Here is a 71,624-nt window from a genome sequence, read left to right on the forward strand (position 1 = left end):
CTCTTTTTCGTGTGTTTTTTCAGTTCCTGGGGGTCGATTTACTCCGGAAAGGGTCATACAAATCGATTCCAAGACAAAAGATTTTTCGGCCAAAAAAAATCCAAGGCTAACCCCTTTGCATTTTTGGTAAAAATTTCGACGACTTTGAAAAGTGCTGCAATTAATTCTTTCAGGCACTATTCCGACGTAATTTTGCGAGAGGAATCGATTAAGCGCAGTCCCAATACGCTGCGAGCAACGGATCAAAAGTTACAGGCGAAAAACTGCTCATTTTCGTCCTCATTTCTCTGCTGTTGGTCCTACGCTCTTTTTCGTGTGTTTTTTGAGTTCCTGGGGGTCGATTTACTCCGGAAAGGGTCATACAAATCGATTCCAAGACAAAAGATTCTTCGGCCAAAAAAAATCCAAGGCTAACCCCTTTGCATTTTTGGTGAAAATTTCGACGACTTTGAAAAGTGCTGCAAATAATTCTTTCAGGCACTATTCCGACGTAATTTTACGAGAGGAATCGATTAAGCGCAGTCCCAATACGCTGCGAGCAACGGATCAAAAGTTACAGGCGAAAAACTGCTTATTTTCGTCCTCATTTCTCTGCTGTTGGTCCTACGCTCTTTTTCGTGTGTTTTTTGAGTTCCTGGGGGTCGATTTACTCCGGAAAGGGTAATACAAATCGATTCCAAGACAAAAGATTTTTCGGCCAAAAAAAATCCAAGGCTATCCCCTTTGCATTTTTGGTAAAAATTTCGACGACTTTGAAATGTGCTGCAATTAATTCTTTCAGGCACTATTTCGACGTAATTTTGACAGAGGAATCGATTAAGCGCAGTCCCAATACGCTGCGAGCAACGGATCAAAAGTTACAGGCGAAAAACTGCTTATTTTCGTCCTCATTTCTCTGCTGTTGGTCCTACGCTCTTTTTCGTGTGTTTTTTGAGTTCCTGGGGGTCGATTTACTCCGGAAAGGGTCATACGAATCGATTCCAAGACAAAAGATTTTTCGGACAAAAAAAATCCAAGGCTAACCCCTTTGCATTTTTGGTAAAAATTTCGACGACTTTGAAAAGTGCTGCAATTAATTCTTTCAGGCGCTATTCCGACGTAATTTTGCGAGAGGAATCGATTAAGCGCAGTCCCAATACGCTGCGAGCAACGGATCAAAAGTTACAGGCGAAAAACTGCTTATTTTGGTCCTCATTTCTCTGCTGTTGGTCCTACGCTCTTTTTCGTGTGTTTTTGAGTTCCTGGGGGTCGATTTACTCCGGAAAGGGTCATACAAATCGATTCCAAGACAAAAGATTTTTCGGCCAAAAAAAATCCAAGGCTAACCCCTTTGCATTTTTGGTAAAAATTTCGACGACTTTGAAAAGTGCTGCAATTAATTCTTTCAGGCGCTATTCCGACGTAATTTTGCGAGAGGAATCGATTAAGCGCAGTCCCAATACGCTGCGAGCAACGGATCAAAAGTTACAGGCGAAAAACTGCTTATTTTCGTCCTCATTTCTCTGCTGTTGGTCCTACGCTCTTTTTCGTGTGTTTTTTGAGTTCCTGGGGGTCGATTTACTCCGGAAAGGGTCATACAAATCGATTCCAAGACAAAAGATTTTTCGGCCAAAAAAAATCCAAGGCTAACCCCTTTGCATTTTTGGTAAAAATTTCGACGACTTTGAAATGTGCTGCAATTAATTCTTTCAGGCACTATTTCGACGTAATTTTGACAGAGGAATCGATTAAGCGCAGTCCCAATACGCTGCGAGCAACGGATCAAAAGTTACAGGCGAAAAACTGCTTATTTTCGTCCTTTTTTCTCTGCTGTTGGTCCTACGCTCTTTTTCGTGTGTTTTTTGAATTCCTGGGGGTCGATTTACTCCGGAAAGGGTCATACAAATCGATTCCAAGACAAAAGATTTTTCCGCCAAAAAAAATCCAAGGCTAACCCCTTTGCATTTTTGGTAAAAATTTCGACGACTTTGAAAAGTGCTGCAATTAATTCTTTCAGGCACTATTCCGACGTAATTTTGCGAGAGGAATCGATTAAGCGCAGTCCAAATACGCTGCGAGCAACGGATCAAAAGTTACAGGCGAAAAACTGCTTATTTTCGTCCTCATTTCTCTGCTGTTGGTCCTACGCTCTTTTTCGTGTGTTTTTTGAGTTCCTGGGGGTCGATTTACTCCGGAAAGGGTCATACAAATCGATTCCAAGACAAAAGATTTTTCGGCCAAAAAAAATCCAAGGCTAACCCCTTTGCATTTTTGGTAAAAATTTCGACGACTTTGAAAAGTGCTGCAATTAATTCTTTCAGGCACTATTTCGACGTAATTTTGACAGAGGAATCCATCGAGCGCAGTCCCAATACGCTGCGAGCAACGGATCAAAAGTTACAGGCGAAAAACTGCTTATTTTCGTCCTCATTTCTCTGCTGTTGGTCCTACGCTCTTTTTCGTGTGTTTTTTGAGTTCCTGGGGGTCGATTTACTCCGGAAAGGGTCATACAAATCGATTCCAAGACAAAAGATTTTTCGGCCAAAAAAAATCCAAGGCTAACCCCTTTGCATTTTTGGTAAAAATTTCGACGACTTTGAAAAGTGCTGCAATTAATTCTTTCAGGCACTATTCCGACGTAATTTTGCGAGAGGAATCGATTAAGCGCAGTCCCAATACGCTGCGAGCAACGGATCAAAAGTTACAGGCGAAAAACTGCTTATTTTCGTCCTCATTTCTCTGCTGTTGGTCCTACGCTCTTTGACGTGTGTTTTTTGAGTTCCTGGGGGTCGATTCACTCCGGAAAGGGTCATACAAATCGATTCCAAGACAAAAGATTTTTCGGCCAAAAAAAATCCAAGGCTAACCCCTTTGCATTTTTGGTAAAAATTTCGACGACTCTGAAAAGTGCTGCAATTAATTCTTTCAGGTACTATTCCGACGTAATTTTGCGAGAGGAATCGATTAAGCGCAGTCCCAATACGCTGCGAGCAACGGATCAAAAGTTACAGGCGAAAAACTGCCTATTTTCGTCCTCATTTCTCTGCTGTTGGTCCTACGCTCTTTTTCGTGTGTTTTTTGAGTTCCTGGGGGTCGATTTACTCCGGAAAGGGTCATACAAATCGACTCCGAAACAAAAGATTTTTCGGCCAAAAAAAATCCAAGGCTAACCCCTTTGCATTTTTGGTGAAAATTTCGACGACTTTGAAAAGTGCTGCAATTAATTTTTTCAGGTACTATTCCGACGTAATTTTGCGAGAGTAATCGATTAAGCGCAGTCCCAATACGCTGCGAGCAACGGATCAAAAGTTACAGGCGAAAAACTGCTTATTTTCGTCCTCATTTCTCTGCTGTTGGTCCTACGCTCTTTTTCGTGGGTTTTTTGAGTTCCTGGGGGTCGATTAACTCCGGAAAGGGTCATACAAATCGATTCCAAGACAAAAGATTTTTCGGCCAAAAAAAATCCAAGGCTAACCCCTTTGCATTTTTAGTGAAAATTTCGACGACTTTGAAAAGTGCTGCAATTAATTCTTTCAGGCACTATTCCGACGTAATTTTGCGAGAGGAATCGATTAAGCGCAGTCCCAATACGCTGCGAGCAACGGATCAAAAGTTACAGGCGAAAAACTGCTTATTTTCGTCCTCATTTCTTTGCTGTTGGTCCTACGCTCTTTTTCGTGTGTTTTTTGAGTTCCTGGGGGTCGATTTACTCCGGAAAGGGTCATACAAATCGATTCCAAGACAAAAGATTTTTCGGCCAAAAAAAATCCAAGGCTAACCCCTTTGCATTTTTGGTAAAAATTTCGACGACTTTGAAAAGTGCTGCAATTAATTCTTTCAGGCACTATTCCGACGTAATTTTGCGAGAGGAATCGATTAAGCGCAGTCCCAATACGCTGCGAGCAACGGATCAAAAGTTACAGGCGAAAAACTGCTTATTTTCGTCCTCATTTCTCTGCTGTTGGTCCTACGCTCTTTGACGTGTGTTTTTTGAGTTCCTGGGGGTCGATTTACTCCGGAAAGGGTCATACAAATCGATTCCAAGACAAAAGATTTTTCGGCCAAAAAAAATCCAAGGCTAACCCCTTTGCATTTTTGGTAAAAATTTCGACGACTTTGAAAAGTGCTGCAATGAATTCTTTCAGGTACTATTCCGACGTAATTTTGCGAGAGGAATCGATTAAGCGCAGTCCCAATACGCTGCGAGCAACGGATCAAAAGTTACAGGCGAAAAACTGCTTATTTTCGTCCTCATTTCTCTGCTGTTGGTCCTACGCTCTTTTTCGTGTGTTTTTTGAGTTCCTGGGGGTCGATTTACTCCGGAAAGGGTCATACAAATCGATTCCAAGACAAAAGATTTTTCGGCCAAAAAAAATCCAAGGCTAACCCCTTTGCATTTTTGGTAAAAATTTCGACGACTTTGAAAAGTGCTGCAATTAATTCTTTCAGGTGCTATTCCGACGTAATTTTGCGAGAGGAATCGATTAAGCGCAGTCCCAATACGCTGCGAGCAACGGATCAAAAGTTACAGGCGAAAAACTGCTTATTTTCGTCCTCATTCCTCTGCTGTTGGTCCTACGCTCTTTTTCGTGTGTTTTTTCAGTTCCTGGGGGTCGATTCACTCCGGAAAGGGTCATACAAATCGATTCCAAGACAAAAGATTTTTCGGCCAAAAAAAATCCAAGGCTAACCCCTTTGCATTTTTGGTAAAAATTTCGATGACTTTGAAAAGTGCTGCAATTAATTCTTTCAGGTACTATTCCGACGTAATTTTGCGAGAGGAATTGATTAAGCGCAGTCCCAATACGTTGCGAGCAACGGATCAAAAGTTACGGGCGAAAAACTGCTTATTTTCGTCCTCATTTCTCTGCTGTTGGTCCTACGCTCTTTTTCGTGTGTTTTTTGAGTTCCCGGGGGTCGATTTACTCCGGAAAGGGTCATACAAATCGATTCCAAGACAAAAGATTTTTCGGCCAAAAAAAATCCAAGGCTAACCCCTTTGCATTTTTGGTAAAAATTTCGACGACTTTGAAAAGTGCTGCAATTAATTCTTTCAGGCGCTATTCCGACGTAATTTTGCGAGAGGAATCGATTAAGCGCAGTCCCAATACGCTGCGAGCAACGGATCAAAAGTTACAGGCGAAAAACTGCTTATTTTCGTCCTCATTTCTCTGCTGTTGGTCCTACGCTCTTTTTCGTGTGTTTTTTGAGTTCCTGGGGGTCGATTTACTCCGGAAAGGGTCATACAAATCGATTCCAAGACAAAAGATTTTTCGGCCAAAAAAAATCCAAGGCTAACCCCTTTGCATTTTTGGTAAAAATTTCGACGACTTTGAAAAGTGCTGCAATTAATTCTTTCAGGCACTATTCCGACGTAATTTTGCGAGAGGAATCGATCAAGCGCAGTCCCAATACGCTGCGAGCAACGGATCAAAAGTTACAGGCGAAAAACTGCTTATTTTCGTCCTCATTTCTCTGCTGTTGGTCCTACGCTCTTTTTCGTGGGTTTTTTGAGTTCCTGGGGGTCGATTTACTCCGGAAAGGGTCATACAAATCGATTCCAAGACAAAAGATTTTTCGGCCAAAAAAAATCCAAGGCTAACCCCTTTGCATTTTTGGTAAAAATTTCGACGACTTTGAAAAGTGCTGCAATTGATTCTTTCAGGCACTATTCCGACGTAATTTTGCGAGAGGAATCGATTAAGCGCAGTCCCAATACGCTGCGAGCAACGGATCAAAAGTTACAGGCGAAAAACTGCTTATTTTCGTCCTCATTTCTCTGCTGTTGGTCCTACGCTCTTTTTCGTGTGTTTTTTGAGTTCCTGGGGGTCGATTTACTCCGGAAAGGGTCATACAAATCGATTCCAAGACAAAAGATTTTTCGGCCAAAAAAAATCCAAGGCTAACCCCTTTGCATTTTTGGTAAAAATTTCGACGACTTTGAAAAGTGCTGCAATTAATTCTTTCAGGTGCTATTCCGACGTAATTTTGCGAGAGGAATCGATTAAGCGCAGTCCCAATACGCTGCGAGCAACGGATCAAAAGTTACAGGCGAAAAACTGCTTATTTTCGTCCTCATTCCTCTGCTGTTGGTCCTACGCTCTTTTTCGTGTGTTTTTTCAGTTCCTGGGGGTCGATTTACTCCGGAAAGGGTCATACAAATCGATTCCAAGACAAAAGATTTTTCGGCCAAAAAAAATCCAAGGCTAACCCCTTTGCATTTTTGGTAAAAATTTCGATGACTTTGAAAAGTGCTGCAATTAATTCTTTCAGGTACTATTCCGACGTAATTTTGCGAGAGGAATCGATTAAGCGCAGTCCCAATACGCTGCGAGCAACGGATCAAAAGTTACAGGCGAAAAACTGCTTATTTTCGTCCTCATTTCTCTGCTGTTGGTCCTACGCTCTTTTTCGTGTGTTTTTTGAGTTCCTGGGGGTCGATTTACTCCGGAAAGGGTCATACAAATCGATTCCAAGACAAAAGATTTTTCGGCCAAAAAAAATCCAAGGCTAACCCCTTTGCATTTTTGGTAAAAATTTCGACGACTTTGAAAAGTGCTGCAATTAATTCTTTCAGGCACTATTCCGACGTAATTTTGCGAGAGGAATCGATTAAGCGCAGTCCCAATACGCTGCGAGCAACGGATCAAAAGTTACAGGCGAAAAACTGCTTATTTTCGTCCTCATTTCTCTGCTGTTGGTCCTACGCTCTTTTTCGTGTGTTTTTTGAGTTCCTGGGGGTCGATTTACTCCGGAAAGGGTCATACAAATCGATTCCAAGACAAAAGATTTTTCGGCCAAAAAAAATCCAAGGCTAACCCCTTTGCATTTTTGGTAAAAATTTCGACGACTTTGAAAAGTGCTGCAATTGATTCTTTCAGGCACTATTCCGACGTAATTTTGCGAGAGGAATCGATTAAGCGCAGTCCCAATACGCTGCGAGCAACGGATCAAAAGTTAAAGGCGGAAAACTGCTTATTTTCGTCCTCATTTCTCTGCTGTTGGTCCTACGCTCTTTTTCGTGTGGTTTTTGAGTTCCTGGGGGTCGATTTACTCCGGAAAGGGTCATACAAATCGATTCCAAGACAAAAGATTTTTCGGCCAAAAAAAATCCAAGGCTAACCCCTTTGCATTTTTGGTGAAAATTTCGACGACTTTGAAAAGTGCTGCAATTAATTTTTTCAGGTACTATTCCGACGTAATTTTGCGAGAGTAATCGATTAAGCGCAGTCCCAATACGCTGCGAGCAACGGATCAAAAGTTACAGGCGAAAAACTGCTTATTTTCGTCCTCATTTCTCTGCTGTTGGTCCTACGCTCTTTTCCGTGTGTTTTTTGAGTTCCTGGGGGTCGATTTACTCCGGAAAGGGTCATACAAATCGATTCCAAGACAAAAGATTTTTCGCCCATAAAAAAAATCCAAGGCTAACCCCTTTGCATTTTTGGTAAAAATTTCGACGACTTTGAAAAGTGCTGCAATTAATTCTTTCAGGCACTATTCCGACGTAATTTTGCGAGAGGAATCGATCAAGCGCAGTCCCAATACGCTGCGAGCAACGGATCAAAAGTTACAGGCGAAAAACTGCTTATTTTCGTCCTCATTTCTTTGCTGTTGGTCCTACGCTCTTTTTCGTGTGTTTTCTGAGTTCCTGGGGGTCGATTTACTCCGGAAAGGGTCATACAAATCGATTCCAAGACAAAAGATTTTCCGGCCAAAAAAAATCCAAGGCTAACCCCTTTGCATTTTTGGTAAAAATTTCGACGACTTTGAAAAGTGCTGCAATTAATTCTTTCAGGCACTATTCCGACGTAATTTTGCGAGAGGAATCGATTAAGCGCAGTCCCAATACGCTGCGAGCAACGGATCAAAAGTTACAGGCGAAAAACTGCTTATTTTCGTCCTCATTTCTCTGCTGTTGGTCCTACGCTCTTTGACGTGTGTTTTTTGAGTTCCTGGGGGTCGATTCACTCCGGAAAGGGTCATACAAATCGATTCCAAGACAAAAGATTTTTCGGCCAAAAAAAATCCAAGGCTAACCCCTTTGCATTTTTGGTAAAAATTTCGACGACTCTGAAAAGTGCTGCAATTAATTCTTTCAGGTACTATTCCGACGTAATTTTGCGAGAGGAATCGATTAAGCGCAGTCCCAATACGCTGCGAGCAACGGATCAAAAGTTACAGGCGAAAAACTGCTTATTTTCGTCCTCATTTCTCTGCTGTTGGTCCTACGCTCTTTTTCGTGTGTTTTTTGAGTTCCTGGGGGTCGATTTACTCCGGAAAGGGTCATACAAATCGATTCCAAGACAAAAGAACTGTCGGCCAGAAAAAAATCCAAGGCTAACCCCTTTGCATTTTTGGTAAAAATTTCGACGACTTTGAAAAGTGCTGCGATTAATTCTTTCAGGCACTATTCCGACGTAATTTTGCGAGAGGAATCGATTAAGCGCAGTCCCAATACGCTGCGAGCAACGGATCAAGAGTTACAGGCGAAAAACTGCTTATTTTCGTCCTCATTTCTCTGCTGTTGGTCCTACGCTCTTTTTCGTGTGTTTTTTGAGTTCCTGGGGGTCGATTTACTCCGGAAAGGGTCATACAAATCGATTCCAAGACAAAAGAACTGTCGGCCAGAAAAAAATCCAAGGCTAACCCCTTTGCATTTTTGGTAAAAATTTCGACGACTTTGAAAAGTGCTGCGATTAATTCTTTCAGGCACTATTCCGACGTAATTTTGCGAGAGGAATCGATTAAGCGCAGTCCCAATACGCTGCGAGCAACGGATCAAGAGTTACAGGCGAAAAACTGCTTATTTTCGTCCTCATTTCTCTGCTGTTGGTCCTACGCTCTTTTTCGTGTGTTTTTTGAGTTCCTGGGGGTCGATTTACTCCGGAAAGGGTCATACAAATCGACTCCGAAACAAAAGATTTTTCGGCCAAAAAAAATCCAAGGCTAACCCCTTTGCATTGTTGGTGAAAATTTCGACGACTTTGAAAAGTGCTGCAATTAATTTTTTCAGGTACTATTCCGACGTAATTTTGCGAGAGTAATCGATTAAGCGCAGTCCCAATACGCTGCGAGCAACGGATCAAAAGTTACAGGCGAAAAACTGCTTATTTTCGTCCTCATTTCTCTGCTGTTGGTCCTACGCTCTTTTTCGTGGGTTTTTTGAGTTCCTGGGGGTCGATTAACTCCGGAAAGGGTCATACAAATCGATTCCAAGACAAAAGATTTTTCGGCCAAAAAAAATCCAAGGCTAACCCCTTTGCATTTTTAGTGAAAATTTCGACGACTTTGAAAAGTGCTGCAATTAATTCTTTCAGGCACTATTCCGACGTAATTTTGCGAGAGGAATCGATTAAGCGCAGTCCCAATACGCTGCGAGCAACGGATCAAAAGTTACAGGCGAAAAACTGCTTATTTTCGTCCTCATTTCTTTGCTGTTGGTCCTACGCTCTTTTTCGTGTGTTTTTTGAGTTCCTGGGGGTCGATTTACTCCGGAAAGGGTCATACAAATCGATTCCAAGACAAAAGATTTTTCGGCCAAAAAAAATCCAAGGCTAACCCCTTTGCATTTTTGGTAAAAATTTCGACGACTTTGAAAAGTGCTGCAATTAATTCTTTCAGGCACTATTCCGACGTAATTTTGCGAGAGGAATCGATTAAGCGCAGTCCCAATACGCTGCGAGCAACGGATCAAAAGTTACAGGCGAAAAACTGCTCATTTTCGTCCTCATTTCTCTGCTGTTGGTCCTACGCTCTTTGACGTGTGTTTTTTGAGTTCCTGGGGGTCGATTTACTCCGGAAAGGGTCATACAAATCGATTCCAAGACAAAAGATTTTTCGGCCAAAAAAAATCCAAGGCTAACCCCTTTGCATTTTTGGTAAAAATTTCGACGACTTTGAAAAGTGCTGCAATGAATTCTTTCAGGTACCATTCCGACGTAATTTTGCGAGAGGAATCGATTAAGCGCAGTCCCAATACGCTGCGAGCAACGGATCAAAAGTTACAGGCGAAAAACTGCTTATTTTCGTCCTCATTTCTCTGCTGTTGGTCCTACGCTCTTTTTCGTGTGTTTTTTGAGTTCCTGGGGGTCGATTTACTCCGGAAAGGGTCATACAAATCGATTCCAAGACAAAAGATTTTTCGGCCAAAAAAAATCCAAGGCTAACCCCTTTGCATTTTTGGTAAAAATTTCGACGACTTTGAAAAGTGCTGCAATTAATTCTTTCAGGTGCTATTCCGACGTAATTTTGCGAGAGGAATCGATTAAGCGCAGTCCCAATACGCTGCGAGCAACGGATCAAAAGTTACAGGCAAAAAACTGCTTATTTTCGTCCTCATTTCTCTGCTGTTGGTCCTACGCTCTTTTTCGTGTGTTTTTTGAGTTCCTGGGGGTCGATTTACTCCGGAAAGGGTCATACAAATCGATTCCAAGACAAAAGATTTTTCGGCCAAAAAAAATCCAAGGCTAACCCCTTTGCATTTTTGGTAAAAATTTCGACGACTTTGAAAAGTGCTGCAATTAATTCTTTCAGGCACTATTTCGACGTAATTTTGCGAGAGGAATCGATTAAGCGCAGTCCCAATACGCTGCGAGCAACGGATCAAAAGTTACAGGCGGAAAACTGCTTATTTTCGTCCTCATTTCTCTGCTGTTGGTCCTACGCTCTTTTTCGTGTGTTTTTTGAGTTCCTGGGGGTCGATTTACTCCGGAAAGGGTCATACAAATCGATTCCAAGACAAAAGATTTTTCGGCCAAAAAAAATCCAAGGCTAACCCCTTTGCATTTTTGGTGAAAATTTTGACGACTTTGAAAAGTGCTGCAATTGATTCTTTCAGGCACTATTCCGACGTAATTTTGCGAGAGGAATCGATTAAGCGCAGTCCCAATACGCTGCGAGCAACGGATCAAAAGTTACAGGCGAAAAACTGCTTATTTTCGTCCTCATTCCTCTGCTGTTGGTCCTACGCTCTTTTTCGTGTGTTTTTTAAGTTCCTGGGGGTCGATTTACTCCGGAAAGGGTCATACAAATCGATTCCAAGACAAAAGATTTTTCGGCCAAAAAAAATCCAAGGCTAACCCCTTTGCATTTTTGGTGAAAATTTCGACGACTTTGGAAAGTGCTGCAATTAATTCTTTAGAACACTATTCCGACGTAATTTTGCGAGAGAAATCGATTGATCGCAGTCCCAATGCGCTGCGAGCAACACCTGTAAAGTTACAGCCGAAAAACTGCAGATTTTCATCGCCATTTCTCTGCTGCTGGTCCTACGCTGTTTTTCATGTGTTTTCTGAGTTCCTGGGCGTCGAATTAGTCTAAAAAGCGTCATAATAATCGATTCCCAGACAAAAGATTTTTCGGCCAAAAAAAATCCAAGGCTAACCCCTTTGCATTTTTGGTGAAAATTTCGACGACTTTGGAAAGTGCTGCAATTAATTCTTTAGAACACTATTCCGACGTAATTTTGCGAGAGAAATCGATTGATCGCAGTCCCAATGCGCTGCGAGCAACACCTGTAAAGTTACAGCCGAAAAACTGCAGATTTTCATCGCCATTTCTCTGCTGCTGGTCCTACGCTGTTTTTCATGTGTTTTCTGAGTTCCTGGGCGTCGAATTAGTCTAAAAAGCGTCATAATAATCGATTCCCAGACAAAAGATTTTTCGGCCAAAAAAAATCCAAGGCTAACCCCTTTGCATTTTTGGTGAAAATTTCGACGACTTTGGAAAGTGCTGCAATTAATTCTTTAGAACACTATTCCGACGTAATTTTGCGAGAGAAATCGATTAAGCGCAGTCCCAATACGCTGCGAGCAACGGATCAAAAGTTACAGGCGAAAAACTGCTTATTTTCGTCCTCATTTCTCTGCTGTTGGTCCTACGCTCTTTTTCGTGTGTTTTTTGAGTTCCTGGGGGTCGATTTACTCCGAAAAGGGTCATACAAATCGATTCCAAGACAAAAGATTTTTCGGCCAAAAAAAATCCAAGGCTAACCCCTTTGCATTTTTGGTAAAAATTTCGACGACTTTGAAAAGTGCTGCAATTAATTCTTTCAGGTACTATTCCGACGTAATTTTGCGAGAGGAATCGATTAAGCGCAGTCCCAATACGCTGCGAGCAACGGATCAAAAGTTACAGGCGAAAAACTGCTTATTTTCGTCCTCATTTCTCTGCTGTTTGTCCTACGCTCTTTTTCGTGTGTTTTTTGAGTTCCTGGGGGTCGATTTACTCCGGGAAGGGTCATACAAATCGATTCCAAGACGAAAGATTTTGCGACCAAAAAAAATCCAAGGCTAACCCCTTTGCATTTTTGGTAAAAATTTCGACGACTTTGAAAAGTGCTGCAATTAATTCTTTCAGGCACTATTCCGACGTAATTTTGCGAGAGGAATCGATTAAGCGCAGTCCCAATAAGCTGCGAGCAACGGATCAAAAGTTACAGGCGAAAAACTGCTTATTTTCGTCCTCATTTCTCTGCTGTTGGTCCTACGCTTTTTTTCGTGTGTTTTTTGAGTTCCTGGGGGTCGATTTACTCCGGAAAGGGTCATACAAATCGATTCCAAGACAAAAGAACTGTCGGCCAGAAAAAAATCCAAGGCTAACCCCTTTGCATTTTTGGTAAAAATTTCGACGACTTTGAAAAGTGCTGCGATTAATTCTTTCAGGCACTATTCCGACGTAATTTTGCGAGAGAAATCGATTGATCGCAGTCCCAATGCGCTGCGAGCAACACCTGTAAAGTTACAGCCGAAAAACTGCAGATTTTCATCGCCATTTCTCTGCTGCTGGTCCTACACTGTTTTTCATGTGTTTTCTGAGTTCCTGGGCGTCGAATTAGTCTAAAAAGCGTCATAATAATCGATTCCCAGACAAAAGATTTTTCGGCCAAAAAAAATCCAAGGCTAACCCCTTTGCATTTTTGGTGAAAATTTCGACGACTTTGGAAAGTGCTGCAATTAATTCTTTAGAACACTATTCCGACGTAATTTTGCGAGAGAAATCGATTGATCGCAGTCCCAATGCGCTGCGAGCAACACCTGTAAAGTTACAGCCGAAAAACTGCAGATTTTTATCGCCATTTCTCTGCTGCTGGTCCTACGCTGTTTTTCATGTGTTTTCTGAGTTCCTGGGCGTCGAATTAGTCTAAAAAGCGTCATAATAATCGATTCCCAGACAAAAGATTTTTCGGCCAAAAAAAATCCAAGGCTAACCCCTTTGCATTTTTGGTGAAAATTTCGACGACTTTGGAAAGTGCTGCAATTAATTCTTTAGAACACTATTCCGACGTAATTTTGCGAGAGAAATCGATTAAGCGCAGTCCCAATACGCTGCGAGCAACGGATCAAAAGTTACAGGCGAAAAACTGCTTATTTTCGTCCTCATTTCTCTGCTGTTGGTCCTACGCTCTTTTTCGTGTGTTTTTTGAGTTCCTGGGGGTCGATTTACTCCGAAAAGGGTCATACAAATCGATTCCAAGACAAAAGATTTTTCGGCCAAAAAAAATCCAAGGCTAACCCCTTTGCATTTTTGGTAAAAATTTCGACGACTTTGAAAAGTGCTGCAATTAATTCTTTCAGGTACTATTCCGACGTAATTTTGCGAGAGGAATCGATTAAGCGCAGTCCCAATACGCTGCGAGCAACGGATCAAAAGTTACAGGCGAAAAACTGCTTATTTTCGTCCTCATTTCTCTGCTGTTTGTCCTACGCTCTTTTTCGTGTGTTTTTTGAGTTCCTGGGGGTCGATTTACTCCGGGAAGGGTCATACAAATCGATTCCAAGACGAAAGATTTTGCGACCAAAAAAAATCCAAGGCTAACCCCTTTGCATTTTTGGTAAAAATTTCGACGACTTTGAAAAGTGCTGCAATTAATTCTTTCAGGCACTATTCCGACGTAATTTTGCGAGAGGAATCGATTAAGCGCAGTCCCAATACGCTGCGAGCAACGGATCAAAAGTTACAGGCGAAAAACTGCTTATTTTCGTCCTCATTTCTCTGCTGTTGGTCCTACGCTCTTTTTCGTGTGTTTTTTGAGTTCCTGGGGGTCGATTTACTCCGGAAAGGGTCATACAAATCGATTCCAAGACAAAAGATTTTTCGGCCAAAAAAAATCCAAGGCTAACCCCTTTGCATTTTTGGTAAAAATTTCGACGACTTTGAAAAGTGCTGCAATTGATTCTTTCAGGCACTATTCCGACGTAATTTTGCGAGAGGAATCGATTAAGCGCAGTCCCAATACGCTGCGAGCAACGGATCAAAAGTTAAAGGCGGAAAACTGCTTATTTTCGTCCTCATTTCTCTGCTGTTGGTCCTACGCTCTTTTTCGTGTGGTTTTTGAGTTCCTGGGGGTCGATTTACTCCGGAAAGGGTCATACAAATCGATTCCAAGACAAAAGATTTTTCGGCCAAAAAAAATCCAAGGCTAACCCCTTTGCATTTTTGGTGAAAATTTCGACGACTTTGAAAAGTGCTGCAATTAATTTTTTCAGGTACTATTCCGACGTAATTTTGCGAGAGTAATCGATTAAGCGCAGTCCCAATACGCTGCGAGCAACGGATCAAAAGTTACAGGCGAAAAACTGCTTATTTTCGTCCTCATTTCTCTGCTGTTGGTCCTACGCTCTTTTCCGTGTGTTTTTTGAGTTCCTGGGGGTCGATTTACTCCGGAAAGGGTCATACAAATCGATTCCAAGACAAAAGATTTTTCGCCCATAAAAAAAATCCAAGGCTAACCCCTTTGCATTTTTGGTAAAAATTTCGACGACTTTGAAAAGTGCTGCAATTAATTCTTTCAGGCACTATTCCGACGTAATTTTGCGAGAGGAATCGATCAAGCGCAGTCCCAATACGCTGCGAGCAACGGATCAAAAGTTACAGGCGAAAAACTGCTTATTTTCGTCCTCATTTCTTTGCTGTTGGTCCTACGCTCTTTTTCGTGTGTTTTCTGAGTTCCTGGGGGTCGATTTACTCCGGAAAGGGTCATACAAATCGATTCCAAGACAAAAGATTTTCCGGCCAAAAAAAATCCAAGGCTAACCCCTTTGCATTTTTGGTAAAAATTTCGACGACTTTGAAAAGTGCTGCAATTAATTCTTTCAGGCACTATTCCGACGTAATTTTGCGAGAGGAATCGATTAAGCGCAGTCCCAATACGCTGCGAGCAACGGATCAAAAGTTACAGGCGAAAAACTGCTTATTTTCGTCCTCATTTCTCTGCTGTTGGTCCTACGCTCTTTGACGTGTGTTTTTTGAGTTCCTGGGGGTCGATTCACTCCGGAAAGGGTCATACAAATCGATTCCAAGACAAAAGATTTTTCGGCCAAAAAAAATCCAAGGCTAACCCCTTTGCATTTTTGGTAAAAATTTCGACGACTCTGAAAAGTGCTGCAATTAATTCTTTCAGGTACTATTCCGACGTAATTTTGCGAGAGGAATCGATTAAGCGCAGTCCCAATACGCTGCGAGCAACGGATCAAAAGTTACAGGCGAAAAACTGCTTATTTTCGTCCTCATTTCTCTGCTGTTGGTCCTACGCTCTTTTTCGTGTGTTTTTTGAGTTCCTGGGGGTCGATTTACTCCGGAAAGGGTCATACAAATCGATTCCAAGACAAAAGAACTGTCGGCCAGAAAAAAATCCAAGGCTAACCCCTTTGCATTTTTGGTAAAAATTTCGACGACTTTGAAAAGTGCTGCGATTAATTCTTTCAGGCACTATTCCGACGTAATTTTGCGAGAGGAATCGATTAAGCGCAGTCCCAATACGCTGCGAGCAACGGATCAAGAGTTACAGGCGAAAAACTGCTTATTTTCGTCCTCATTTCTCTGCTGTTGGTCCTACGCTCTTTTTCGTGTGTTTTTTGAGTTCCTGGGGGTCGATTTACTCCGGAAAGGGTCATACAAATCGACTCCGAAACAAAAGATTTTTCGGCCAAAAAAAATCCAAGGCTAACCCCTTTGCATTGTTGGTGAAAATTTCGACGACTTTGAAAAGTGCTGCAATTAATTTTTTCAGGTACTATTCCGACGTAATTTTGCGAGAGTAATCGATTAAGCGCAGTCCCAATACGCTGCGAGCAACGGATCAAAAGTTACAGGCGAAAAACTGCTTATTTTCGTCCTCATTTCTCTGCTGTTGGTCCTACGCTCTTTTTCGTGGGTTTTTTGAGTTCCTGGGGGTCGATTAACTCCGGAAAGGGTCATACAAATCGATTCCAAGACAAAAGATTTTTCGGCCAAAAAAAATCCAAGGCTAACCCCTTTGCATTTTTAGTGAAAATTTCGACGACTTTGAAAAGTGCTGCAATTAATTCTTTCAGGCACTATTCCGACGTAATTTTGCGAGAGGAATCGATTAAGCGCAGTCCCAATACGCTGCGAGCAACGGATCAAAAGTTACAGGCGAAAAACTGCTTATTTTCGTCCTCATTTCTTTGCTGTTGGTCCTACGCTCTTTTTCGTGTGTTTTTTGAGTTCCTGGGGGTCGATTTACTCCGGAAAGGGTCATACAAATCGATTCCAAGACAAAAGATTTTTCGGCCAAAAAAAATCCAAGGCTAACCCCTTTGCATTTTTGGTAAAAATTTCGACGACTTTGAAAAGTGCTGCAATTAATTCTTTCAGGCACTATTCCGACGTAATTTTGCGAGAGGAATCGATTAAGCGCAGTCCCAATACGCTGCGAGCAACGGATCAAAAGTTACAGGCGAAAAACTGCTCATTTTCGTCCTCATTTCTCTGCTGTTGGTCCTACGCTCTTTGACGTGTGTTTTTTGAGTTCCTGGGGGTCGATTTACTCCGGAAAGGGTCATACAAATCGATTCCAAGACAAAAGATTTTTCGGCCAAAAAAAATCCAAGGCTAACCCCTTTGCATTTTTGGTAAAAATTTCGACGACTTTGAAAAGTGCTGCAATGAATTCTTTCAGGTACCATTCCGACGTAATTTTGCGAGAGGAATCGATTAAGCGCAGTCCCAATACGCTGCGAGCAACGGATCAAAAGTTACAGGCGAAAAACTGCTTATTTTCGTCCTCATTTCTCTGCTGTTGGTCCTACGCTCTTTTTCGTGTGTTTTTTGAGTTCCTGGGGGTCGATTTACTCCGGAAAGGGTCATACAAATCGATTCCAAGACAAAAGATTTTTCGGCCAAAAAAAATCCAAGGCTAACCCCTTTGCATTTTTGGTAAAAATTTCGACGACTTTGAAAAGTGCTGCAATTAATTCTTTCAGGTGCTATTCCGACGTAATTTTGCGAGAGGAATCGATTAAGCGCAGTCCCAATACGCTGCGAGCAACGGATCAAAAGTTACAGGCAAAAAACTGCTTATTTTCGTCCTCATTTCTCTGCTGTTGGTCCTACGCTCTTTTTCGTGTGTTTTTTGAGTTCCTGGGGGTCGATTTACTCCGGAAAGGGTCATACAAATCGATTCCAAGACAAAAGATTTTTCGGCCAAAAAAAATCCAAGGCTAACCCCTTTGCATTTTTGGTAAAAATTTCGACGACTTTGAAAAGTGCTGCAATTAATTCTTTCAGGCACTATTTCGACGTAATTTTGCGAGAGGAATCGATTAAGCGCAGTCCCAATACGCTGCGAGCAACGGATCAAAAGTTACAGGCGGAAAACTGCTTATTTTCGTCCTCATTTCTCTGCTGTTGGTCCTACGCTCTTTTTCGTGTGTTTTTTGAGTTCCTGGGGGTCGATTTACTCCGGAAAGGGTCATACAAATCGATTCCAAGACAAAAGATTTTTCGGCCAAAAAAAATCCAAGGCTAACCCCTTTGCATTTTTGGTGAAAATTTTGACGACTTTGAAAAGTGCTGCAATTGATTCTTTCAGGCACTATTCCGACGTAATTTTGCGAGAGGAATCGATTAAGCGCAGTCCCAATACGCTGCGAGCAACGGATCAAAAGTTACAGGCGAAAAACTGCTTATTTTCGTCCTCATTCCTCTGCTGTTGGTCCTACGCTCTTTTTCGTGTGTTTTTTAAGTTCCTGGGGGTCGATTTACTCCGGAAAGGGTCATACAAATCGATTCCAAGACAAAAGATTTTTCGGCCAAAAAAAATCCAAGGCTAACCCCTTTGCATTTTTGGTGAAAATTTCGACGACTTTGGAAAGTGCTGCAATTAATTCTTTAGAACACTATTCCGACGTAATTTTGCGAGAGAAATCGATTGATCGCAGTCCCAATGCGCTGCGAGCAACACCTGTAAAGTTACAGCCGAAAAACTGCAGATTTTCATCGCCATTTCTCTGCTGCTGGTCCTACGCTGTTTTTCATGTGTTTTCTGAGTTCCTGGGCGTCGAATTAGTCTAAAAAGCGTCATAATAATCGATTCCCAGACAAAAGATTTTTCGGCCAAAAAAAATCCAAGGCTAACCCCTTTGCATTTTTGGTGAAAATTTCGACGACTTTGGAAAGTGCTGCAATTAATTCTTTAGAACACTATTCCGACGTAATTTTGCGAGAGAAATCGATTGATCGCAGTCCCAATGCGCTGCGAGCAACACCTGTAAAGTTACAGCCGAAAAACTGCAGATTTTCATCGCCATTTCTCTGCTGCTGGTCCTACGCTGTTTTTCATGTGTTTTCTGAGTTCCTGGGCGTCGAATTAGTCTAAAAAGCGTCATAATAATCGATTCCCAGACAAAAGATTTTTCGGCCAAAAAAAATCCAAGGCTAACCCCTTTGCATTTTTGGTGAAAATTTCGACGACTTTGGAAAGTGCTGCAATTAATTCTTTAGAACACTATTCCGACGTAATTTTGCGAGAGAAATCGATTAAGCGCAGTCCCAATACGCTGCGAGCAACGGATCAAAAGTTACAGGCGAAAAACTGCTTATTTTCGTCCTCATTTCTCTGCTGTTGGTCCTACGCTCTTTTTCGTGTGTTTTTTGAGTTCCTGGGGGTCGATTTACTCCGAAAAGGGTCATACAAATCGATTCCAAGACAAAAGATTTTTCGGCCAAAAAAAATCCAAGGCTAACCCCTTTGCATTTTTGGTAAAAATTTCGACGACTTTGAAAAGTGCTGCAATTAATTCTTTCAGGTACTATTCCGACGTAATTTTGCGAGAGGAATCGATTAAGCGCAGTCCCAATACGCTGCGAGCAACGGATCAAAAGTTACAGGCGAAAAACTGCTTATTTTCGTCCTCATTTCTCTGCTGTTTGTCCTACGCTCTTTTTCGTGTGTTTTTTGAGTTCCTGGGGGTCGATTTACTCCGGGAAGGGTCATACAAATCGATTCCAAGACGAAAGATTTTGCGACCAAAAAAAATCCAAGGCTAACCCCTTTGCATTTTTGGTAAAAATTTCGACGACTTTGAAAAGTGCTGCAATTAATTCTTTCAGGCACTATTCCGACGTAATTTTGCGAGAGGAATCGATTAAGCGCAGTCCCAATAAGCTGCGAGCAACGGATCAAAAGTTACAGGCGAAAAACTGCTTATTTTCGTCCTCATTTCTCTGCTGTTGGTCCTACGCTTTTTTTCGTGTGTTTTTTGAGTTCCTGGGGGTCGATTTACTCCGGAAAGGGTCATACAAATCGATTCCAAGACAAAAGAACTGTCGGCCAGAAAAAAATCCAAGGCTAACCCCTTTGCATTTTTGGTAAAAATTTCGACGACTTTGAAAAGTGCTGCGATTAATTCTTTCAGGCACTATTCCGACGTAATTTTGCGAGAGAAATCGATTGATCGCAGTCCCAATGCGCTGCGAGCAACACCTGTAAAGTTACAGCCGAAAAACTGCAGATTTTCATCGCCATTTCTCTGCTGCTGGTCCTACACTGTTTTTCATGTGTTTTCTGAGTTCCTGGGCGTCGAATTAGTCTAAAAAGCGTCATAATAATCGATTCCCAGACAAAAGATTTTTCGGCCAAAAAAAATCCAAGGCTAACCCCTTTGCATTTTTGGTGAAAATTTCGACGACTTTGGAAAGTGCTGCAATTAATTCTTTAGAACACTATTCCGACGTAATTTTGCGAGAGAAATCGATTGATCGCAGTCCCAATGCGCTGCGAGCAACACCTGTAAAGTTACAGCCGAAAAACTGCAGATTTTTATCGCCATTTCTCTGCTGCTGGTCCTACGCTGTTTTTCATGTGTTTTCTGAGTTCCTGGGCGTCGAATTAGTCTAAAAAGCGTCATAATAATCGATTCCCAGACAAAAGATTTTTCGGCCAAAAAAAATCCAAGGCTAACCCCTTTGCATTTTTGGTGAAAATTTCGACGACTTTGGAAAGTGCTGCAATTAATTCTTTAGAACACTATTCCGACGTAATTTTGCGAGAGAAATCGATTAAGCGCAGTCCCAATACGCTGCGAGCAACGGATCAAAAGTTACAGGCGAAAAACTGCTTATTTTCGTCCTCATTTCTCTGCTGTTGGTCCTACGCTCTTTTTCGTGTGTTTTTTGAGTTCCTGGGGGTCGATTTACTCCGAAAAGGGTCATACAAATCGATTCCAAGACAAAAGATTTTTCGGCCAAAAAAAATCCAAGGCTAACCCCTTTGCATTTTTGGTAAAAATTTCGACGACTTTGAAAAGTGCTGCAATTAATTCTTTCAGGTACTATTCCGACGTAATTTTGCGAGAGGAATCGATTAAGCGCAGTCCCAATACGCTGCGAGCAACGGATCAAAAGTTACAGGCGAAAAACTGCTTATTTTCGTCCTCATTTCTCTGCTGTTTGTCCTACGCTCTTTTTCGTGTGTTTTTTGAGTTCCTGGGGGTCGATTTACTCCGGGAAGGGTCATACAAATCGATTCCAAGACGAAAGATTTTGCGACCAAAAAAAATCCAAGGCTAACCCCTTTGCATTTTTGGTAAAAATTTCGACGACTTTGAAAAGTGCTGCAATTAATTCTTTCAGGCACTATTCCGACGTAATTTTGCGAGAGGAATCGATTAAGCGCAGTCCCAATAAGCTGCGAGCAACGGATCAAAAGTTACAGGCGAAAAACTGCTTATTTTCGTCCTCATTTCTCTGCTGTTGGTCCTACGCTTTTTTTCGTGTGTTTTTTGAGTTCCTGGGGGTCGATTTACTCCGGAAAGGGTCATACAAATCGATTCCAAGACAAAAGAACTGTCGGCCAGAAAAAAATCCAAGGCTAACCCCTTTGCATTTTTGGTAAAAATTTCGACGACTTTGAAAAGTGCTGCGATTAATTCTTTCAGGCACTATTCCGACGTAATTTTGCGAGAGAAATCGATTGATCGCAGTCCCAATGCGCTGCGAGCAACACCTGTAAAGTTACAGCCGAAAAACTGCAGATTTTCATCGCCATTTCTCTGCTGCTGGTCCTACACTGTTTTTCATGTGTTTTCTGAGTTCCTGGGCGTCGAATTAGTCTAAAAAGCGTCATAATAATCGTGTCCCAGACAAAAGATTTTTCGGCCAAAAAAAATCCAAGGCTAACCCCTTTGCATTTTTGGTGAAAATTTCGACGACTTTGGAAAGTGCTGCAATTAATTCTTTAGAACACTATTCCGACGTAATTTTGCGAGAGAAATCGATTGATCGCAGTCCCAATGCGCTGCGAGCAACACCTGTAAAGTTACAGCCGAAAAACTGCAGATTTTCATCGCCATTTCTCTGCTGCTGGTCCTACGCTGTTTTTCATGTGTTTTCTGAGTTCCTGGGCGTCGAATTAGTCTAAAAAGCGTCATAATAATCGATTCCCAGACAAAAGATTTTTCGGCCAAAAAAAATCCAAGGCTAACCCCTTTGCATTTTTGGTGAAAATTTCGACGACTTTGGAAAGTGCTGCAATTAATTCTTTAGAACACTATTCCGACGTAATTTTGCGAGAGAAATCGATTGATCGCAGTCCCAATGCGCTGCGAGCAACACCTGTAAAGTTACAGCCGAAAAACTGCAGATTTTCATCGCCATTTCTCTGCTGCTGGTCCTACGCTGTTTTTCATGTGTTTTCTGAGTTCCTGGGCGTCGAATTAGTCTAAAAAGCGTCATAATAATCGATTCCCAGACAAAAGATTTTTCGGCCAAAAAAAATCCAAGGCTAACCCCTTTGCATTTTTGGTGAAAATTTCGACGACTTTGAAAAGTGCTGCAATTAATTCTTTAGAACACTATTCCGACGTAATTTTGCGAGAGAAATCGATTGATCGCAGTCCCAATGCGCTGCGAGCAACACCTGTAAAGTTACAGCCGAAAAACTGCAGATTCTCATCGCCATTTCTCTGCTGCTGGTCCTACGCTGTTTCCCATGTGTTTGACGACTTTGAAAAGTGCCGCAAATAATTTTTAGAGGCACTATTCTGACGTAATTTCGCGAGAGGAATCGATCAGGCGCAGTCCCAATACGCTGCAAGCAACGCATCAAAAGTTACTGCCAAAAAACTGTAGATCTTTATCCTTATTACTCTGCTGTACGTGTCGATTCCGAAAAACACAGAAACAAATTCGTGGGAACTCTATATCGACGTCATTGTTCGAGAAGAATTGACTGCGCACCGTCCCCAAGTATTGCCAACAACGGATAAATACTAAGCAGAAAAACGTAGCTTTATCAGATTCTTTCGTCACTGAGAAACGATAAAAAATCAATTTTTGGGAGTATGCGCTGCAATTGGCTCTTCGAATCAGTTTCCACAAGAACTTGTCGTTTAGTGCTTTTCGGTACACTATAACAAATCACAAAATACAAAGAAAAACCGGTTTTGTACGCATTGTGTACGTGATTTCGCAGTAGTATCACTTGGGATTCGAACTTACTCATAAAGCTGCTAGTTTGACGATATTCCAGTGGTCTTTTTCAAGTTCTTTTTTTGACAAGTTGTTTGGATTATTTATCCACCGACAAATCAAAACCAAAGTTTAATCGGCTCAAGGAAACAATTATAAATGCCTGTACCATCGATGTCAAAGCAGTGAATTTTGCTCCCACAAAAATAGCACATTTGCGGACTCACATTCGCAGGTGTTAAAACCTATGAGACAAACGCTCATGGGATATCTGTAATGCAAGTGTGAGGTGAAGTATGCAGTAGTAAGACAAAGGTTCTACGTTTTATTCGGTTTCAAAATCACACGTTCATTTGTCTGACAAATATGCGCACACATATACAAATTATTGAATAGAGTACATGATATCTACGACTTATTCCAACCACCGTTTTCGAGTGAGTGGAATAATGAATAGAAGTTTAAGGAATCTTTGGATTCAGTACGGAGAAATACTGCGTCGAAACACTTCACACCAATTGAAAATCTTCGTAACAAGTTCAACACACGCAATGTGTTACGACACCTAGCTTATACGCTTGATGTATTGGGGAAAAGATCAATAAGGATACCAAGAATCATTGGTACAACGAATTAATTGAACCCTTTCCAGCCGATTATCATTAGTACATCTTTGCAAAGTACATGTATGTACCATTGTAGCCCAAATCATCTCCAATTCGGTACATGTGTCAAATATTTCTATGTGCATAAAGCAGAGAAATCTATTGTAATGAGATCATATTTTTTTCCTCAATTCAATTGAACAAAAATTGAGATAAATAGACCTATCGGAAAGAAATAAAGTCTAATTATTCAAGATTTTTTCCATGTGTGCAAATATAAAATTCATAATTTCTTTTCGTACAGAAACTTCAATTCATGATTACATTACAATAAATCTCCCTGTAGTCATGTATTTAAGATTCATGTCACACTTTATTTCTTGCGTGATAAACAATCACGCATCTTTATTTACAGCAATTATACATATGTAAAATTTACCATTTTAGAAATAAATCCCTGGCAAATTATTGTGGTAAATAATATTTTTCTACCCTGATAATATTCCGCAATCACTGAAATAGTGATTTTCACTCCGAAAAGACCAATTTTGTAAAGGAACAACAATATTCAAGAACCAACTGTGTGGAGAAGACGGTGATTCAAATTGTGTTGTGTAAGTTGAACGGGTTGAAATACAAGCTGCGTCTTGTACACAAGATAAGTGACATCAATTGGATGAAATCAACATTGCAGGGGCAGCCAGAAAACCTCAACATTTAACGCACAGTGTATCTGGTTTTCAAACATGATAGTGATCTGGTTAAGAGGCACAGTTGCTGTGACCTTCATTTCCCAGTAATAGTTTGATTATTTGATACTGTCTTGGAACGTAAAAAGTACAAAGATTGTTTATTTTCTAACTAAAAATTGTTAGTCTACTAATTAAGACCTGCATAAGAATAAAAATAACCGGTCAACTTGGCCCTATATGTATAAACATAGGTTTATGCCCAAAAGGAATGTCTCAAAAGCAATTTCATAACATTAGAGAAATAAAAATATAGGTATATAACACATGGATGGAAATTCTTCAATTATATTAACAAGAAACATGATTTTAGTTCAAATGCTCCGAATTAGGAATGGCAAGCCAAGGGAATGCATAACAATAGATCACTAAAATTAAGCAAAACGTGTTCTGAAGACAAAACAACGTCATTCATGTAGTTAACGGCATTTTCAATGCTTTGAAAAGCAGAGAAAATATATCATTAATCAAAACAACTACTTCTTTTTGGTATCAATGAGAAAATTACTCATGCTAATTTTATAGACTTAATTGTACTACATATGTATTTACATATTGTCGGCTTTCGGACAAATGTTTGACGAAATTATATTTTATTAACAGCATTTGTTCTATGCTCTGTCTTAGTTAATAAAATCAATCTCCAATTCAACTTAAAGCCTCGATGCCTCGTCAGAGTTCTACATATCTTAGTATAATTTGAGTATAGGAATACCAATTGTAATACAGATATTACCTACAGCTGTATATATTGATTAAAGAGAAACTCTAATAAAGGTAAGCCAGTATTTAGATTATTTTAGTTCCGGCATTCATATATAGCTACAATGGTGGTTACTATTATACATATTTCTAAAAGATCTTAAATGCGCTGCACGTTAATCAATACGAAATAGAATAACAACATATTATAAATAGCGAGAATTGCTGCCTAATTGAAAAAATTACTAAAAGATAAATATGTACGTTTCAAAATGTAATAATACGTTTTTCGAACTAGAGAATCTTTGTGTTATGAATCGTTATTCATAAATTCAAACATTCCTCGATGTTGTGCCGGTTGCTTTTAAGAAGGCAAATCGTGAAAGTCGACTTAGATTATAATCTGACAAACATTTTTCTGTCCAGCATTAAATTATGTAAGCTGCAAGACTAAGTGTTTATAGTATACATACAGTATGCATGTATTTTACAGTTTAAAATTTAGGTACTTAATAGCTGCATGTGGCTTGCAGAATATTCATTATATTCAATTACTCATTCAATGTTGTTCAAATAAAATCACACACGTTGCACACAGTTCCCTACTATTGAGAGTGCAATTAACGCAGGCTTTCAATTTGACGTACTGTATCGTGAAAATTTGAGCTGCATCTTTTCATTTAAAAATATTGCTAACCAATCACATTACGGAGAATCATGGTCTTGCGAACTTTCCTCGTCTCCTGTACCACTTCCGCCAGCCGCAACATCCAAGGATTCTGGATCTGATAGGGGCAAAAGACCATATGATTCATTCGATCAAGTTTTTTGATTTGATGGTGTGTATGCAATATTTACCAGGACACGGAGACCCTTTGATCCTGCATGTGTTGTAACTTCCGCAGTTTAAACACTTCAAGCCAACCACGTGAAACTTGACAGTGGACTCCTGGAGCGATAAATCAAAACAATTGATGAGATGGGAGAAATTGATTGTCGGAAGATTTGTCGCAATCAAAAAAATCATACATCGTCAATCGGCAATAGGTAATCAATAACATCTAACCTCGTGACAATCCTTGCACAATATATCGGCCTTATAATCTCTGTACTCAGGAGGCATCGGTGTTTGAGATACTTCGTTGTCTAAGAATCTCCAAAGTTCTGACATGTCCAGCAGAGATACCTGGCAGGTTGGACAGGCATAGTGACCAGACTGTAAAAGCTCTTCGAAGCAGGTACGATGTAACAGATGTCCGCAATCGGGAATGTGGCATGGAATTCTACTTGTGTGAATGTCTTCCAAGCAAACCGGACAATTCGCATGTGAAACATTTTCAACACACTGAAACAAAATGAAATTTTACAATACTTATTTACTTTTAAGTATTTTGCCTCAATACAGATTCGAGTTAAGCGTTGCGAATAAGAAATGACTGCAAGATCCTTTGCTGAAACCTTTTCATGTTATGTAATATTTTTGTGTCCTATTTACCTTATGACCATTCTGCAGCTGTACTGGTAAGCACATATTGCATTTGGCACAGTGAAAGAACCTTTCGCGTCCCCCGACCCTGCAAATCCCACATCCGTCGCAGTGATACTGATTCTTATCTTCATCGTCGAACAAATTGCATTCTAGACACGTGTACTTCCCAAATCTGCAATTGCATTTTTGGCAAGTAGCTTGCACAGGTTGACGAGTATCGCACAGGACACAGATGAGCTCTGTTACTTCTTTCCTATTAACGGTATGGGCCTCTTGCTCATCGTGACAAAATCTGCAGGTATAAACCTTGTTGCAGCATGGCGTCTGTAAAATGAAAAAGAAATTAATTGGACTATCGTTATTCGTTATATTATTATCTCAATCAAGAATTAGCCTATTTAAGCAGGGAAAAGTAATAATCCTGAATTGAAATTATATTTCATTATTTCTATATTTGTAAATGCTTGCTGATTATAGATTACACGGCATGCAGCAGTGCACCTTCACTCATGTTCAGCAACAGCGATAAATACATGATTTATTGATCCACTGTAAAGGTTCACACGTATACCTACCCCGAAGAGTGTTAGGCTTCAAGGTAGAGGGAGGAGTTTAAATGGAATACTAATTATTTCCAAGTATAGAGAATGTCTATAAGTATAATAAGAGTCTGGTTATTTTTACCAAGGGTAACTCGTCAGATTATAGAACGACGATTAGTGGTTGTAAAACCCAATGATTTTTTACAGTTTACTTGGCTAATATTAGAAAAACAGATGTCGTAACTTCAGTGAATTCACTGCAACAGTTACAGGATTGAGAAAATTATATTTCTCGGCTGCAAAAGAGATTGAATCGTGTTGCAGCAGATTGAGCACCACTGGCCAATAATTGCCTTTATAGAATAATCGAGTAACAACTTCACAATGTTCTGGTTCAGGGTTGGCTGGCTGACCTGCAATTCTCTGAGAATTAAAAATTTTTTCATTCACTGAATTTTCAAAAAGTAAAGATTTTTGTTTGTTTGTTTGTTTGGACAGATTGAGATTCATTTGAATAGAAGTTAAATAGTCAGATATATTACAGAATAAGAAAAAAAGGGTTTAAAGATGTTATGAGTTGATATCTTTGAAAGAATAGTAAATTTTTATTTCCAAGAATGACAAAGAGGTTGAAGTTCTTAATGTTAACAAAAATTCTTGAACTAAAATTATTATTATAAAATTTTTCAACAATTTTACAGAAGTCAAGTTTCCAAAACACGAGTATATCTTACTTTATTACGTTGTATTAAACTTCAGCCAACTGTAAAGTTGCGATATGACAATTTTTATTTTTTTTTGCTAATGTATCGTTACATTAACGTTACAAACTTCAACCTCGTAAATGTCAATCAGTTAAATCGAACATCTTAAAATGCTTCGTGTTCGCCTAGAGCGACTGATGACTACTGCCTTTCACTTTCGACATGATATTACTATTCTAATAGGTTTCTAGAAGCATATAAGGTGGTGAACAATGGACGAAAGTAGATGCGTCGTTAATCAAACATCATTCGGTAACCTGCTCTGTATGCGTTTAAAAGCTATCGAAATCACGTACATCACACGTGCCGCTCTAGCAGTGTTTATTACCAAGAATTCATATTTGCACGAGAGTCGGTTAAACGTTGATAAGGTAGATAGATGCACGTATGCTAGACTCTCCGTAACTTCTTAAGTGACAATTTTTTTAATACAAGTATATTATTTTCAACAGTAAAATGTATTGGCGAATAATTTTTCTACCAAGTTACAAAGCACGTGCGCAAATTTCTCAGCATACTTTATTCGCTATGGAGAACCTGGATGAAAATTAATATATCGATGAGAATGAGAGAGTATAAATAAATAAAACTTACCACGAATTTGGACTTTCTTTTGTAATGTGCACAACCGACGCTAGCCTCGTCTGTTTGATCGGACTTTCCGTCATTCGGAGATTCGTTATTAGACTCGGATTCTTCAACCTGCTTGACATCACTGTCCTCCATTATATAGTTTATAATTAGCACAAAGCTGCACTTGCTTGTTTAAATTATTAACACACCGTGAATGATTGGTTGTGATAAAATTCGAGACAAGAGCTAAAGGAGGGGGTAAAAAAACGTCCTTGCCTCTGCAGATAGATATTAAACGAAGAAGGGAATAAGAAACGATAGTAAAAAAGAAAGCCTTGCAACAATTATTTATGTATGTACCCTGTATTTCAGCTCTCACACTGACAAGGTCAAAGTAAAACAAATTTTCACCTGTTGTTCGAAGCCTTTTCAATCCAGCTTGAATGAAACCCTTAACGGAATGTTACAACATACAACGGAGAAGGATAGAAATAATAGTAAAATGAAAGCCTTGCAACAATTATTTATGCTGTGTATTTCAGCTCTCACACGACAGCCGTCCCTCGCAACTCACACTGACAAGGTCAAAATAAAACAAATTTTTACCCGTTTTTTGACGCCTTTTCAATCCAATCTGAGTGAAACCTCTGCGTCACAATATTTATTTACCCACAATACGCACTTGTCCGATTAATGAGCAGAGAACCTGTTATTTCTCCGCACCATTTACACGCATACGGAATACACCAAAACAAATATCACTCGCTTGACAGGTTACCCGACACATTTCTGACCGATTATCCAATTACTGCGATGACTGTTCCGTCATCAGCTACAAAACTTACCGCTAAAGATTCTCCCGCATTACAATCACCGCGAATCAAGTTGTGTTATTAAGTCAGGCATTATTGCCACAAATATTATTTAAGAAGTTTTTAGGGACGGACTTCTCTCGGACGACGAACAGCCGAAACCTAAAGCGGAAGTTCTGACGCCTGGCTGATACCGTCATTATATATACACATAAACATCCGGTTGCGTAAATGAAGTTACTAAAAAATATTATTTACTCAAGAGTTGAGATAATTTAGGGTGCGTTCCGATATTGGCTCTCGGTGTTGTCAATAATCTTTTATCTCTTTCGCGCTTCCGAGTTCGTGGGTAGCTCTACCTCTATCCTAGGGAGTTTTTAGCGCTGCCAGCTAATTTCGGAACGCATCCTCAGTATGTATTTGAAGTCACAGTGATATTTGCTAATCTATAGTTTTCTGAAATGGGCAAAGAGGAAGATGGCTAAAATATACTAAGGGTGTGTTCCGAAACTGGCTGGCAGCGATGAAAACTCCCTAGAACAGAGACAGAGCTAGTCACAAACTCAGCAGTGCAAAAGAGATAAGAGATAGCTAATAGCACTGGAAACTAATTTCGAAACGCATCCTAAGTCATGTCGCCTCAAACTTCTGACATATCAATAATTCGTTCGAATCATGGTTCGAATCGATAGATGAAATATATTCTTATTCACTACGAAAGAAATGACGTTGGAAATTATCGGGAAATTCACTAAAGTTCCGGGTGTGGAATGGGCCGGGAAGCCACCATCAGGGAAAATTTAAAATGTCTTTCGGAACAGTTTGTATCCACGCAAACAAGGAAGCCGGACCCACCTCATTTAATCCATCGTGATTCAAAACCGCCGTTTCAGCATTGTTGTGTTACAATAACATGACTGGTTGCGTTAGGTAATAACAGTGCCCTATTTTACCGACCGCTCAAGAGATTAAAAAATTGTTATCCGCGCGTTTCTATTTCGGTGAACCTGGAGGCGGGACTGTGGGGCGGGACTGTAGCAGAAGTGACACTCTTTTGTAGGGACTCTAGGTGACACTGCTGACTGCTGGCAGTAGCTGTCATACTGTGGGTTTATACGTGTGCGTCGTAGTTTGTCATTCACTGTGTATAATTGACAAATAAAGGGGTGTTATCAATTCGAAGATATATCCATAGATCGGGGCACAGTGATTGAAAAGTGCTAAACAGTCTGAGCCAATGTTGAAATGAGGCAAGAGCTCGGAATGTATGGAGCCGCGCGGTATCTTTGGGACCGTAAATCGCATCACGCCCCCCGCGGGCACCGTATTTTCTTTGATTAATAATCAATGGCTATATTTGAGAGAAAATATACAAATAAAGTGCTCCTGGATGACACCGAGAAGCTCAGCAGCGTTATTGAAAATGCCAGAACCATCGACGGGCACACGGTACGATCAACGAAATAACCAATTTCAATCTACCCTATACACAGTGGGACACTTTGATAAAACGTACATTTGCGAGTATATCTACATTGCAATTCTCTCTATTTTGAGCCGCAAACTGACGTCATATTTTTTCTATATCGCTACTTTGAAACTGTATTTTCCCCTCCACCTCGCCTGCTCATCTCTCGACAGTCTCTTTCACGAATAGTTAAAACCAGTCGTTGAGAAAGTTCCATACTTAAAAAGAGGCCACATAATGATTGATAACTATAAAGTGAACAAGGAAATCTATATGTAATTATCCTGTTTCGCAATCACAGCTTTTATCTGTCTTTTTCTTAATAGGAATATGTGATCAGAACACAGCGCGGCCCACTGCCAGAGAAATCGTGGCGGGTTAGTAGACGATACAATGACTTTGTTCAACTCAACGGGGCGCTGTGCCTGTCGGGTATTTCGCTGCCACTGCCACCAAAACGTATTATTGGTAATATGGAACCAGACTTCATAGCTCAACGACAACTAGCTCTGCAGGTGTGTCTTCTGATTGATCAAGGTAGTGTTATTCTGGGGCATCTTGAATATGTAAATGAAATTTACAACTTTATCAAGGGAATAGAAGAAAATTTATGGTTACTAGAAATGAATATATAAAACGGTAATTCAATCATTGTTAATATTGACTTTTGTGTTACTCTTTTTTCAGAAATATCTTAACACGGTTCTAATGAATCCCATACTGGCATCGTCGCTGCCTATGAAAAAATTCTTGGACCCTGATAATTACACTGCGCCTTTACATGGTAGGATCACAGAACGATTTTCACTAGATACTCTATTTTCATGGCTGGGAGCAGACACTTTATCAATTCCCAAAGACTGGGAAAGATTTACTTATTCCCTGTTCACTTTATTTTTACGACGATATATTACAATTACGATTTCTTCTATTTGCAGAGGTCGCGTTGCAGCAGGTGTCATTAGCATTACGTAGCGATGCGAATTATGAAGTTGGTAAACCAATACCAGACATGGGATGGAGATTGAGAAAACATTATTACATGGTTAAAAATCGTCAGAGTCCAAAGCAGGAGTTATTATTAGCTTGGGTAGAATTCGGTCCTGACAAACATTTGCAGGACAAAGATGTTCATGGGGTTTTCAAGAGCTTAGGATCACTTCGTCATAGCTACATAGAACCAATAGTTCATCAGCATGTAACTGAGAATGGTGCTTTGACTGTTAGAAATTTTTATCCAGATGGGACATTAAGAGATATTTTATGCCATGCCAAGCCGAAGCAACCATTCATTAAGAAATATGGGAACCCTAAGCAAACAAAATCATTGAGCGTTCAGGAAATTTCCGCGTATGCCTTCCAGGTAACTAAGGATCTTAGCTCAAAGTATTTAATAAATCAGTTGCCAAGTATAAACTTAAGTCGAACACTTACATATTGGATGTTAATATAACTGGGCACAGGAAGAAGAAATTTTCAGTAACTTGAATGAGTCTTATTTTTCAAATCCAAATTAGATACTGGATGCATTGGTCTTTTTACACGAGAAGGGGCTGCCGTACGGACATCTTCACACCGGGAATGTCATCTTGACACCGTCGGGGGCAAAACTATTGGATATAGAAAATGGGCTGCTGGGTTTACCCGCATTTTACAGACCATATGTTGTTCAGAGACGAAAATTATATGCTACGGTATAGAGTATACTTTTACCCAGTGATTGTGAGGGTGCAAATTTTGTGTCATGATCAACTTTTTCACTGATATATTTCAGGTTCAAGTTGACGTTTATTCATTTGGCCACGTTGTATATGAAATGGCATTTGGACGGCCTTTGCTTGAGGCCACGTGCTCGGATTTCTCTCACAGTGATCCAAACTTGAAAAATCTCTTAGAATTGATCCTGTCTCCTGAAGCATTGAAGCAGGATTTGCCCACTGTGGCACAGCTGCTGGATCATCCATTTTTCCAACAATCGAAATGCAGGTCTGTTTGGTTTTACATGAGAGAAAGTGTCAAGCATGAAGTGAAGTTTCTAGTAGGAACAGCTGAAAAGATAATTATGTAAACCTGGGTCCGGTCTGAGAAAGAGCGTTTCTAAGTTTGTTATACCTAATATCCGACAAATATGTTCTGTCTGCAGGGGTCTCAATACTTTGGAAAAGCCACATTTCAAACTCAGCAGTCATTTGAAGGATGCATTATTGGAAGCGATCAGTAAGGCCGAGTTACGTTTAAGAGACGAGCAAAAGGTTGCCCGACATCAGAAGAGATTAGTAAAAGTTCAGGAAATGATGAGTTCTGAGGAAGAGATGAAGAAACGTAAACAGAAATTGGTAAATCAGAGAGAACAACTTATTGTACACCTGAAATTTAAATAAGACTGTTTTATTGGATAGAATAATGATTCGATAATGGAAATTCTTCTTTTCTCTAGAAAAAGGAGCAAAAATTAGCACAAGAACAACGTTCGACAAGTCAATTGGGTACAAATGGGATAAAACAAATGAATGGAAAGAGTCCTGAGCGATCTGATAGCCCAACTAGTACGTCAACTGCAACTAGTGCTGGAACTTTAACACCTCCATCACACAGTGAGTTATCTCTTCATTACTTATAATTACTCAGAATATATAGTTGATTAGCAAAATTGTAATTTAAAATCTGTTATTAATTTTAATGCTATTTAATGCGACCGGTTATAATCGGGCGTTGTCACTTTTCTCGGACGTCATGGCGTAAAAGTCCAACGAAATGATATATAATTGAGTATAGAATATTGTGGCAGCACACCGCATGCAGCCATGCCATTGGTTAGGGTAAATGAACAAATTTGATCATTGATAAAAACACCAACAGATTCTTGCGATAGTTTAAAGATAAATAAGTATCAATGGTCATAGGTCTAGTGCATAATGCAGAAATTCTTCATTTCTTATCTTTCGAACAGCTGGACACAAAAGTTGATGGCACGCTCTACGTACATTATTATCACGTAGGTCATAATCTTAACAGATTATTTATTCAATCTTCATATCTTGCATGCTTACTTTGAAGTATTATATGTATTCTTTGTCATCAAGTATATTAGAATTTGGTTTCCATGTCATCGCAGGGATATCTTTTGAGGTCACCAATACAGCTTAACGAACGACAGTCATACAAAATGGAATTTTTTTATTTTTTCTGCAACTGTAGATTTTCTATTTTTATGAATGAACTCAATAATATGATTAAAATTTTAGGCGCAATGAGATCTATTTTATTTCATAGATTTCCTTAGCCTACAGCTTTATTCACATCATTTGCATTAAGTCCGTGCAGTCAATACTTTCATTGCCTTTCAACTGCATGTATACACTTTATTCATTTATGGTTTATACTGGTGGCGTGAATCTTTCCAATTTCTGGTATTGTTATTAATTACAATCCTTGTGGTGAATTTGGTTTTCATAAAATTCCAATAGTGCGATGAAAACTGCAAGAAGATTGTGTTCTTAGTATTAGCTAGTTCGAAAAGCAGCATAATCCACTTTTTGCTGTAATTAGATTAGATTTCAAATGAATGAACTTTGTAATAAGTAGGAAGTGAAACACTAGTGACATCGCCTTAGCCAGTCGGAAAAGTTGCATCATACAGTTTTTACTGTAATTTGATATCAAATGGATGAATTTTGTAATAAGCAGGAAATGAATTACTAGTGAAATTGTGGCATGCTTCGACGGTTGAAAGCCAGTAATGAATATTGTTTTGCCTTGTAATAAATTGCCAATGGTAGCACAAGTGTATAGAAAGTATAGATAATAATACCTCTTTTGATGAAACATTTTGATATGCAAATGAAAAATGTAATAATCATGTATTCAAAGGTTCGGTGGATGTTCACAATGGGAACACAAAAGGAAAAGTTGTTACCGCTCCACTACCACCGCCAATGCCAACCGTATCGCCTGTTACAGATGACTCAGGGGAGCGCTCAGCCTTACTAGGCAGCATCTGCACTTTCAATAAGGCAAACCTGCGCAAGGTAGCTAATGGTAATCTGTAAAGTTACTCAAGTTGGTATTCCGGAATACAATATTTGTAATTGGATGATGTATTGGACTTGATTATTCAGCAGTGAAACAGCTTCAGATGTTTGTATTGATATACATTATACGTAAGAAATAATATAGACGTGATTGTTCTACGAGGAAGCTGTATACCAATTGCGCATAAAAGTCGTACCTTTTCTCTTATCGAGTTGATGCTAACAAGTGAGAATGTATATTTTATTATGATTACGATTATTATTATTATTTTAAACCAAGTCGTATCATTCCAAAGCAAGTATCTGCGTTGCCCTTTTTGGTTTAAGATACTTCGGAGAACAAATCGTGTTATATAAAAAAAAAGAGCATGGTTATATTTACCAATGACTAATGTTATATTGACGTCAAATTGGTCTGTTTTTATTTTTTTTTCATATCATAAGGAAAATTAGTGAGGTGAGTACTAATCAATTGACACGTATTTAACGATGGCACTTTGAGATAAAGTAATTTGGAAACTCCGATCAGTTATGACGTACTATACTTTTCTCTAAATTGTCTCTTGCGATTTTAAGAATGTCAGTGGTATTGAAAAGTCATTGAAAAAATGAAAACTTATTGCTAACCAGCATCGTTAAATTCAAGAAAATTATTTGTATATGTATATATTTGAGACTACCTTTAACAGTTTTAGGAAAACAAAATATCATATCTTGTCTTTTACTGTAATATATTTACCTACTCATGTACTGTCCAGCTACCTGGGATCGAGCTGTAACGAGATCTGAATAATGTTAGAAAGTCATTGGCTCCTTTCACAATTTAGAATCTAGATAAAACTTACAATTAGAGACTCTTGACCAATATTTCACTGATAATAGAAAAAAATAGATACAATCGAAATATATAAAATACAGCATTGATTCGCTTTTTGTGAGCATATGAATTTTTGTAAATATACGTTACTGAGTACCATTAGTATGTATGGTGTGAAATATAGTTACTAGTTACGTGAAATCATTCTCTTTCTATGTAATAGATGTATGTCTGATGAAAATAATGTTTCTACTTCCGAAAGATTTCAAGCAGCACAAATTCTCTCTTTTTGAGAATACTTTCGTTACAGCGTGTATCCGGAAACAAATAGGCAAATAAAATCATACAAATACATGCGAAACATTAATTATGTTGAATTATTGCACAAAAGACAAGTGTTACCCACGTATTGATTATTACTATTACTATTATAGAAATGTTGGAAAATATCAAATAATTATCAATCGTGATATCCGTTGTTTCTGTCTTTATTTCATATCTCTCACTGTTAAATTGTTATTTGAGCCCGGGATCTTGTCTTCGACAGGTCACCGATTCTCTTGTCAAACCATTTTTCTTTGACAATACAGTTAATTAATTCTAGATGGCACCATGTTAAATATAATACATTCACAGATGCAGCTTCGCCCAGGTACATAATGAGACAGTTTCTGATATACATATTTCAGAACTGTCAGTAATAGTGATATTACAGCAAAAATTTTAGTATACCTATATTTAAACAAGGTTCATTTGAATCTGGAAACTGGTTTATTTAAAAATATTGTTGACGTGATATTGATATTTGTACAAAAATTGGTGATCCTTTACTTTATTAACGGATTTTTGTTATCTAGTTTGTTATAAAACTGGGCACTCTGATTATCCGGAATTTATTTATTCACTATTATTATTATAAATATTATATGTTGAGATTTATCTTCGTTTTATCTATTCAAAGTTTATTTCTTGCTCTGCATGGCATAATATGCATTATAACGAACAAAATTCAACCATTTATGAGGAGTGTGCATATTTCTTTCACCTTCGTATGTATAAATAGTAGGTCACCACATGTAATTTTTAAAAATGTATGCTATTGAAATGAATATCAACTTTAAAGTAAAAAAAATATACATATATAAACAACCACTCAGTCAGCTTTTTGCACCAACTATTGATAGAATTGTAGTTTGAACTTCATTAGCGTAAGACAGCATTGTCAAAAAATATATCAACCAATACAATTTTTTTTATTATTTACAGTTGCAATGCGTGCGTATTCCAATTTTGAATCAATGAAAAAATTATACTACATGCTGAATATAATATAAAAATCAATCATGTGATAGTGCGTATGCAAACTAATGCCAAACACGAATACTTCCAAGTTATTTCAGATGTTGAATGGTGTACATTGAATTTCTGTTCAGCAACAACATGTATACGACCTGTATGTTTAGCTAAAAAAAAAAACACCCAGCATCTCTATTTGTAACCTCATGTAACAGTGTCTATTTCTAAATTGTGGTAACAATCTGTGTGCTGTATAATTTGTCTGTGAATATTTAACAAATGTATAATATAATAACAATCAATTCCTAAAAAGCTCTGTTTAATCGTAAATCATTTCTTACGTCCACAAATATCATCTCCGTTCGTGTTTTAATTTATTAATAGTTAAAGATTGTTTAGATACAGTTTTAAACGGATCGATCTTGAGTGGTCAACATTCGAATAGTCCGATAGATTGAAATGAAAGATCGAACCCCACCTCTGAAATTAATTATTCTGTATTTATTAACTACATAACAACGCTGATAAGAACTGATAACAATATTGGTCATCGTAACCAATATAGATTAAAATTGTTTTAGCCTATATTCCGGACACCTCAAATCAGTAATTGAATCACCTACAACCTGAAAAGTACTAAATATCTATGCGTATGTGTATGTTTAAGAGGAATACTACCATTATTTATTATCATTGTGATTATTAACATTATTATTATGTTTTTTCAACAATAGATTAGAGAAGACGTTTAATATACTAAAAATTAATGTACGGCGGCTGACCTTTTTACAATAAATATTAGAGGGTATTAGTTTACACATTTTTCGAACTAGTCGTAGAATCTTTCATACTATTAAAATCACAAATGTTAATAAATGTATAGATACTGTACAGTATTTATGGGGAATAGTTAACGAGTAGATTTGATATTCATAGATAAATACCTGACCTTATCATATCGATTAACGGATCACATGAACTTGACAACAAACTCGTTGTTCGCTTGCATGATCTCCAAGCAATTATTTTAGTTTCATTAGTATTCTATTAGGTATGCATTATCATGTTTTTACGACAACCGATCATTCATTCTTTAGGTATAAAGAACCAATATCTAAATTCAGTCAAAAACAAGATCCAAGGGATTTGATCCTGGATTTCCAGAATTCTTTATTTCAACAAATAAGAAGTATGGGAATTTTATTCCTTATGTTCTCATGATGAATATGCAAAATTCTTATTGCATTTAGAAAATAGACACCTACCCCATCCGATCAGTAAAATTTTTCTAATACTTTTACTGTTATTTTAAGGCTGTCTTTACAGAGGCTTGTAAACGATATTTTCAAAACCTAGTTTTGCGATATTATTATATTATTAGCTGGAGTTATGGTTTTCGTATAAAAATTTCTTTTTCTTTTTCATGGTTGAATCACTGGTACACCTTTCCTTCCTACTATTGACATGGTTTTTGGCGAATTGTGGCTAGATAGAATGACGGCGAGAACCGCCTGACATCGGTCAAGACTGCAAATGAAGTTTCTCCGTAACCGATCGCAATCTAAAGGATAAAAATAATTTAGATCATACGTGATTGATAAATTTAAGTTTATTTTCAAGAATATCAAAGAGAATCCTCACCTCAAAAGTTCCTCTTGAATACGATCAGTGATAGCTTTCCTAGCATCAATTTCATTTGCTTTTGCTGATCTCAGCTCTTCCAACATTTCGCTGAAGTCTATGGGGTCTCCGTAATTCATTGTTACTTTTTTATGAGTTTTTATCATGTACGGAGGTTCATTAGGTAAAATGTCATCCATCCCCAAGTGGTAGATAGGAATTACTAACGGGGTCACCGGAGATTCTAGTATAAGTCTTCCTACACCCCATTTCAACCTGCATGCCACAGACAAGCCAATCAATACTATTACGTAGTTAAAATTTAGCTGAAATATAGCATCAAGTAATAGAAGCGGACAAGTGAAACCAGAATTTTTTTCTTCACTGCTTTTTTCACGGGCTCAATAATGAAGTAGAAAGAATTAGAACTAACTTACGAGACTAATATATTAAATATTTAAAACCTCGTATTTTCTTTGAGCATGTTCACTTTGCCCTCTGGAAATACATGGACCCATTCGCCGTTGGATAATTTTTCAATGCAAAAGTTCATGCTCTCTTGATAAACTCCTTTCCCTCTGACAACAGGTACACATTTTCCTAACATGAAGAAGTAGGAATGCCAAACGTTGGTGAAGCATATATCGTGCGCAGCTAGGGACCATCTTATCACACGCCTGTTTATCAAGTGGCGGAGATCCAGGGTAGCTGAAAAATAAGTCACCATTCACGATACATATTTCACCGATTTTTATCTGTCATAAATTTCTAATGAAATAACTAGCAACTTTATAAAGTGATATAAAAGGTTGATATTATTGGATGAAAGATCGTAATAATTCGAATGAATTTAGTAGTGATAAAGTTAATAGTCGATATTGCTGAGTCATAAATTATTATGATACACAGCATGACGAATACAAATTTTATTCAACAGGTAGCATGGCAAATATGTAGATATGCGCACACACACATCCAATGTTGGGGAAATACCGGTTTCTAACTTTTGTCACACTTTTTGGAAAATAGTCAGTCAAATTAATTACACAGGTCAACAAAAGAGAATGTTTTTTCGAGTTTATATTTAAGTAAATAAATTTTTATTCCAAACATCGAATAATAACCAAAATCTTCATTTATTACTTATGAAGTTTCGTTTTGTCTATTTACATTGATAAATAAGTCCTTAAGTTTTTGGTTGATAGCTATAATCTAAGTGCTTATTCAGAAGAACAAGGAAAACGTTTTCACCGAGACATAATGGATTTTGAACGACGTCAGGTACAGTATAATGAGAACACGATAGGAGATAACCTTCGGGATTCGATACGAGAAAGTCCAAACAAACATAAAAAAAGTACGAAGAATATTAATTAAAACAATTTCTTCTTTCGCCAATTACGTGGAAAAAAATCAAAATTTGTGTCGACTGGTGTTATCTTTTGCAATTCTGGTTTTCGCGCTGTGTCTTTATTCAAATTATTAATGATACTATGTTAGTTATTCCAAGTATTATTCGACCTAAAAATACATTCCGAGTTACGAAAGGTAACAAGTCGCTCGATTTCCACTTTTCTTACAGAAGTTGCTCGCTAACAGCATTAAGCTCGTAGTTCTAGTAACCTTACCCCAAATTCCAGGATCGTCGAAGCAGCTGTGATGATTTGATATGGTGATGAGAGGGACATTCCGAGGTCGACAATCCAAGGCCCTCGTTATGACATGTTTGTTGTATATTTTAGTTTTGTTCAGCCATTCTAGAATGAATATTAAAGGAATGAAAAAAATGAAAAAGCTTTTACAATCGAAAATGAGAAACAAGAATAGGTGAAAATCAGACTGTTTGGAGTAAATTCTGAAATTCCGTCACACAGGTTAAAGACAAAATTCAAATGATAATTGGGTGACATGTTTACATTGACAATGTATCGTGTCAATTTCTTCGAACGTAGAGAGAATACAGAATTGACACGTTACTGGAGGAATTTCAAGGTCTCGAGTCAAGTTTACGTCGTCTTTTAGGCTAGGCAAGTAACCCTGGGTTGACAAACTAGTGAAAAATAATAGTAAAAATAGTGTGTTAACCTAGAATGAACTTGGAGAATATCCCCACTGCTGCGAACGTAATCGAACTAGCGAACTTCCAAAATTTTGTCGGATTTCGAAGCTTCGGTATTATCCACTTGATGTCGTAAACCATTTCGCCCACACTCGCTAAACACAGAAATTAACAACGCGAGTGTTAAATATCCATTAAACACGATTATATTCCACAGTTAAATACCTGCCCGCGAAATATCGTCTGCTCTTTTAGCACTGCGCGGACGCCATCTTTGATCATAAGTCGCAAACACGTCACGTGACATGACGCGCGTTTATTACGAAATACTTTTGACTCGTCGCCTCCGCTAAGTTGCGATATTTAATATTTAATATTTAATATTTAATAACAGACTTTGTTTCGTTGTATACAATTCCTGCGATAATGTTCACGAATTAAAACAAACATTTCACCTTGGCAATATATTTTCAACATGTTTAAAAAGCGATCGTATAAGTTAAATAAAATATCTCACGTTGTACGGAAATGATTAATGCCTCATTACGTAATTTAAAGACGAGTGCTTGTTTCAGTCTCTAGCTGCCCGCCTGTATTTACAGAGTATTCAAATATTTTATTACATTATAGACAGAAGCACGCAAACGTTCAAGCCGGAACTTCTACGTTTTCCGGTATTTTTATCCCACGCAAGCCGCCACCGATTACAGTATATAAATATTTACTATATGCTTCACATATTGCATAATATTCAAGAATTTTACTTTTTCTTCATGCGTTTTAGAATAATTTTCCAAAAAAGCATGAAGTTATTTTTTACAATTCGTCGATTTTACTTTGTCATATTTATATTCAACTCTATCACAATTTGACGAGTCATCGCCTGAAAAATTGTACAAAAAAATTGCATTTTGAGCACCAAGAATCTGAAAATAGTAATGATAAAGTTAGGATCACCAGGTAGTTATTACCTCTTTCGGAGGGGGGGTTGAGGGGATTTTTTAGGTCACTGATCACGAATCCGTAATCAAAACTTTTCACACTCTAATTATCTATAACGATTATAAAATTAATACACTAAAAAGAAAAAACAAAAAAAAAATATACTTATGCTGTCGCAGGGTTGGTAAACAGGTGTTATATCACTTCGGCAGCATTTTGGTATTCAATAATTACACTTTGTCTAGTGAATACGTAATAAAGTATCTTGTCTCAACCTTTATCACTGAATATTCACTGATAATTCAACGGGGTTTAGCTGTTAAAACCTTACCGAAGGTGTACATATACGCCAGTTCTATGTCTCTACAAATATTTCAGATTCAAAGACTTTGAAATATCTCTCTTAATTTTCATGCGTCACCTCTTAATAAGCAATAATTGTTAACCTCGGCACGCTTATTCAGACGTTGGGATGCGAAGTTTAATTCGAGCCGAAGTCTCACTTGGAATGAGGAATACTAGCTGTCCTCGGATTTCACCAAAAAACGGAGAAAACGCGCTTATGGCAGGAGTATTTTGCTAATCGTAAGCAATAATTACATTGAAACAAATGGATGACCTTTTTACTGACATTACAGTTGCAATTATGATAAACGACAATTACTTGTCAGTCAAAGTTCAAGTTATGAGCGGATCCATGTCACTTAACTCAAAAAAAAACCGTCAAGTCACGGATCTTTGCGCCATTTGAAATATCCGTAGTATTATGTGAAAAAAAAATACAATTTCAAGGATTTTGAAATTTTTTCAAAAATGGCCGAGTTCGAGCTATGTAAAGTTTTGTATATCACTGTTGCACTGCTATGTTTGAAAATTCATATCTCCGAAAGTATACATCGGAGCGGACTGATCCTGCAATCGAGCTGTTCGTAAAGGAATGCGCTTCGATAAAAAAAAAGTTATTTGGGAAAAAAAAATTTCTTTCAATATTTTTTTACCGTTTCTTTTTTTGATTTCGCTGCCATTTCCGCGGGACTCACAACAATTCATGGAGATAATTTTTTTCGGATACCTGTATCCTTCCTCTTTAATCCTAAAAAAAAAAATTGATGGAGAAGATTTTTTTTTCACATAATACTACGGATATTTCAAATGGCGCAAAGATCCGTGACTTGACGGTTTTTTTTTGAGTGAAGTGACGTGGATCCGCTCTTATACACGATTCAAGAGCTTAGTATATGAAAACCGTCAAAAACATGATTTCGCTATAAATTGATACTCCAAAGTACTTGTGAAGTACGGTTAGAAGCAGTTACAGTATTCTTGAAAACTGAGTATCAAGTATGATGAATCGCTAACGATTATAATAATTCGAAAAATCCATCAGTCGAACAATAAGCTATGAAAAATCTTTCTTCCCACGAAAAACCGTCAAGTGTTATAAATAGTTTCCTCTTGACCGAATCTCATACGGTACAACTTTTCCCATTTATCGTAGTCGATTCACATCGAAGCTCTTTGCACTCAAGAATCGAGCAGATGCATCATAGGTATAGTAATCCGTGTTATACGTATGGGATATTCCACGCCAACTCGACCATATGAAATCAGTTCATATATATTTATTTTTTTTTACATTCTACTCGGTGAAAAACATGACCTGAATTTTTTTCACCCAAAATTAACACAGGATTAAATCGTAAGCGTCAAATAAGAGTCAACTTACTTGTAAATGTTCGGTTTCACCAATTCGATGATGAGCCACTCTAGTTAGTAAAGATAATTTTGGGTTTAAAAATTTTAGATGGTCGGATTTTAACATTGTTTTTTAATTTTTTGTGATTGTCGGAGTTTAACACTGGTCGAGTTGGCGTCGAACACCCCATATGTATATGGATATGTGTGTTTGTAAAATAAGATAAAGTCCAGGTTATTGATACCAATTAATCTCTGATTCAAGGATGATCGCTAAAAGTATATAATATATGCTTCGCGATACCTGAAAGTCTAATTAGCGAATCGCAGACCGGCTAATAAAATGCAGCGTTACTGACCCTTCGTTGATCCTTGCAAAGAGATGTTGTGTAGGTAGGCACGTATATATATATACACACATACACACATATTTGTAGGATGCAGGATGGTCCTTAGGGCACAAGGACGTGTATATAATATAATGCATATCGGTATGAACATGAAGTATGGTGTTCTCATTCGTTCGCGCGCTGGGTTCTCGTCTTCTTGCATGCATACCTAGATATATACATACGTATACGGTATATACATAGGTATAATACCCTGCAAGTCGGTCCGTTCGTAAAACGAGAAACGGGGCCCGGAGGAAAATCGAGATAAAAGATGGGGCCCTATTGGGGCCCGAGTGGCAGGTGGAGGGAGATCGTGCCGGAGCTGGGCCTGATCTCGAGAGGCAGTGACTTCGAGTCCGGCTTCGGGCCCCTATCCTCGCTCGAACGTATTTGGGCCTTGTATGGTTTGAAACCACCTGTAAACAGGGCGAAAACAAGCCCGTAAAACGCATCGGGGTCGCGTGGATAATTTCGTGAGAAGGTGTAATTACCCGATCGGTTTTGAAACGGTGGGAGGAAACCTGGTTGAAAAGTGAAAACCCGTGCTGCCCGGTTGTTACAAACAAGTGTTTAGTTTACACGCTGCATGCCTTCTGCACAGCACAGCACACCGCGTTCGCTTTACTCACGATGGAATGTAGAGTAAGTCGTGGATCGAGGGTTCGCTCTTCTTCGCACCATGGATCGTGAGAATATCACAGTTCGTAGACACGAGATGCTTTTGCAAATGTGCTTTTCTTCTCAAGTGCGTCGGTTGTGACATACCTATAAAGTATTGTGCAAAGTGATAACGAAAATCAACGACAAGTAGTGCAGTTTGCATTCCAGGAGGAAAATCCAAAAAAGTGTGAATTACGTCGTTGGAGAAAGTGTCGAATTGTAATTAAGGGACTGATCGACGAGTAATAAGTGGGGTAAGAAACGCGTGAATAAATTATTGCAAGTAACAAAAATCTTCCCCCGTCTCAAGGGTTGGTGTGATACACTCCAGTGATAATAAAACGTGCCGTATAATCCGTCGCACATGTGTAACCGGTAGGAAATGGTGACGAAAATAATTTATTAACGATGAAATTAGGGTTGAGAATTGAAAATCGGTAGCCGTACAAACCGTCCACACACAGCCTTTAACGAGGTCCTTAAACGACGTACCTACAACGTGCTGGGTTAATTCGTACTGCTCCGGGACTAAACCGCCAATTATTTTTATCCCCCGTAGACTATTAACATCCGTCCGCAGATCGAAACTGGCCTTTTATATGGTTCTACCCGGCTCATCATCGTGCGGTTTACCTGGTTGAAAACTTCTTTACAAACCCTAAACTGCGCACCATCCATTCGACATTGACTAATGGCTAAATTAACACTTTTTCGGCACCGGAAGCCTCGATATTAACTGCTGACTTTTTATCCACGCGTTTAATGATTTCCAGATATTTGTAATTTCCTCGGTTTTCATAACATATATATAACATCCACAAGCAAAAGCTGTGTGTGCAAATCTCTCCTTAATAGTTCATGCAAAAAATTTTTTTTACAATAATTTAGGTTCTTCCAATTGTCTCTATTATACATATATATTCTAATTTTCAGCGGAGTTCTGTCTTCTGCGCGATTAATTTCCTCCAAATGTTTAACAGCGGTTATAAGAGAAACGGAGCCTGCAGAAGATCGGTAAAATTATGCCCTAAAAGAAGTATCGTCTGGAAATATTCAGTGGAAGAGGTTCCCGGGGATCCGGGACCTTGCAAAGTGCTCGCGAGTGACTTTGAGATTTTTAAGTGGCGGTGTTGCAAAGTGTGTGGTTTTCTTCAGACGAACGTTTTAATGGCTGGATTGCCGCGGCTCTGCTCCTGAGCATCAAAGTATATATACCTAGACGGTGAAAGTCATCGGAGTGCATCTCGACGAAGCAATAAGGCAACGACAGGTATAAAGTATATATATGTATATAATATAATATAATATAATACACACGTATACGTTGTATTTCACGGGTTATACGACAAACGAATATTATAACACTGATTGCGTGGCGGGAGATTTAAAAAATCGATACCCAGATAGTCAAGTTGGTTACAATCGATCGCAAGCAAGGCACAATTCTGTATGAACAATATTCCCAGCGCTTTTCAGTCACGGTTATAGGTATGTACATTCATTGGCGTGTTACAATTTCGTTCATATGAATTCGTTTCGTTTTACGACCTCTATGTATAAGTATAATCCTATAATCATAGCCGTAGATCGGAATCTGAATCATTTCAAAGGCGCCTACGTACATTAAATCTTGGCACAGCGTCGACCAGCTGCCGATGATTGTTACTCAGTAATAACAATAAAATTAAATAATCCACGTACCACGAGCACCGGATGTGGTCGTTAATATTTTCCGTCTGCATAATGCATCTCGGTGTTATTGTTATTACGGAATTAAATTTCCGCGCGTCCAACAAAATATTTTCAATCATCATAGTATCATTATTTCTCGCCGCCTTTGATGATGTCGACTCAACGGCTACGGCGACTATATTCTACGGGGGCAGGTCTCAATAAAAACGTATCAGGTATAATAATACGGCGGTATATAAAACGTATAACCTCGCGGTCTTTCGGCCGAACCGCGACGATTCAAATACCACAAACTCAATCTCCCCGATAATCGGACGGTTCCTCTTCCCGAGGATTTTATTATTTGATAGCGACTTACGCGAGCGTGAAAATTATTCTTTGTTTATTTCCGGCTGAACACGTGACTCGATCGCAAAGCATTCCTGCATCTTCAACACAAGCTGTGATTGGCCAGAGAATTTGTGACGTCATTTATCGCTTGCGGCGCCATCTTGTTTCTAATTTCGAGCATAGTCTAACCTCTTTATTGCGGACATTTGGGGCTGGATGTAGTAGCTAAGGAGAAAAACTTACGGACAAAGACAAAAGCGCGGGATCATTTCGCGGTTTAATTGTTGCAAAAACTTAAGCCTTTCAGGAAAGGTTAAGAAATTGTGGCAGTTCGAAGAGTTCCCCGAAGTAATTATAAAGCCTTTTTTGTGTCATTAGCGCATGCACAGGCTGCTGCAATGGCGTGCTTCGTCCTCCCGGTATCTTAATGACCGAGATATGAGGGTTGACTTTACGCTGCCAACGTGGTTCAAATTACCAATTATAACATCCCCCTCCCCCCTTTGAAGAAAATTTTACACGTCGGTGACCTTTGACTTTTGAAAGTGTGGTATTAAACATATATTGTAATATATTTTCATCCCTTCGAGAAGAAAACTGCAGGCTTAAAATCAAATATATATGTATCTCGGAATACGAGTGACGTAGAACGAATTGGATTTAATTCGAAGTCAAGAAATCAGTTCTTCGTTGTCGCTTGTGGGGCATTTTTCGAACCTAGGTGTTACGCTTTGTCGTCAAATTGTAATTATTTCCAAGTTGGGAACGACGACGCACCGGCTGCCTAGCAGCGGGGGTTCCCGGTCCATGAGGCTTTGAATTGGCGGGCAACGCGACGCGGGGATTCCCCGCAAGTACCTCAAAAAATGATTGGTAACTCTATCTTGCGTCGAACGATTCCCCTGCGCAAGTCCAAATAATGAAATCGAGCTAAGCTTCTTCTCAACTCTAATCCTCAATCTACATTGCCTTTGTCTACGTACGTATATACAGTAAAATGCACAAAGTTCGTACAGAATTGAACTCGCATTTTGTTTCGGACCGAAAACAAGTTAGCCGGAAGGTTAAAGCATTTATGTATTTTATTTTACATACATATAACTTTAGGTTTTCACGATTTGAAACTTGTGATGATTACAGTAGTAACGAAAATTGTCTGGATAGCATCTATAAGAACTTTGTCAATTTGAGGACGGGATCAAGTTCATTCGGTTACCATCCTTGATATCCTTTTTAAAAATCTTCCCATACAAAATCCCCTCTGCAGAAATGTCTGTTTCTACCTAGATCGAATTGTCAAAATTACACATTCAATCATCAATCTCGTATATTTTGATTCAATTTAATTTAATTGAATTTAATGTAATCTATATTATTTTATTTGTTCTATCAGGGTTGAATTTTGTCCTGCGGGACTCTTTATCCGGGAAGATTTGGTCACTGGTAGATTTTGACCGGTTCATACGTCTGCCCATATCGGATAAATTCTTGTAACACTTCCACAAGGAATTTCCATGAAATATCGGAACAATAGTGTACACAAGGCTCGTAGGTGAGGTGTTATTAAAGGGTTTGTCATTCCGTGTTACCTTTAGCGGTTGCAGGTAACCGAAGAAAAATGATGTGCCCACGCGTATGCGAGAGGTCCATGAGTGGAGTTGGTGTGTGTAGTAGAGGCGCGTAGATGATACGAGTATGGGCATGGCACCTAACATATACACGAAGGAGCAGCTAGCGCGTAGACCGTCAGCTAGGAAGCATAAGAAGCTATGTGACTTGCTCCTTCGAAGGAGCGGTAGCCCGACTATCCGGTAACCCGAACGTCTTCTTCGAGAATGTCGGTTCGTCGACGATGACGCGGCCTCCAGCAGGCGTGCTCAGCATGGAAAATGACCTCGCGTTGTCTCAACTCGTCACCTTGGAGAGCCGTCAAGTTTCCCAAGGTGACGTTGAGCGCCCTGAGAGAGCCAAAGAAGCTTGCTGCGAATCCGCGGCCACGTGGAGCACCAATGAATGCATCCTTGCTGTAAGCTCGGAGAAAACGTTGCCCGGTCTTGAGGCCCAAGGAATAGGGAATAAGGCCTGGACTATAGTCATTACTGCTCGTTAATCTTCCCGCGCAAACCTTAATAAGCACCCTTGGGTGTCTAACCGGCACATTTTTCAAATCGTGTTACCGAAGGGCGTTGCGGCGGCAGTTGGTTCTCGACTACGCGCTCGAGGAGGTTGAGAACCCCATTCGAACTGGTCTCGAGACTCCCTCGCACGGGGAGGAGTCCGTGAGACTCCAACCACGGACCGAGTAAGTATGTTACGCGTACCGACGTGTGTAACTGCATTATCCACTGGTCTACCTGCCTGCATAACCCACTACGATCCCCGGGCCGGGGGAACCACCCGTTGTAATTTCACATCTTGGATTTGGGGGAGCGCAAATCACAGGGTACACCGTCGACCGGCGACCTCTGGGATGCCCGAAAGTGGAACCACGGAATTGCTTGATGGGCTTGAAAGATGGTGAATCCTAACGATAGAATTTCGACGGAAGTAATAAGTCTGGTTTTAAAAATTTCTTCATTATTTTAATAACAGCCCCAGATTTGCATTTTTGCATTTTTGAAAGCGAATCGAACCTGGTTGGATAGTCGAAAGTTGATTTCTTGTACACGGATCGATAGCAAAGAGTAATTCTGGTACCTGCAGATGTCGAAAACAATTCTTTTCGAAAACCCGAAATTCCCACGAATAACGAACTTGTTATTTAAAATCGTACTAACAAGCTCTGAGTACATATCGCCCTTCACTCTAATGTTCGAATATAATTTCGTTGTTTTCTGATCCCTTGTTCAGTTTTATGACACGAGGTTACGTATATTCGCTGCTGCACATGCAGCCTGCAGTTGCAGAGCCGATGCGTAAATCATCTGGCTTAATTAATTTATTACCGTGTTCTTTATACACGAATACCATCATAAGCATATCGCGTGACGGGAATTCTGCAGGCATAGTCACCGATTCGCGGAGATCTTATTACCGGTTGGATTATTTAACGGTCATGTGCGTGCAGTGAATAGGCAGCAGCATCTTCTTTTCAAGATAATTTTACGAGAAGAAAAAAATGATAGAATTTTATCAAACGAATACGATTTATGCCAACAAAAGTATGGCAAACGATGAACAGTGTGATAAACCGTGCAAGGCATGTACATCAGGATAGATTTTTTTAAGCGAAGAGGCGAGATGCCGGAGAAATATGACCGGCACTATACAGCAATCATAGAATATCTGGGCGGTAATTCGTGGCGTAGGAGGTAATGGCTTAATGGTGATTGAATGATCATAATAGTTATGCAACAAATTGAGTGAGTAAAGCATGGCCTGGCGTTTACGGTCGAGTATTAAAGGTACATGCTGTACAGCACAGCTTGATACATGCTGTGTGCAACATATAAGAACCATTGGAAACGCCGAGGTATAGTCTACGCCTATAATACGTGCCAGGTAGGATAGTAAAGCGAGGTGCAAAAAGTGTGCGTATGAAGTTGTCTGAACTTATATAGAGAATCGCCGCTTGATTGTCGGGTGGGTTTTATAATTTATCGACACCCGGCGATATTAAAATTCGCGGGGTAATTAAACCCTTCGCGTATAAAATATCGCCTTATGTATGGTGTGTGAACGCGTGTGTGTGTGTTTATATACTTGTATCCACGAGCGTCGCTCTAATCGGGAAATTTTCTCTTTTTCAATTTTTCAGAATCATGCTTTCGCCCGCCGCGGTGCAGGGTGCGTCCTCTAACGTCAACTTTCAAGGCGCACCCTGCATACACTGCAGAGAACTGTGCCCAGCCGGCTATGTACCGCACTTTTGGAGGTGAGTGTACGATGAGAATTTGGAAAAATTTCAAAGATTATTAGGAGACGAGGGAGATAGAGAGGAAGTTGCATAAAAGGAAATGGTAATTGACTTGGAGGTAGAAAATCGGCAAGATAATCATTATACCCGCTGCATGCGTGGCTCAGTAATTAAACTTTGTCTGTAATAGTGATTGGCGATTAGCCGTGAACATTGCCTCTACGTGTGAGGAAATCGAAAGAGAGAGATAGAGAGATGAAAAAATATCAAATCGGTTCGAATCTCCGGAGAGATTATTTATCCTCACAACGACGCACCCATCTGACAAAACGCGTTTAACACGCGCTACGGGACACGCGTTACCAACAACACGTACCACCGTGCCCATGGCATGCACCCCATCCATATCCGACTTACCGATCGCGAACGTGCAGCCGCTGCCCGTAAAACGACCGATACATTTTGCGGTGGCCTCGAGTACAACCGTAGAGAAATAGGATCCTGCAGGCTAAACCGCATTATAAACGTTCTTGTCGTGGCTGTTCTTATTGTACTCCGCAAACGTGAGGATCAACATTTTCCTCAAATCAATTCGCATGGATTTCAGCCAACTTTGGGTGAAAAACTTTCAGTCAAAAGTCACGTAATCTGAAAGACCGGTTCACGACAGTCCCTCTCTTCCAAAATCTTTGGAATTTCGATGATACCTTTACTTAAGATCCGGTGTGTTAAAAAACTTACCGATTGGTCTAGTCCTGGTGGTGTCAAAGCTTCTATTCGTGCAATTCCACCGCCACGTAGTCCATGAGTTGGAAGGCATCACTCACCGTGTCTCCGGATGACGTGAACTGGTTCCGAACGAGTGCAGCAGAGCGGTGGAAAAGGTTTCGTAGAAGCTGGCAGGGCAAGCAAGACTGACTTAATCTTTGATCGAGAGAAAGAGGAGCAGACGTGCGGACCTCTCCTCGGGGTTTCTCTTCTTTTTTCGATCACTGCACAGCATATCACAGAGGGAGGATGATACATGCGATGGTCGATATAAATTGACTCGGGCTGAAGACGGAAGCGGTTTGTCGGCCGGTCCTCCATTCGTTTGTATATGTATAATATATGATCGACGTACGTCGGTATGAGAAGACAGGGAGCGAGGAGAAGGATCAGGTCTCTGAAGGATGAGACAGCTGATTTTTTAATCACAGTTAATGGTTTGTTAACAGCTGATCACTTTGCGCTAATTAGCGATGATTTCGATAGCGCTATAGTCTTACACTTGACGTCGTCTGGTTTTTTCAACGGCGAAACAACGTTTCACCAGGACATTCGGCACCTGCTCAATCTCCATAGTCCTCGGCATCGGGGTAAGCTTCCCTTAGTCCTGCGACCTTATCTCCATCTTGTATCTCTCCTATATATCTGTCCTTCCCTTCTTTTCCCGACTGTCGACTACAGCATTGACCAACTCCCGAACGGCGACACACAAAGACCATGGATTTCCACTCAGGGCTGACTTCAGAATTAGGAAAATGACCCTCTTCTTCAAGGGTCTCCAAGATCTTCCCCTTCAAGATCCCAACCTTCTCTTTTCAGTCTTCCAAGACGTTCCATTTCCAAGATTTTTCTTCGGGACTTGGATTCCTCTTTCTGTAATCAGAATCTTTTGACGATCGTGATCTTCGGTACGGCTTTGACATCCTCACGTCAATCCTTGTCAGTTTCACGTTTGTTCATCGAAAAACCGTTCCAATCGATACCTTGAACCCTTATATTCCGTGGAATCCTACGCACTGCTGTGAAAACTTGTAGATACTAGTTTCATTGCGGGTGAAAACAGGAAGAGAAAGTGTTACCGCCATGGATACCCTTGGGAGTTGGTTTAATATATCGTCGAGTGAGATTCGATATCTTACAGCCAAGTAGCGCGTTATTAAAGATGAAATAATCGAGTACGATCGCCATCGAGACAAATGGTGAATTAATAACTGAAGGTTACGAAGTTGCTGGACCGGAACTGGACACCCTGTGGTCATCGTACTCGGACATTGATGAGGGACACGATAGGTCTCTGAATTTTTCTACCTCGCTGCACCAACGCATGCAGGTGCATAATGTCTGAAAAATTTGTTTCTGCAGGTGAGAAATCACGTTATACTGGATCGAAGATAAGAGAGATCGAAAATGTACCATCGATTTCTGCGAATCATTACTTTAAATAAAAGAAAAAGACCGCCTCGTTCCGTTTCCATGAACTTTTAAAGGTCCTCGAACCTCTCTATACGTAAAGATTCTGACCTTTGCCTAATTGCACTTCGCAAATGTCTGCGCTTAGACGATCCATCCACAGTGTAGTAACCAGCCCTTTACTTTGTAAGAAATACTCTTGAGGCTGGAAATCGTTTCCAATTTGTGATACGAGACGTTGAAGTTTGTTTACGATGTACCTTAAACGTATTACGCAAATCTGCGAAAAGCTCTGCATCAATCGGAGACAAAACGAGCGTTGAATGTGAATAATTTAGCTGGAGATAAAAGTCAGCAACGATGCAGGGTTTCCACTTCGTTCCGTCGAAAGGAACAGTTTTCGAGTATGTATAGCTAATATTATTTTCGTTCGAGAAAAGATACGACGCTGCGGTCCATGATGATGTGCTATGCCGAAGGAGAAGAGGAGGAGAGAGTCTCGACGGTAGACGGACAGACATTACGGGGAGGGTTCGGTATGTTAATTACACACCAATGTAACTACTCTCCCCCTCCTGTTATATCGCCCTCTCCTTCCAACCCGGGTCCAGGTTCTCTGAAACAGCCGCAACGCGTCCTTCTCGCACGGCGGGATTGCGTGCGTCCAACCAACGACCTCCGACCCGATGAGAATAACACATCTTCTACCTTTTTCGTAATCGTATGTTTGGTCCCGGCAAACTGCCCCCCAAAAAATTTAATATACGACTTGTTGTCTAATAATTTTCTCGTCAACGGGATTATACGGGTGAATTATATGTATATATGTCTTCATCCTTCTTTATTATTTTCCAAAAACGTACACAGCATGAAATGGAAAATAATTATGTGAAATTAATTATCTATATATAATTATACTGAGATTATATTTGGCTTGAAGAATTATTCGTATACGGTTTTAAAATTTCAAAACCGGAAAATTTGAGTTTCATTGAACTTGCGACGTTGGAGATGAATTAGATCCTCGGTAATAGAGTTCTTCTATGAATTTATGTGATTCGCGTGTTTTCGTTCAAGCGCAAACTTTCTTAAACGCATACCTACGCCCCTTGAGCTTATTGCGAATTTTCAAACCCCTCGTTCCCTCCACTCCCCTCCCCCTCTTTACCGCCGTTCAAAAACCCTTTACTAATCCATCACAGTAACGAGAGTAGGTTTTATTTTTTCCGGTAATTAGTCTTAATTGATGGGCCGAGTGATTGATTGCGGGGTGTCTCGTCTCGTCTCGTCTCGTCACAGGCATTATAGACGTCGGAATAGTTGAAAAAAGAAGACGCGTTACCGGGTCAAAGAAGCTAAAATTTTACGCTTAACTAGTAAGAGCATGGCGGTATAAAGAGGCGTAGGTGAGCGCAGGTGCCGAGATTTTTAAGGGGCTTGAAAAAGAAACTCGAGATGCGTCGCAGCCGGCGCGCGTAGGTCGCTTAGCTCCCGTTACCGAATAAAATAACCATCAAATGAAACCTGGGACGGCAGTAAAAGTTAAAGCCGAATTGACAGACTGAGAAACTGACAAACCAGAGGGATCCGCAGCCGACGGTATAAAACTTTGACGTCTTTTTTATCCGTCTGATACGTCCGTTCGGTGCGGAATGACATTTTTCAAATTGCGCGCGCGCGCGCAGCGACGGCGTCATAAACTATATTGGCGCATGCGCAGATGACCGGAGCGCGAAACTCCTCCGAGCCTCATGCCGATTGCAACGATTCGCGCAGCTGTAATTTTTAACGAGGGATATCAATGAGCGAGAAAACTTTGAAACGCACTCACGAGGCTTGGCGTTGAATGTCGTTTCGGGAATTTTTAACGCGAGATTCTTTTCTAGATAAACTCAGAACTGCTCTCGTTTCTCTTTCTGCGTTATTCGCGATTGCGGTTCAACGCATAACGCACGTTTTTATAACGCAAGTTCGCGAGGTGATTCGATAAGAAAGAATTTTTATTCGACTTTTTATTTTAAATTTTATTCCCCGTAATGAACGATCTTTTATACCGACGATAGCTTTATCGTTTCCATACTTATTTCGACCTCGTATAGACCTGACAGAGAGAGAGAGAGGGAAAATAAACAAGTAGAAAATAAATGAAAACAAATCTAAAATCTCCACGGAAAGAGAAGTAATCAACCCCCTCCCCCCTCGCGTCCATCGCTTACTCCTCGCCCGGTATTTTAGCGAAGTGGACCTTAGAGCTGAAATTATTTTTTGCAGCTCTTCTTCTCCACCGCTCGTAATTACTCGCCAAATCTTTCACGGTAACCTTACCAGTTTCTTACGACCCCTCGTCAACCCACCGATTTTATGCTTTTCTCTTTGAATATTTCGCGGCGGTGGTTCTTGCCCGGCGTTTCGTCGTCGGTTTTATCGTTTTTACGTGACTTGCGGAATTCTTGAACCGCGCGGATTACACGCAGGACGGTCGTCGCCGCGTCCTTCCGTGCAACCGCATTAACGGAATGCGTAAAAAGGTATTTAAAAAATTTTCTTTCATGAGATTTCTCCGGGCGAGATCTTTCGGACAAAAGAGAAAAAAAGGAATAAAAAAAATCGATCATCCTTCGATTTCCAAAAAGTTTTCATACCATTACTCTGGGCTAAAAATTTAATCGGTTCAACTGAATTTCTAATCTCAAATCTCCTGCGGCTACACGGTAGGCCGGATTCTATCGAGTGAATGGATTCCCTGGCGCGGAGCTTAGACAGGAAAATTACCACCGGATGACTCGGCTGGATTTTAATATAACGGAGGGAAGTTGAACATTCCGCAGAGCCGAGTTTCTCCGACAGTGGAAATCGATATTAGCCAGTGTCCTCCCATCCTGGGAAGCTGCTGTTGAACAAAAGGACGAGATACCGAAGATGGAAAGAAAGAGCGGCTTTGCTGCAGCTCACCGCAGCTTTTAAAATGGCGACGGGCGGCTTAGCTCCTCGCCGAAGAATCCTCAGCTTCGCGATATTTGATACCAACGAAGGAAATACCCGCATTTTTGTCCCTCGGCACGTGCAGGATGCAGGAAATCGGATTATGGAGATTGGTTAGACGAAAATCGATACTTTTCATTAATTTTATCGCGTGAGGGAAGATCGTCAAATTATTTCACTCGTAATCAACTATAAAGAAAATACTGTACTTGTAAACAAAAGCTTACGTAATATATTGACGATTTATTTTACATCGTTTCTAATTTATTAAAAATCTTTTAGATTCGTTCCTTTTCTCTTTACGATAGCCTTTTCCTTCAGAAAACTGTTTCCCACAGTCACTGATAACGATTTTCTTTTTCTTTAAGCGTCAATCTTTTAAAATTATTATATTAACAGATGCTTACATGAAGAATAAAAGTATTTTCGCGAATCTTTGAATATAAACACAATATAGTCTTCTGAACAAAATCAATCAATATCGTAGTTTAAAATCCGAAGCTTGAATCCCAAAACATTTTTAACAATTTTTATTATTTTAAAATGAAGCATCGAAATTCAAGCCTTCGTTTATAACTTAAGTATTTTCTATCTCTATACGTCCTATATAACAGAGCTTCGTATCTTACGATTGTAATAATTCGTTGACTACTCAATGCACGAAAATCTCGTGATAAAATTGGTGAAAAGTATCGCGTTCGAATTATTTTCCCAAGCTTTTAACGACTGGATAAAATCAAAAAATTATATTTCACCGTTCCTACGTGTATTCGTCGGATTTCTGGGTCCAGCTGCGGTCGATTCGAAGTGCGGTTTGTTCTTCCCGCTGCTGCATTGTGCAGATTTCGACGGACAGCAGACGCGCGGTAAAGAAAGAATGTCGTTTCTGTTCGGGCGAGCAAAAACTTGGAACCTCGCTACCTTCTATGGCGAAGAGTACACAGTGTTCCAAAAGCTTCGACCAGTCGAGCGAGTTGATATCAGAAGTTGGAGGCTGAACTTCCGATTCCTTGGCCTACAGACAGACAGCCACGCGGCATCACGTGATCTTTTCTCTATTGTAAACAAAACTAAACTCGGGCAAAGACACGATGATTGTTGTTCGTTTGCCTGATTAACTCACCCTCGGATACTTGAATCTAATTTTTTAAACTTTTTTTTTACCAAAAAAAGTTTGAAAACAGTGAGCAAAAAATTTTGAATTTATATGTGTTTAGAAAAATTTTTTAAAGAAATTATTTCTGCCAGTATTTGCGCAGGTAATTTTTCGAACAGCAGAAAATTTTTTATCGGTCACAAAACAGTTTCATGATTTTTGTGAAAGAAAGAAAAAAATGAAAAATGATGCACTTTTTTACTTGCTTACAAGTTCATTGTACCTACTTGGCGCAAGGTTTTTCGGTACTTTTACCTATTTACTTCAAAATTTTCGTCTGTCATTCCATCTTGCAAATGCATAACTTGCACTCAAATCGACAAACAGAATCAGTTTATCAAGTTAAAACGGGTTTCCCCGTGTTTTTGCATTGCCGAGAAATGCCAGAGACGTTTTAGGCAGGTTGAGAATCGAGGTTCCGTTTTTTCAGCCCCGGCTGCAACGCAACGGTGCATTCACATCTCGGTCGCGTTTTATCTTGCAAAATTGGAGCGCCTTAAGAGGTGACAAAATGCACGAGAACCGCAAGTATGTGCGTGAATGGAAGCAGATGGGTTGAAAGCGTCATTTCATCACGCATATACATATACAAAGTAATCCATAGAAGACCAGGTACATCGGCTATTATCTTACGGCTGTTACCGTTTTCATACTGCTCGTATTGTTTCTTTCCCACGCAGGCTTAACAAGCATTTCGAACACGGATTCGCTCCAAAGAGCGCGCGAGTAGACGAGGAATAAGATAAAAAAAGAAGAACATAAATGAAGGATAATCGGTGCACTTACAAAGATAACTATGCCATTGGGTCTCGACGTCGTCGCAGACTTTTCTTCGAGATGCTCTTTTGCGACTTGGAGAAATCTGAAAAAAGCATAGAATTTTGCAAAATTTAGAAAAATGTCACCATTAAAATCCATTAAAATTACAACGATCATTTACTGAGGCGGATGAGAAGTTCCGAATTTGAAACGTTCCGAAAGCATCAAAATTCTGATTTTTTCACTTCTTTTTCGACAAGTCTCGTCAAATCTAAAAATTTGAAACATTAAAATTCCGAATGATCCGAGATATTCAGTATCGTGAATTCCAATATTTTTACGTTCGAAATCCTGATATGTAACTCTGATTTTCTAATTTTTATCGTAACTTGAATTTTCGAAATATTGGATTTGGAAATTTTAAGCCCTCGGGTTTCCAACCAATCAAAACTTCGTTGTTCCGTAAAACTTGACGTCTTTGCACCAAGTTTCGCCACCAAATAATTCGGAAGTTCAATCCCACCCCTATTCTCTTACATAATAAACGAAAATCCGACGTTAAAATTGAAATCAAACCATTCCATTAAACAAGTAACAACTTTGCTACGTGATACGAAATTCGTGTGATTCACCATGAAAAACTTGTCGGCAAAAAAGTCTGACGAATCGAGAAAAGCCAAAGATTTTCCTTTGCGATTGCAGACGCTATTCCCCCGCCTCGAATGTATTTCTATACTTGTGTGAATCATTTAAGGCAAGTTCTCGGCCCGGTTTTAAATCAGAGTCCATTGTTCTGTCTGAGACATGTCCCACTTCGGTGGGTTTCTTCTCTTCTTCTCTCGGTGTATTCGCGATCAACGGAGCCTGCTTTGAAATTTTTTAATCTTCGATGCACGTCCGCCCCTCGGTTCGTCCTGTCTTCTCCCTTTCATCCCCCCTTTCCGCAGAGTCAAGTGGTCGGTGCCAAAGTGCACTTTCGGCATATTTTTCCCGGTGTGTTGAAGCTGTGCGGATTTTTCAGGGATCAGGGAGCCGCTGGCACTTTGAATACGACATCGAGTGCCGGGTCTCGACATCGTCGCAGATGCCGCATGAGCTTCATTCCCGCCAATCGAGCGGAAAGTATAGAGGATTTGGAGGAGGCTTTAGAGAATCAGCGGTAAATTCTTATATAAGTCATGAATCTGCCGGGGATCGGAGGAATTTTATGCGAACATTGAGTACAGCTTGTTAATTTTTTTCATCATATATATAGATTGGTTTTTACGCACGATTTACTTGAAATTTAGTTAATTTTTTTTTTTTTTTTTTTTTTATACAAGCTCGGGTTTCTTATCGCGTGATTAATTTTCACCTTTCTATTATATAAGGTATTACACTTGTCTTGATCTCGTTGAAAGTATCTTCTTTCATCGCGATCAGGGTTTTGAATTACCGATATACATATAAAATAACGGAAGTTGCCGGATTCGCGCATGCAATGTACCTACGGGATTACTCACACGCTACCTAATTACTTATACAACTTTCCAGGTCGAGTTCAGATCGAAAAGATTTTCTCATCGATCGGGATCACGGCTTGACCGTGATTGCAAAAGTGTGTCGTATCGTTGTACGACATCTTAGAGTGAGAAAAAAAATGAGAATAATATCGTAGAAAATACGTTGACGTTCTAAAAGCCAATTTGAAATTTGACCTTAAAAAACGAAACGATGTAATCGAATTCTGTCCCTTCTAAACAACAAGGGTTGAAAAAATTAAAGGGGGTTGAAGTTGTTTTTTCGTTTCGTTTCGTTTTCATCGAGTGATACAGCGAGGATTGATTAATCGGGACATTGAAATGGCGAGGGGATGAGGGTGCTCAATCGACACCCTCACCCCTCGCAGAGTCTCGGGTGAATTGGAGTTTAGGCAGGGTCACGTATCTTGTTCACCGCTAGTATCGTTCGCTTGTCCGCGTTGATTAGAGGTATTTACGGGGCGTGCATTTACCAGGTGCGTGAGGAGGTATCTGGACGGAGGGGGAGCGAAATGCCGAAGTATCGATTCCCGAGTCCCGTTATGCCCTGGAAAGGCGATTCGAGCTCTGGAGCCAGCCTCCGCGTTCTTCTTCCCCGGGAGGAAGACAAGGGACGAAGAATTTACAGGTCATAGACTATACACGTTACAATGCGTGGGATAACTGTTGAAATTCACAAGGATTCCGCTTCCGCTCTTTTACTCCGAATGTATCGAAGCCTGAGAAAACCTTCGGCGCTTGAATACCTTCCAGACTTCCGGCGACTGATGCCAGATATTTATTGGTCGTAAATCCATGCGGGAAGCGGCCATGCAAAGACTACCGAACTCTGCGCCTTGTTTCGTCCTAATCTTCAGTTTTCAATTCTTTCCGGAATTCAGGATACTTTCAGGAAATTCGTACCATAATCACAGACGTCAGATGACCTCAATTATCGTAACAATTAAATTACTTTCATAATATATTACAATGAAAAGTCATTCAAATTAGTGATGCAAAAATTTTTAACTTGTAGAGTGCGGAAAATTTGCTTTTTCGTACTGGAATCAGTGAGCAAAATAATACATTCCGGCACTGTTGCATGAATTAAATCGAACTATCTAGTTATAGACTACAATAAAAGGTATTTCGATTCCATTCCCGCACTAGTGCGGGAATTTACTGGTTTACTTATTCATTTCAGTACGCAAAATCAAATTTTGCGCACTCAATTAAGAAAAACAGTACGCGCAACACGTACGCACAGGTATTTCCCGCACCCTTCTCTTGTGCGCACTAGTTGCGCAATCAACCTATCGATACTAATACCTGTCTACCGTAAGGAGTATTTGAAAGCATTCTTGTCTTCGAGGAATTCCAAGAGGCAGACGAAGCGCCTGTTGTACCTACAAAGGAAAGAATTTCCTTAATCCAGCCTTGATTTTTCCAGACTGTATAAAGTGAACTAGTCGAAAGATCGATGAAATCGATTGGACATTTTTCTTTCAAACCGGAGGTTCAACCTTCTCCTTAATTGGCTCGAGCTGAATTGACGCTGGGGTCCGAGAGACGTTACGGAGGAATAACAATTGTCCGTTAGTTTTGAGTCTGACCGTCGTCCGAAGAATAGTTTGGACATAACTTGACCGATTGGAGATTTCGGTGGGCCCAATTAGTGACCGTTGAAAGAGGGCCTCCTATAAAACGATGCTGCTCGTTTAAAACCGGCGGTTTTATAGACTCTGCATTAATTCACAGACAAAATTTCCACATGCACTTTCAACACTCGTATGCACGGGTCTGCCCTTACGGTCCCAGGTTATTCTAAATTATTACCAAATTCCAGCAGCAACTGGTTTTCTTCTGGGCCCGAAGGAAGGCCCCCTTCACTGTTTTCCCGACTGAGGTTATCTCGATTCTCTGATCTTGAAATCGCTCGGGAAGAACGTTGGCAGTCAGACTCCTAACTCATCGCCTCGCAGAGTATCTGGTTGTAATCGATTATTATTAACCCTCTCGCTGAACACCGACGGCGTATAACACTGGTGTAACATCGGGGTCGCTGGAGACCCCACGTGAAAAATCAATGCGTAGAAACGGAGATTTCGATTCGAATAACTCGGAAAAGTTCTGGGATATTCTTCGACTGTAATATTGCGAAGTAAATTAGTTATTTTTAGCAAAATCACGTTTTGAATATGAACATTTTTTTTTTTAATAAAACACAAATCACCGAAAAATGAATCACTTCACTCAGAGAATCATAACTCACTGAATTTCCAATATTTTCAGATATTTGAAGAAAAAAAATATGGAGATACTGCGCGATGATAAAAGGGTATTCATTTGAGAGAGTGAAGTTGAATTTTTGAAAAATGAATGAATCAACGATTTTAACGATTTTTCATTATTTGTCTTCGCTGAAATCAGATTATTTTGGATGTCTCTTAAATGTAATTTACGGAGAATATACCGTGGGGTCATTTTGACCCCAGTGTGAAGCGTAAGGGTGAACGATTCCACTGAAACTAGAAATGGAAATCTGACGATAAAATCTTGAGACACAGTTTTGTTCAAATGTGGTGAATCATCTTCGCGGTAAAATTGTAAAATCAGCTTTCGAGTTCGAACATTTGTTGAATCGTTCGATATTACCCAATAATAATCGCTTCGGTAGTTTCAGATGCTTTGAAATGAGATTTAAAATAATATTCACACACCGAGTAACCTGTAGACTGCAAGTTTCACACTGGACGTAACATATCATGATTGAAAAGTGGAAAAGACTTGATTAAACCGGTTTAAGCATAACGTAACCATCTCACTTTGATCGCCATTAGGTTTGTAAATCGACGATACAAGGATTGTACATAAAGTCTGAAATGAACCTGTAGAAATGAATTTGTCAGCGGATCCTGATACCCAGCAGGAGTTGGTAATAGCGCAAAAGAGGAACGGGCTGAAAACGAGAAAAAAGGTAATTCAAGACCAGTGAGAGAGAACGAAAGAGAGAGAGGAAGAAAGAAAGAGGGAGAGAGAAAGAGAGAAAAAGAGAGAGTAAAAGGAGTGTAAATTAGCATAGCAGCGCAGCAGACCAGCAGACATGATACAGTGGGGAAGAGGGTATGAGTTCGCCGTTGAATACATGCATGCATAATAGATTCCCTGTACTCGTGACGTATTAATTATTTTCCGTGAAGTAATATAGGCGGATCTTTTTATCAAGTGAACAAACATTATCTTCTCCTTCTTTTTCTCCTTCTTCTTCGTCTTATTTCACTGGCGGGGTGGCGCTAAGGACGTAAAATCCTGTCGACAATTTCTTATGGGACCTTGATGCTTCTGCAGATGAGAATTTAGATCTCCAATCCGGTGTTTATCCACCTGGTGATTCTATGCAGATGTATGCAGACACCTTGCTGCCACCTTGTTCGTAATTGTACTCGGCAACCGAAACTTTATATATATCCTCACTCTCGTGACCAGCAAGATCGCTTTTTCAACCAGTCATGGTCTCTGAAGGTATCGTGTGAGAACGCTACATGTGAAAGTTGTAGTTGATTTTTGTCTGATTGCATTTCGAATACAGTTCTTATAGGGAATTTAAAATTCTGTTTTTATAATCAGTGATATAAAATAAAGTAATAAAATGAATTGAAATTACTTTTATTTATACTATAGATAGACTGTTTCTAATTTTTTGTAATATACTCTACAACAATTCTCGAAAGTTCGGATCGAATTATTTTACCTCTTGTCTTTTCGTTGAACCAGTGTTTTACAGTTAGATAAGATTTTCAGAATCTTTAATAATTCCAATCATTTCAACGAACCCTCGTCCAGTTTCCACGAGTCGAGATGAACTTTAAGAAAACGGAATAAATTTTTCATTAAATTAATTATCATAGAATTTCAAAATCACAAATGAACAATTTTTTTTCTTCTATTCATTTACAATACGATTTTCATAAAGATATTCACTCTTCGGGTAGTTAATTTGAGTTTCACCCCACATTCCCAGCTTCTCTTCGAGTTGTATCGATAACCGCGAACCGAAAGCCCGCATTTTGCATCGATAACCGAAAATCGGAGACACCCAATTTGGAAGTGCGATCTCCTGGAGGCTTAGCGACGATCAGCACTGGCAATATGCAGTAAACAACGCAGGCAACAATGCAACAGCCATAAGGGTGCACCGTGGTATTACACCCCGTTACGTGTGGACGGGGTCCGGTCAGAGTTTCGAAGAGGGTGGGAGGGACGAATGTAAGGGGGGGTATCGTTAATCAAGAGGCCTCGCACTATCGCCTGCAGGGGACAGTGTTTAGCACGTGACAAACGACCGGGTACCATGAAACCGAGGACTGCGTGGCGTGTAAACACCGTTCGCCGTCCAAACCGATGACAAAACACACCCCATGAAAATGGGGAAAAACAATAAATTTCATAATTACTAGCACCAGATGGTCAGCCAAATTTTCCACCAGCCGATTCGAATTCCGCAGGCGTGAACGACGATGCATCAGCCACAAGAGGGCAAGGAGGAAATATCTTTTTCGGAAACAGTCTTCTGAAATAAGAAAAAAACTCACTCGTAAGAATCTTTTTCTTTTACCTGATTCGGTCCTCAGCCCATTTTTAGGGGGTATGGTGTTTTACAGGACATTTGGTTTAGTATAATAAATGCGTATAGAATGTTTCCAACTAAACACCGCGGTATGTTGGGTTGCCTACTACTAAGGGGAACAAATATCGGTAATGTAGCGGGGTTAAAGTCATCGTGGGTGAGTTGGAACTGCCCTTGTTGTCAAGTTGGGTGAATTTGGTCGCGTAGTTGTCTTGTTGTTTATAATCTATGCAGAGGCGTTCGGTGATCGCGTTCCGGAGTCACGTTGAAGTGATTATGACTCGGTAGGTCTGTTTTACCGATATTTGTTTTCCTTAGTGGTAGGCAACCGAACATACTGCGGCGTTTACTCGGAAACACTCTGCGTGTGTAATACATAATGAATATAATAAACATGAAATAAATCCGTAAGACTTGGATTCAGTAATGACTGAAAATCGTTGAAAAGTATTTGAATTTAATGTTCATTTAAGAAAATTCATTCCGTTGAGTTTTAAGTAAGTTCTCAGCGTGCAGGGAAGATTAATTTATAAAATGATCCGTAACTCCTCCTGTTTTCAGCTGTGTGCATTCGTCTTTTTCTCCCTCTCTTGATTCCTTCTGTTTTTTATTTCTCCTCATCCGCGGATCCCCGGAGACGGTATTCCGGGGAATATTCATAACGCTAGATTAGCCTCGGCTGGTCCTGCAACATTCGACCAATCAACGCTCCTCCTATTTAATTCACCCCCGAGCTCAGGACGATGCTGTACCTACAGGTCCCTCGGTGATTATGAGGGGTCTGTGTCCGAGCCCAAGATCTCGGCTCTGTTTATTCCCAGAGTTATAGAAGCTTCGCGCGTGCCGAAATTAATGATTAGTCCTGCAAACACTGGTTCTGGACTCTGGCCTCGTACTTAGACCCCGAAACCTCGATTGGCTTGGGAAATTTTCCCCACTCACGTTTACGCCTTCTCGGCAAATTTAATCATTCAGAATTCTGCATCTTCAGCTTCCTTCGTTTCTAAATTCAAGCATGAACACATCATTAAATGAATCGCGACAAAACGATACATAATTCAAAGTGTGTTTAGGTAAATGTCTCACAATATCTGATCTCTAAAGTCTCACAAGCATTCAAAAATAGGAACAGGATGTTTTAGAATTATTATTTATGAGATGGAATAATTTTTTTTTTTTTTCAAACTAAACTCATATTTTTATAGCTTTTCGAATGGTTATAGGATAATAGTACAGTTTTATAAACCATTTCCGTTAATTTCATAGATATTGGCATTAGGAGCACTTTTGAACTATATAGACGAAGTTTGGAACTTTATTGTCTTAAATCCGACTGTCGAACGAACTCTTTACTCCCCTACTCGGCAACGCGGTTTTAAACAGTAATCAAAAACTTTCCGGGGAGTGTGATTTCAAAATATGTCGGGATAAAGGGGTGGATTTGCGGTGGTGCGGCTGGGAGAACGATGCCGTCGTACTACGTCGTCATTACGCGCTACGTTGAGTCTAAACGGTCCAGTCGGTAGAAACACCTGCTGCATTACCCCCAACGTCACCGATATGACGACGTCCCGACCACCGCAAATGAAAGTTGAGCCCCTCGCGAGGCTCGTAACGTTCTTAATTCAGCTAAATTAATCCAGGAAGCGAGTAGAAAAGAGTTTTCAGAATAAAATTAGCTATTGTAGTAATAGAATCGAACGAATCTACTAAACTCTTAACCCTCTTTGAAATGAATTCAAATTTAAAATCAACATCAAAGTATTTTTTACTTTTGCAAGTTTTTTTTTTTTTAGTGACATCACCGTACAGCTTATATGAATCTCGTCACGAAATTAATTGTCTGTGCGACCTGCAACCTCCTCAAACTTTTTCGAATCTAAAATTGGCTGCGTGTTTGCCTTAAAAACAAATCCAAAAAAAAAAAAATACAAAAGCTTCGAGCGAACGAATTTCCATTTCTCCACCCTCGGTGATGTCTGGTTTATCAGTTCTCGATTATCGAGGGTTTTGCGGCCCGTTTATAGGCTCTCATGTGGATGAACCTGTCGGGAGTTTCCTAAGCTATGCCTGGCAACCAGACGCATTACTCAAAATCATCGCCTGCAAGCTTCGAGTATACATTTACTCACTTCGACGATCCTCGCGTGTAGAATCTTCGAATAAATTTTTCATCCTACAGCCTGCAGTGAGTAGTGACAAGATTTTATCGCTAGTGAATGGAACACGGACAGCGTAATTTAGACCGTTTCCGATCGAGCATTCGGCCTCGTCAATCACCTTCCAACGCTCTCGTCACGGCGTTCAAATCCGATCACTTGTTATACTTTGTCATTCGTTTTGCTCATACCGGTATTGCAAGTTTAATATTCTGCGCAACTTCAGCTTCCGGATGGGAGTAAAGAAACAAGCCGGGATTAACAGCTTTTTTCGCCACACTTTTCATAAAAAAAAAAAAAAAATTAAAAAATAATCAGAGGTTTAACAGTAGAAAGGGAGGCACAAAAAAGTGTTATAAGAAAAAATTGAATTGAAGATTTGCAAATCTTTTTTTTTTTTTTTTTTTTTTTAATAAACAAATAAACTTGGAAAAACATAATCGTTCGTTTAGAAAAAGTAGGGGAGGGTGGGGCAAAGTGAGAACCTTAAGAAAATAATCCCTAAATTCAGAAAATAAAATGTTTGGAGTAATTATCATTTCCGAATAATTTATATTTAATAAAAAAATTCAGGTGATTAATTTTATTCCTTGTTATAATTAACAAATTTCAAGGGTCCCACTTTGCCCCCAAATTTTTTGAGATATAAAAAATTTTAAGGTACCCACTTTGCCCCACCCTCCCTTAACAGAGAGGAAAAATTATAGATTCGTCGGTAAAACATTGAAAATCTATCCATTTCCGGTGGAACTGGAAGTTCAAATTAAATGAAACATGGTAATTTTTCATTCCCGTCATTTTTTACCATAAAATCTTGAAATTCGTCAACTGTGTTTGAAAATAAAAATTGGAGAATCCTGGTGATACGTTGCTTGGTACAGACGATGTTTATAGTTTGGCTCTTAGCGTCTGACTATGTATTGTATAGCACATATAAGTAACATAGGTATAATTCCATGAGTATAGTATATGGGGCATTCCACGCCAATTCGACCTGGGCTTTATCCTTGACCTTTCAGATTCGACGAGCGGTTTTTTTTATGATTGTTCTCACTTTGAATGGTACTCGGATTTTTTTTCGATTCAATTAGAATTTTCTACAATTTTTCAGATTTTCCGGAACCATTTTACGATTTGGAATTTTTTTTATCAGCAAAATGAAGTGGAAAAAAAAAATGTCTAGGTATAGATCTGAAAAAATTTCAAAAATCCGATTTGGCATATAAAAATGTTTCAGCAACCATCCATAGTAAAACGGCTCTCGCTTCAAATTTGTTTGACGTTTTTCTTCGGAAAAACCTTGAAAACAGTAAGAAAAGAAAATCGGCCCACTCCGGATCCAAGTTTAAAAAAAATCTGATACCTAACGCAGGATGTTTCAGAATTTGTTTAAAACTTTTGATTTTGTTCGGTCGATAAAATCGTTTCTAAAAATTGTAGAAAATTCAAATTAAGTCTAAAAACTAGAAAAAAAAAAAAAAAAAAAAAAACCGACCACTTTTCAAAGTGAGAACAATTACAGAAAAAATCTCGCTGCCAATCTAAGAGGTCAAAGAGTAAAACACAGGTCGAATTGGCGCAGAATACCCTATATAAATTGTACCATACGTACTTTGAGGGAATTAGAAGCAAGCGAAATGCCCGGCACAGAAGTGGTCCTCGACGTTTATGACGGTAAGGAAAAGTGAGTTAAGGCTTCAATACCTTTGGTGTGTCTTTTCCTCCCCCTCGCGTATCTACCCAGGATTTTTCTTCCTCTCCTCCGTCGTTTTTCTCCGTCGTTTCTTCCGGGGCGAAATTCTCCTGCAACATATACAGGACCGGTAGCAATAAGGCGATGTCCTCCCGGAGGATTCCCTGGCGAAGGATCCTTGACGCAGTATCCTGCCGGTCCTGAGACCAGGGCGGACAGTCCGCCCGTGTAGCCTCAAGAAATATTATTTAATTAACCGGGAGCAGCGTCTTGTCAGCTATAAATAGTCCCTCCGAGTTCGCGTCCCGTCGAAGCCCGGCCCTCGTTATATACCCGGCGGAAAATTGCGGAAGAACGGTTGTGGTATACCATACCCATGGCAGTTAACAGTTACGTGTCCCACTGCTAGTCGCCATCTTTTATTCAAACATACGTTAAAATGCACGTTCAATTTACACAGTTCTCAGTTTTTATGGTTTGTTGATTTTTTAAACCACTTCTTACTCGCTGCCGCACTTTTTTTTCCAAATATGTACGTTGCGACACTCGGTATAAGGATTTGACCTACGTTTGAAGGAAAGATATTTTTATTTTTTTTTTTGCTTTTTGCCTGACAGTTGAAAAATTTTTACACCGAGTATAAAAGAAATACTCGCAAAAGGATGTACGTTGAATCAAATTTGAAATTTTCCGACATAAACGAATCTAGTTTAGATTTATTGTACAAAATCGTAATCTTTATAATAGGAATACCATAGCTATTACTTCTATACGTTAATCTGAGATATGAAATTAGTTTTCGAGTCATTCGTGTTTCATTACTTTTCAATGATCACGCGGATTGGATTGATTTTTACAACTTTAGTCTACATACTTTTAAGTTATGTTCTAAAACGCTGTTAAAATATGAATGATATTAACTTTTCACCATTTTATTAAAGCGTAATGAAAAAATGTATGTTACACGTCAATTATTATTCCAATAATGGGTTCGTTCCGTTTCAAAAAAATAATCATTCAAAGTTGACAAAATTTTGTATTTTAAAGTCGATAATCTAAAATTCGATTTAAGGAATATCCTTTAGCGAGAATTCTTCGATTTCTACTGTTCACGAGTTTTTTAACTGTGAAATTTCACCTCTCGTAAAATGATTCGATAAAAAAAAAAAGCGAGATAGAGAGAGAGCGAGAGAGAGAGAGAGATAGACAAAAGAAAAGAAAAAGTTAGTCACTGCGAATAGGGGTAAAAATAAAACCCAGTGATGTCTCAATCGTATAAATAACACAGATAGTAGGAGATCACGACCTCCACCATTTTAATCAAACGAAAGGTTGGCCCAATCAGTTTCCCCGTAGGTAGGTAGATAGATAGGTATAGTGAAAGACATTAGCCTTCGGATTATCTTGGCACTAATTAACGAGGATAATAACTTTTCTTTATTATACCCCGAGTTTAATTGTGAAGTTTTTTCAAACTCCGTATCCCCCCACTTCTTTTCTTCATCTAATTTCTCTTCCTCTTCTTTTCTTTTTCTTATTCTTATTCTTCTTCTTCTTCTTCTTCTTGATTTTACTTTTAACTCTCTACTCCCGCAGCAGCAGCAGCAGTTCTTCTTCTCGCTCCCCAGGTCTTTTAGACAAGGATATGAAGTCCCCTCAGGACCGATTGCCTTGATCCTGAGGTTGTCCTCCTCCCAGGGATGTAGGTATAATCGAGCACCAATACCAGGGGAAGAATCCGCATTAAAATGAGGGGATGCAGAGCAAACGGCGGTGATAAAACAGTTGTGCATAGCCGAGTTCGCATCCGCCTAACATTTATCGGTCGCGAATAGCTCTCGAAGAGGATTTTCCCGGGCGAAGGAATTTCCTTGGGCAATTAGCCAGATTACTTTCCGGGCTCATTTAAATCCCGGTTTCTTAACCACGGACCGATTCAACTCGCCGGGGGTGAAAGGGGGGTGGCTTCACCCGTATTTTCCAGATTCTCACCGCAGGAGACAATTAAAGACGGAAATTCTTAGGCGTAGACAGAGAGAAAGAGAGAGAGAGAGAGAGAGACGTACAATTCAAATAAAACTTGAATTCACCGCAAGGCTAATCGACCAAAAAGCGCATCTCTTGCGGAAATAATAGCAACGATGGGTCCTTAAGTTGGGTGGCTTTGTGCACTAGCTTCGGGGTGACGTGACTATCGTAGCCTTTAAATGCCTCCGACCTGGTCGCCCCCTGTTTTCACCCCCTGCGCCTGCATCGAGGGGATTTTATGCACGGTGCAACGAAGCTCCTCGAGTCGCGATTGTCAAGCTTCTTCGCAATGACGAGTGCTTTCCAAATCGAGGGGCTTCTCTTTTTGAAATCAAAAATTTGAGTGGGGGTCAAAGTTTGGAAGGGTGAATATTTCGAATGATCGATGTATGGGAATTTTAAACATCCGAAAATAAAGTAACGAAAGATGATTTGTTTCAAATTTTTATTTTCTCAAGTCTCACTATGGTTAGAGTGACTAGTAATTAGTGATACTTTCGAAAATCAAGATTTTGAACAATTCATTTTTATTTATTTCGTTTTTCTTTGTTTCAAATATCGATACATCGGTCATTCGAAATATTCACCCTTCCAAGGTTTCATCTCCACTCGAAAATCTTCACTTTGGGTGAAACGATATATATATATATATATATATTGTATATAGATATATTTCGGAATTATCGATATCCCGTCGCTTTATCGTGAGTGCTGTTTACTGTTTCTCAAATTACAATATACAACGCTCGGGCCGATTTACTTTTATTGCCGATTATTCTCGCCCCTCGTTTTTCGCCATCGAGCTTTCCGCGATTATTTATAACAATCACGTGATCGAATAGAGAGAGAAATGGAAAATATGGATTATTTTACAGGAAAGTAAAGGAAAAAAAACAGTAAAAAGCGAATTAAATCATTTCCACGTTTCGTAAATTTCTTCTTCTTCTTCTGTTTTTTTTTTTTACTGTAATGAAGTTTTTACATCACTCGAAGAGTATCGGAACAAATTCGGGTTTAAAAATTAAAAAATTGTGAATTAGATGATGAAAAAAAAAAAAAAAAAAAAAAAAATTCACTAGATTTTTTAGGCATTCGCAATCGATTTCAAACATTTATAAAAATAAACAGTTTGTTAAAAAAAAACTTTGAAAAAAATTCAGGTCGCGTTTTTTACCAAGTAGAATGTTAGAAGAAAACGTGAAATGATTTTGAGATGGTTTCGGGATTTAACACTGCTCGAGTTGGTGTGAAAAAACCTCGTACGTATAACGTAGGTATATGTATAAATAAATACGCGATGTATAATTCATGAATCCAAAAAGGAGGAGGCAAGGAAGGGCGTTAGACAGATAGATAGAGATCGAGAGAGAGAGAGAGAGAGAGATATTCCCGTGAAAATGAAGCAGCTTGGTTATTCCTAGGGTTGGTTATAAGGTATATGGATAGCTTGGCTTAACAAGCGAAAGCACAAAGCGTGATATTAGCCTGTCACCGCGTCGCGCCCGACTTTCATTCTTATTTATAAGAGTTATCATCGAGAAGGAATGGGAAAAGGCTGGCGCCCGGCCGACCACCGCCCGACGATCCGGGAAAATATCCGGAATTTGACGTCTTGCCAAAAACTTTCAAGCTCGCCGAAGCGTGAATCGGGGGTTGAATCAGAGGGTCGAATTTTCATCATTCTCGATTTTATTCATACTTCAAATGATTGATAGATCTGAAATTTGACGGAGTATAATCGTCGGGATAGCATGTTGAGATCAGTTTTCTGCAATAATGTTCTACGAATTTTGCATTACGATAACTGACGAAAGAATAATATACAACCGATGAATAAATAAGCTAAGCTTTTTTTTTTTTTTTTTTTTTTTGCAAAACCGGGAAAACTTTGATACACCTGAGAAAAATTTTGTTATAGTGGTTTTAACGATTCCGAGGACGAAATGGAAGCACGTGAGTATAGCAACAACAACAATAACAACAATAATCAGAGCGATCGAGTGAAATGTTAATTCGAACGAATTGTGTGTTTCATATGTACTAGGAAAATCATCCCGAGAGTTGTGAATTTCTATTAAAATTTTTTGTCTACTGCCACTTTGGTATTTAGGAATTATCTATTTGTGACCGAAAGTCGAGTGATATGTAAAAAAAAAAAAAAAAAATCGTGTCGATATCTCTAGCGAATAGAAACGCGATATCTTAGGAAACAATACTAATAATAATAATAATAATTTAATAACCAATGTTCCGTATCCGTGAAAAGTTTTGTTTGCGACAAAAGTTAAAAAAAAAAAAAAAAAAAACCGACGATACAATAATTTCTCGAGTAAAATTATCATTTAATAAGTGAAATTTTCCCTTAATCGTATAATATAATATTATTCATCTGCAACAATTCAGACTCAACCGCTCTAAGATTGACAAAAGTTCGTGAAAACCATAAAAATATTTCAGCAATCATCCATAGTAAAACGACTTTCGGTTTTAATTTTTTGTTCGTTTATTTTTCGGAAAAAGTTTAAAAACAGTAAGAAGGAAAAATCGGCCCACTCCGGGTCCAAGCTTAAAAATTTCAGAATTTTTTCAAATTTTTAATTCCGGTCGGTCGATAAAATCGTTTCTAAAAATTATAGAAAATTCAAATTGAGTAAAATGAGAAAAAAAAAAAGAATCGAGTACCTTTCAAAGTGAGAACAATCGTAGAAAAAATCGCGGGCAAAATCTGAGAGGTCAAGAGTAAAACCCAGTTCGAATTGG

At 39.4% G+C, this 71,624-nt stretch overlaps 3 protein-coding genes across 8 annotated transcripts; 1 reads left to right on the forward strand and 2 right to left on the reverse strand.

The window, feature by feature from the left end:
* Nucleotides 1–23,647: 23,647 nt before the first annotated feature.
* LOC124410296 (RING finger and CHY zinc finger domain-containing protein 1) lies at nucleotides 23,648–29,096 on the reverse strand. The gene is made up of 6 exons (XM_046888551.1): nucleotides 28,720–29,096; nucleotides 28,135–28,359; nucleotides 26,241–26,558; nucleotides 25,812–26,090; nucleotides 25,604–25,694; nucleotides 23,648–25,530 (listed from the first exon to the last, which is right to left on the reverse strand). The coding sequence occupies exons 2-6, from the start codon at nucleotides 28,264–28,266 to the stop codon at nucleotides 25,451–25,453; spliced, it is 900 nt and encodes a 299-aa protein (XP_046744507.1). The 5' UTR covers nucleotides 28,267–28,359; nucleotides 28,720–29,096; the 3' UTR covers nucleotides 23,648–25,450.
* An 895-nt stretch (nucleotides 29,097–29,991) lies between these two features.
* LOC124410697 (PX domain-containing protein kinase-like protein) lies at nucleotides 29,992–35,024 on the forward strand. Of its 3 annotated transcripts, XM_046889272.1 has the most exons (10): nucleotides 29,992–30,374; nucleotides 30,720–30,908; nucleotides 31,081–31,177; nucleotides 31,332–31,756; nucleotides 31,911–32,087; nucleotides 32,168–32,379; nucleotides 32,537–32,729; nucleotides 32,831–32,987; nucleotides 33,344–33,388; nucleotides 34,264–34,402. In XM_046889272.1, the coding sequence occupies exons 1-9, from the start codon at nucleotides 30,273–30,275 to the stop codon at nucleotides 33,358–33,360; spliced, it is 1,569 nt and encodes a 522-aa protein (XP_046745228.1). In that variant the 5' UTR covers nucleotides 29,992–30,272; the 3' UTR covers nucleotides 33,361–33,388; nucleotides 34,264–34,402. The 3 variants fall into 3 exon arrangements, with proteins under 3 accessions (XP_046745228.1, XP_046745227.1, XP_046745229.1); XM_046889271.1 differs by lacking the exon at nucleotides 33,344–33,388 and having other exon boundaries at nucleotides 29,993–30,374; nucleotides 34,264–35,024; XM_046889273.1 differs by lacking the exons at nucleotides 29,992–30,374; nucleotides 33,344–33,388 and having other exon boundaries at nucleotides 30,768–30,930; nucleotides 34,264–35,024.
* Nucleotides 35,025–35,822: 798 nt separating this feature from the next.
* On the reverse strand, nucleotides 35,823–47,585 carry LOC124410698 (tafazzin). 4 transcript variants are annotated; one of them, XM_046889275.1, is made up of 6 exons: nucleotides 40,442–40,501; nucleotides 40,243–40,367; nucleotides 39,786–39,914; nucleotides 38,622–38,865; nucleotides 38,179–38,433; nucleotides 35,823–38,098 (listed from the first exon to the last, which is right to left on the reverse strand). In XM_046889275.1, exons 2-6 carry the CDS (start codon nucleotides 40,355–40,357, stop codon nucleotides 38,059–38,061), a joined length of 783 nt encoding a protein of 260 aa, XP_046745231.1. In that variant the 5' UTR covers nucleotides 40,358–40,367; nucleotides 40,442–40,501; the 3' UTR covers nucleotides 35,823–38,058. The 4 variants fall into 4 exon arrangements, with proteins under 4 accessions (XP_046745231.1, XP_046745233.1, XP_046745230.1 ...); XM_046889277.1 differs by lacking the exons at nucleotides 40,243–40,367; nucleotides 40,442–40,501 and adding an exon at nucleotides 47,517–47,585; XM_046889274.1 differs by having other exon boundaries at nucleotides 40,243–40,482.
* Nucleotides 47,586–71,624: the final 24,039 nt, after the last annotated feature.

Source organism: Diprion similis, chromosome 9 (genome assembly GCF_021155765.1).
Source record: "Diprion similis isolate iyDipSimi1 chromosome 9, iyDipSimi1.1, whole genome shotgun sequence".
Taxonomy (NCBI): Eukaryota; Metazoa; Arthropoda; class Insecta; order Hymenoptera; family Diprionidae; genus Diprion; species Diprion similis.

Bases quoted from the DNA above. Each gene is read 5' to 3' on its own strand.
- LOC124410698 (XM_046889275.1), bottom strand. From the start codon at position 40,357: ATGGTTTACGACATCAAGTGGATAATACCGAAGCTTCGAAATCCGACA. The intron at 38,866-39,785 runs GTAAGGTTACTA...CTTATTTTTCAG, and splicing joins CGACGATCCTGGAATTTGGG to CTACCCTGGATCTCCGCCAC. The intron at 38,434-38,621 runs GTTTTAAATATT...TGTGGCATGCAG, and splicing joins ATGCTCAAAGAAAATACGAG to GTTGAAATGGGGTGTAGGAA.
- LOC124410296 (XM_046888551.1), bottom strand. From the start codon at position 28,266: ATGGAGGACAGTGATGTCAAGCAGGTTGAAGAATCCGAGTCTAATAAC. The intron at 26,091-26,240 runs GTAAATAGGACA...ATTTTGTTTCAG, and splicing joins AGCTGCAGAATGGTCATAAG to TGTGTTGAAAATGTTTCACA. The intron at 25,695-25,811 runs GTTAGATGTTAT...TTATCGCTCCAG, and splicing joins TGTGCAAGGATTGTCACGAG to GAGTCCACTGTCAAGTTTCA.
- LOC124410697 (XM_046889271.1), top strand. From the start codon at position 30,273: ATGGCTATATTTGAGAGAAAATATACAAATAAAGTGCTCCTGGATGAC. The intron at 30,375-30,719 runs GTACGATCAACG...TTTTCTTAATAG, and splicing joins GAACCATCGACGGGCACACG to GAATATGTGATCAGAACACA. The intron at 31,178-31,331 runs GTAGGATCACAG...TTCTATTTGCAG, and splicing joins TTACACTGCGCCTTTACATG to AGGTCGCGTTGCAGCAGGTG.